Source organism: Scyliorhinus torazame, chromosome 1, assembly GCF_047496885.1.
Source record: "Scyliorhinus torazame isolate Kashiwa2021f chromosome 1, sScyTor2.1, whole genome shotgun sequence".
In the NCBI taxonomy this organism is placed as follows: domain Eukaryota; kingdom Metazoa; phylum Chordata; class Chondrichthyes; order Carcharhiniformes; family Scyliorhinidae; genus Scyliorhinus; species Scyliorhinus torazame.
The window spans coordinates 277310411-277382499 of NC_092707.1; positions in this window are offsets into that span (position 1 = coordinate 277310411).

Below are 72089 nucleotides of genomic sequence, written 5' to 3' on the forward strand. Positions count from 1 at the left end.
TCCACCACACTCTCAAGTGGTACATTCCAGATCCAGATTTCTTCTTGTGTCTCCATCGCTTCTTTTGCCAATTACCTCTGGTTCTCAATCCTTGAGCAGGGCAACAGTTTCTCCTGGCCTACTCTGTCCAGACCCTTCATGATTTTGAAAACCTCGATCAAATCTCCTCTCAACCTTCTCTTCGCCAAGGGAAACAGTCCCAACTTCTCCAAACTATCGATGTAGCTGAAGTTCCTCATCCCTGGCACTATTCTTGTGAATCTTTTCTGTGCTCTCTCTCTAATTTGTCCTAAAGTGTGATGCCCAGAACAGGATGAGTCAGAATTACAGCTACAAGAGGAGATCTTCATCTAATTAGACAGAAAGAACTCAAATTCATAGTCTCAGCAATGAAAGGCAGTGGGATCTGTGGAACTCGGGGTTATTCACATTATAGAATTTCTGCAGGACAAGAGCTAGATGAGAGATTGCTTCAACCGTACACCTATGATTAGGAGAGCTAAACACAGAGCTTAATCATGAAATAAAGGAAAAACCTCTTTTTGTATACAGCCTTTCATGACCTCAACTTGTCCCAGAGTGCTTTACAACCAATGAAGCACTTTTTGAAGTGTGGTCACTATTGTAATGTAGGAAACACAGGAGCGAAGTTGAGTACAGCAAGGGTCCCACAACAGTCAGAGAATCTGTGACTGATGTTGATTGAGCGATAATTACTTATCAGGACACCAGAGATAGGACCTTGTTCTTCTTCAAAATGTGCAATGGGATCTTTTACACCTGCCTGAGGGGACAGACAAAGCCTCTGTTCACCATTGTATCCAAAAGATGGCACCTCTGACAGTGCAGCATTCCCTCAGTACTGCCATGAAATTTCGGTCTAGACTTTTGTGCTCAAATCTCTGGAGTAGGTCTTCAATCCATGATCCGAGTAATATAGAAGCTAAAACGTTACCAACTGAGCCACGGCTTACACTAAGAAGTGGAATCCTCTTAGCTCAATGTTAATTAAGACTCACTTGATTATTACTCCATGCATCTAACACAAATTAAAAGAAACCTCAACATTACACCAGTCAATAATCTTCAATTGAGGAATTCTATGTCACTTTGATTAGAAGGTTAAGGATTCGGGATGTGGCATTGAAAGAAGCTAAAAGATAATGGAATTCAAGGGTAGTCAGGAAATGAAAGATTGGTTTACAGTTACAGGATTGGCAGATCTATGAAAGCACAGAACTATTTTGGAACTAACAAAGGTTAACAGCGTAATAATTGAAAATATAAAGATGAAAGCAAGGCCAGCCACACCGACAAAAAGGTTGCTGTTTGTAACACAATCTCGTATAAAATACACAGGAAAGAACTGGAAATACAATGCTGAATGAAGCTCAAAGAAACCACTAAAATACAGCCTCAGCAAACTTTTGAGAAAACAGGTTTAATGTATACCGTCCCACACGCATTAAAAAATAATAGCCGTTTATGAATTTAAATTTTTCTATAACCCATTGGAAAGCTGAAACAGAATGTTGCTCTTTTCTTTCACAAATGTAAAACACAGGAACAAGTTGAGTCACCTCACATCTTTGTTCTTGCCCGTTGCTGGGTGTGATTTATAACATTAATAAAACGTGCTGATTTACTTAGCTGGTTCTATGTCATTAGAGTACTTTGCCTCAGCAAATAATAACTTTAAATACTATACTGGAAGGACGTATTATTATTTATGTCACACATATCCCAGGGCTGTGCCAATATTCATATTTTCCCACTAATTCATGGTTATAATTACCCAGCTCCAGAGGTGAGGATTACTTTCTAACTTGTCTTTGATTGTTGTCAATTCCCAGTCCATTCCACTCTTTATTTCCTTTGATGTTCTGGGCAGATGCTGAATCAAAATTGTCTATCTTATACCACCATCCAGGGACAAGATTACCCTCATTCTTTTTCAAGGCTGTTCCCTCTCTGACTTATTTGTACCTGTGAATAATAATATAATAATCTTCATTGTCACAAGTAGGCTTACATTAACACTACAATGAAGTTACTGTGAAAAGTCCCGAGTCGCCACGTTCCGGCACCTATTCAGGTACACAGAGGGAGAATTCAGGATGTCCAAATTACCTAACAGCACGTCTGTCGGGACTTGTGGGAAGAAACCGGAGCACCCGGAGGAAATCCACGCAGACACAGGGAGAACTCGCAGACTCCACACAAACAGTGTGGAATATCAGAGGAGGGAAAATAGTTTTTAATGTTTTCCGAGAAGGGAAAGAAAAGACTTGCATTTCTATATCCACTTCCCCCAACCTCAGGACATCCCAAAGAGCTTTGCAGCCAATAAGGTTACTTTTTACTTTGAAGTCATTGTTGTGATGTAAGGAAATGCAGAGCAAATTTACGCACAGGAAGCTCCCACAGACATGAATTAAAAGCGGATAATATGGACAGGACTTTCCAGTCCCGCACGCTGTGGGAATTGTTGAGGGCAGGTGGGAAAATTGGATGGACCAGCAAAAAATTCTGTCGACTTTGGGCTGGAATCTGCGAGACCGGAAAACCCTGGCCTGTGTTTTTATCATATTGATTGGTGGATGAATATTGGCTCTGGGACACTGGGGAGAACTCTATAGCTCTTCTTCAAATTGGGATCTTTCAGCCCTTGCTCAATTGGTAGCACTCGCACATCAGACGCAAAAGGATCAGGGCAGTACTGAGAGGACACAGTGCTGTCAACAGTACTGTCTTTTGGATGTGACATTACACTGAGACTCCAGCTGCTCACTTTGCTGGATGTCCAAAAATCCCATGGCACTGTTACAAAGAACAGAGGAGTTATTCCTGATGAAATCGCGAATATTTATCCCTTAATCAAAAATACAAAATCAGATTACCTGGCCATTATCACCTTGCTGTTTGTGAGAGTTTGCTGTGTGCAAATTGGTTGCCATATTTCCTAGGTTACAGCAGGGGCTGTGCTTCAAGAAAAATAATTCATCAGCTGTAAAACATTTTGGTGGTGATGGAGAGTGCTACATAAATGCAAATCTTTTTTTAAGCAATCAAGTTGAAGAATTTTTACTGAGCAGCACAAAATTAAGGCCAGGATGTTTTAGTCAGAATAGTTAATTCAATATCAAACCAAGTACAGAAAGCAAAATAAGAAGAGGATAAGAAAGAGGGAGAGGGGCATAAAAATACAGAATATATTCATTATTTATATTTTTGAAAAATCTCCAACAACAATTGAAATTTGAGGGAATGTGACTCCACACTCATAAATGTTTAAAAAATAGGGCCAGAGAAGATCCTTATTAGTAATTATACTTATCATGATGTTAATTTTTCAGTTACACTGGAATGGACAACCCCTAACCTTTTAGGGCATGTTTAGTGGGTACCAAGCACACACTGAAACTTAATGTCTTTGATATGTTTCAATGCCAACCTCCTCAGTGTGATACTGTTAGACCAAAGCATCTGAGCAGGACATCTCGGACAACAACACTTGGATATTCACACTTAAGTGCAGACTCCCCCCGAAGTTGCTGTACAATTTACACTTTCGGAACAATATGTGCTGATTGCCTCACCATTATTTTTACTGCATAATCAAGGTCTCTCACATTTCAAAGGGAGGTGACATAATCCTGCCAGGATTCTAATGAGGAGTGAAGGAGAAAAATAATGAGAGCCTCCATAAAACCGACAATACTGAGAGAATTATTTTGATCGCTGAAGAGAGAGACATGTTGTTGAAGCTTTGCGTCTTGCACTCATCAGGACAAACACAAGCATAGCAAATTTCAAAATACGACAATTTATGTTACAGGAGAAAAGGGTGCTAATTGGTTTGCAAGTCAACTCTGATCGGCTGAGGCTTTGCCATGAAGAAGGCAACGGGAATTATAGGTTTCCAAGCGCTTGGATATTTCAAAAATTGCAGATGGCTTGAACATATTCGGACATACCTACATTCATACACAGGGACCCATTCTTTGTAAACAAATGAAATATGTTCAAATCTTGCATCTTTTTTATATTATCCAGGAGCTTGGAGATTGCTTTTTTCCATGGCAGTGCCTTGGCCTATCAGAGTTGCCAACTATCCAGCACCCACTTCTCCTGCAGTATAAATTGCTGTGATCATTTGAAATGTGGAATTCTTGAGTTTATCTTACTGAGAGTAGGATGAAAAGCTTAAGTAGCGAGTCTCTCTTTTCAGCGATATGTTCTGTGTGACCCAGAATCTATTCTCGTCCTCTCAGATTATTCTTACTCCATAGGTCCAGAGGTGATTTAAATGAACAAAAAACAGATTTAATATCGACCAAAAGTTTCAAATAATTCAAGTTGGTTGAATCAGAACTGAGACGAAAAGCAAAGTGCAAGTTGTTGCAGGATGACAGAAAATCGAAACAAAGGATATCGTTGTGTCTCACAAAGCGCAGCAACCTGAAATGCAATAAACCGCACCCTTTGCTTTGGATTTTAAAGAGAATCGGTTTTCTAGTCGACCCTCACAGCAGGTCATCCAAAATGATCAGAGACATTTACTTGCTGACGCCACTGGAATCACATGGAGAATACTGGATCCCTGGTTTCAATACAGGCAAACATTGAATTTGAACTGTCCGAGCTTCCTTAAACACTAATGTACTAGTGAGCACACGGGGAAGAACAACTATAATGCCAGTAAAGGGAATGAGTGGTTCGTGGAATTTACATCATGATCATTGTTTGAACTCAGTTCCAGGAGACCATAGTCGACTTCTTTAACATGGTGGAATTACTGCAGATGTGAGCTCGCTGCTGTGCTTAAATCATGGGTTCAGGACTACATAGAGCAGCAAATGATCCTGTAATGTGACTTGGAAAGCCAGCAATATTATTAGATGAAGGCTGAGGCATTTTCTGTTTGCTCTCCCTGCAAATACGTTAATCCATTTGCATCAGTGGAGAAGAGAGCATCAACGTATCTTCAAATATCTCCAAGTGTGGCTAGCTTTTCATCCATCTTTAATTAATTCAAATGGGTGATCCTGTTTAGACCCTCTGAGCACAGCAAACTAAATTGTGCATCAATATAGCTCCAACAGCATTGTTCTTTCCATTGCAGTGATAAATATGTGCAGCCCCTCTTTCTTGGGTTGGCCAGTAGAATGTTTTTTTTTTCCAAAAGTTTCTTTTAATTAGGTTTTAGATAACAAAACTTAAATAATTCTTTTCAAACATAAAAACATTAAACTGAATTTCTCCATAAATTTCAACATAAATATTAAAATCTTTTAAGCATTATAACTGTATAAACTGAAATGTAAATAATACTTTAATTCCTTATATAGCTTCACTATGTTTCCATTGACAGGTTTAGAGGTGGATTGTGATGAGGTCTGTGAGTAACACCTGGCCCAGGTACAATCTGGTTTCTGTGACATCAAATACAAAAAACAGCATTTCTTCCTCATCCGATCCCTCTCCAAAACAATAAAAGTAAATGTAGTTATTTGGTAATTCAGAACTTGGTGTTGCTGATGAAAAGGCACGCCGTCTGTACTTTTCATCCTGTACTTGACAAGACAAAAAACTCAGACAGCATCATCTCTTTCCTCAGCAACACAAAAGAAAATGTGTTCAACAATTTGCAACAAAATTAAAAGACAATGCCACTCAGAAACCCTCACTGAACCAACAAAGGTTACTCAGAAAGTAGCACAAAGCTTCATTCGATCATCGTTCATCCCCCCTTTGTTGTTAATGCATAAGCAAGCACTAAGAGGTTCGGCCAGTAGAATGTTAACTCCAGTTATTTTGCTGTGGTTACCACATTTGTTCTGTACTTTCCTGGTGAGGTTTTCTTTCCATGTTTGTCCTTACTGGGTCAGTCCATGTCAATGTGTTCAGAAAGGGTAGTCACTGATTAAATGCACACAACTCATGGACGGTTAATCAATCAACATACTGAGAGCTAGGCACCATTCCATAAAAGGAGGTTCCAATTTTCAGCCATTGCAGATTAACTCAGATTCAGACGACCTGAAAATTTCATGAAAAAATTCTTATCCAAATCCAAATATATATACAATTCCAACCCACGATATCTACCACCGAGAAGGACAAGGATAGCTAGATGCATGGAAAGACCCAAGTACCCCCCAAGCCACTCACCATCCTGACTTGGAACTATATCAGCCATTCTTCTCACATCTGGAGGATTGTGTCCAGTTTTGGTCTCCTTATTTGAGGAAGGATGTGGTGACATTAGAGGCAGTTCAGAGGAGGTTCACCAGATTGATTCCAGGGGATGAAAGGGTTGATGTATGAGGAGAGATGAAACAGTTTGGACTTAAACTCACTGGAATTTAGAACAATGAGAGGGGATCTGATAGAGGTATATCAAATACTGAGATGATTGATAAAGTAAACGTAGACCAAATGTTCCCCCTTTTGGGGCAATCTGGAATAAGGTGTCACGGATATAGGTTGAGAGATGGTAGATTTAAAACTGAGATAAGGAGGAACGACATCTCGCAGAGGGCAATGAATTTGTGCAACCCGCTGCCCCATAGTGCGGTGAAGTCTGAATCATTAAATGGTTCCAAGAATGAGATATATAGATTTCTGATAAAAAACGGGTTAAAGGAATATGGGAAACAGGCAGGGAGGTGGTTTTGTGACCAGGAAGAGATCAGCCATGATCTGATTGAATGGCAGAGCAGGTTCGAAGGGCTGAATTGCCTATTTCTTCTCCTAATTCCTATGTACCTATTCATTCACTGTCGTTGGGTCAGAATCCTGGAACCCCCTGCCTAACAGCACTGTGGGCGCACCTAGCATCCAACATCCGGTACTGGGTGAGCAGAAATCTCCTCCAGCTAAATATTGGGGGATTGGAGCCTTTGAGCTCACTCCACATACAAACTCTGTTTCCTCATCACTAACTCCATTCTTCTTCCTGGCAACCCCTTGAGGCCAAACCAAACTAAATATCACCCATCTCCCCCCTTCCTCAATCTATGGGCGCGGTCTATCAACCACATCCCACCCAAATGCAGCCGCAAAGCGTCCGGTAAATGGCGAGAGAGGCCTTTTCCAGCAATTACCTGGCTTGCCTCGCCTCACGAGATCTAATGGTATCCTGCGAGATGTTGTGATCTGGATCCCTCCCAATATTTGGTAAATCTGCATATTAGAGTGAGCAGGTAGCCTGAGCTTGCCTGAACGACCCGAGGCATTGGAATCTAATCGCTTTGCCTCAGAGATTTTAGGCGAGCGCAGTTCTGTACTGGTCTCCACAAATGGGGACCAGATGGAATGGCACTTTGGGGGTCTTCCAGGGAATTAGAGGTACCCAGGTGGTTGCCCTCTGGGCAGGATGCTACTCTAGCACTGCTGGTGCTAGTCTGGCACCTTGGCACTATCAGCCTGGCACCCTGGCACTTCCAGCCAGGCACAGCCACCTGGGTGCCAGCCTGACACAGCCAAGGTGCCCAGGTGGCACTACCAGCTTGCAGGAGCACTGCCAGGCTGGCAGTGCCACACCGGGAATCGGGCCTAGGGGTGCCCTGCCCATGTGAGGTGAGGTGTGGGGGGCTCCAGCACCACCTTATAGGTGAGTGGGGGATTTGTGGGTCGCATCGGGGGGGGGAGAGGGGCTGTTGAGAGATTGGGATGCCGTTTGACCTCGTCAGTGCAGGAAACAGGACTAATTGAAGCCTCAGCGGGACATTCCCCACTGAGGCTCCAGACTGGAACCACGCTCGATAGTGTGGTCTTTCTCAGCACTGCGAGCGCTGGGAAACACCCGGCTAAACAAGTTTGACATGCTGCAATTTGGTTAGATCATGCACCATGTTTCTATCGCATATGGGTGTATGGCAAGTTTCGGCTATTGAGTTGGATGATCAGCTATGATCGTAATGAATGACGGAGCAGGTTCAAAGGGCCGAATGGCCTCCTCCTGCTCCTATTTTCTATGTTTCTATATCTTAGTCTCCTGAGGCCCTCAGCCATGACATTTATTACATCCGTTCTATGCTCTCATGACTGGCTTCCATCTTCCAACCAACATAAACATGAGTTCAACCAAGCTTTGGCTGCCTGTACCCTAACTCACACAAAGTCCTGCTCACGCACCAACCCTGTATTTTCTGCTCTACAACAACAACTTGCATTTATATAGTGTCTTTAATGGAGCAAACCTTTCCCTGGTGCTTCAGTAAGACCACAATCAACAGGAAATGCTGGCAACGAGCCACAAAAGGATTTATCATGGGAGGGTTAGCCAAAAGCTTGGTCAAAGAGTTGGATATTAAGCAGCATCTTAAAGAAGGAAAGTGAGGTGGAGAGGTTTAGGCTGGAATTGCAGAGCTTGGTGCCTTTGCAGCTGAAGGCACAGCCCACCAATGGTGGAGTGATTAAAATCGGGGATGCACAGCAGGCCAGAATTGGAGGAGCACAGAGATCTGGGAGCATTGTGCGGCTGGATGAAGATAGATCCAGCGGCCATGGAGGGATTTTAAAATTCAGGCATTGCCGGATCGGGAGCCAGCGAGCACAGGGGTGATGGGTGAGGGAGACATGCTGCGAGTTAAATATGGACGGTGGCATTTTTGATGAACACAAGTTTACTCTATTACTCATTTTGTCCCCTTTCGTCTGCTTTTCAGTTTCTTTCTTCTGCACATCTGTTCTTGGAACATCTTTTATTTCTTTGCTTATTTTCTTGCCCCATCAACATTCCCTTGGCCTAGGAGACTAGCGATTCCTCCATTCAATCTCTCCAAACTCCTGCTTTATCACAGCCCGTCCTTGTCCCATCCACCCGCTCTTTGCTCAAAACCTCTAATTTTCCCCAGTTCTGATGAAAAGTCAGCATTATGAAATGTTCACTCTTGTTTTCTCTCTCTGCACAGATGCCGCCTGGCCTGCTGAGCTTTCCCCAGCATTTTCTGTTCATATTTCAAGTGTCCAGCAGCATTCTGTTTTCGACAGGGTTACACAGGTTGGAATGCTGGGAGGGAGAGCCTTCTGGATCAGGAAGGCTTAGGTAGGCCCCCAGTTGAGCAACACCTTCATTTTAAAATTCTGATCCTTGTTTCCACATCTGTTTGGGGGGGGGGGATGGTGGTGTGGCGGTAATGTCACTAGTTAGTAATCCAGAGGCCCAGGCTAATGCGCTGGGGACAAAGTGCAATTAATGGTGGGTTCAAATCCCACCATGGTGGGTGATGGAATTTAATTTAAATTGACAAAAAAAAGGGGTCTGGAATTGAATGCTAGCCTCAGTGCAATGGTGACCTGAAACTATCGTCAATGGTTGTAAAAACCCTTCTGGGACACCAATGCCCTTGAGGGAAGGAAATCTGCCAAATGTACCTCGTCTGGCCGGCATGTGACTCCAGATCCATGGCAACGTGGTTGACTTCATAAATGGCCCAGCAAGCCATTCAGTTCAAGGGTAGTTAGGCACAGGCAGCAAATCCGTTGCCTTTCCAACAACGCCTACGTCCTGTCAAAGAATTTTGAAAATGCAGGAACACCGTGCTTCCTGCTAAACAAGAGCTGTACTTTACTTCTGGCAGTACATTGAAACAGCCAATTATTGTTTCGCGCAAACAATCCTAGTTTAGCACCTTAATAAGCAGCAAGTGAGCATCTTGACTCCTCCAAGACTGGAGGTGTATCGCCCGGAGGAGGAAATCTTGACAAGGAGATCAAGCAATACAAAGAGAGCTGCAATAAAGTGTGACAGGAAACAAGTGAATCACAGCTGAGGCGGTCGCCTGCCTGACGAAAAGTGACAATATTCAGTGGAGGAATGCATCCGCCTCCCCAGAACCACTTGTCAAGCGGCAGGCCTGTAAGAGAATAACAAGACAGACGGATAATGCCTTCGAAAATATCACCGAGAATGTAAGGATAAAACAAAGCTGAACGCTAAACCACCAAATCCAGAAGGACAAAGGAATTGAAAAATTCTCACAAAGCAAGGAAAAACTGAGACCCAACTGAACGCAGCGGGCACAACACAACAGCTTTGGAGATTCTCTTCATTCTGCTTACCATCAGCGTATCTCCGCAAAGACTAACGTTAATATTGCCATCCGAAGGGTACAAAAGATTCAGACTAAAGATCCCCTTGATCTATAGCCTGGGCACATTTCAGCACCAATTCTATCAGGACAGTAATTAATCAAACGAAACAGATGTTCAGCTGTCTCCATCCAGGTCATAGGTCATCGCCTATTACATATCTTCTTACATTTTAATAGAATTAAACAACAGGAATGGTGATAGGTCGGTGGGTGAGTAGGGAGGTGGGTAAGAGTGTGGGTGGGTAGGTAGGTGGGTAGATGGGTGGGGGGGTAGTTGGGTGGGTAATAGAGTAGGTAGGTGGGTGGGTAGGTAGGTGGGTAAGAGTGTGGGTGGGTGGGTAGATGGGTGGGTGGGTAGTTGGGTGGGTAGGTAGGTGGGTAAGAGTGTGGGTGGGTGGGTAGATGGGTAGGTGGGTAGTTGGGTGGGTAGATAGGTAGGTGGTAAATGGATGGTTGGGTAGGTAGATGGGTGCTTTGATGGGTAGGAGAGTGCATGGTGTAGCCATCTGGGATGGCCACTTCCACAATACAAAATGGATGTTTGCAAAGATTGCAGGGAACTATAGACAATGCAAAGAAAACAAGCAGGCACAGAGCCTGTATGTGTATTGGGACAGCAGCTCCCAGACGAGACTGAAACTGTAGGTCTATTAGCATTTGATGGCCCATCTCCGGGAACAAAGGGGAGATACTCAAGCAACCGATCTAGCTCCTGACCTCGCGACGCCAGTTCCCCAAACCGAAAGCACAAACAAAGCCAGGCCAACGGCCACGCCCAGCCATCAGGGCACCCACCCCTTTATTGGTCAAGATCAATACGAGTGATCAAGATACGGCCCAATTGATTGGGGCCAAGTTCAAGGCCCGCCCAAAAGCACGCAAAGCCCTTTCAGGTATGAGAAGAAGGCCCCAGGAGAGAATCGCTCTCTTGGAATCGGCTCTCAAAGTGGAGAGACCCTTCCACCAGCTGCACCAGAAGTAAGTAAGTCCAAGGCCAACGCTCGCTACCAGATGGACGACCTTAGCTGTTCCCCTCTACCACTTCGAACCCAACAGCCTCAGATCCGAACAACGGCCATTGTTCCTCTGACTGAGTGGGCACCCGAAGCTAAGTATAGGCTTTAGCATTAAAGATAGTTTTGTCTGTAGTATTTTGTGCATGAGTAGATATTGCTGTGTATGTAAAGAAATAGTATTGACTTTGAACTAACTAACTAATTGGTGTATTGGCTTTTTGATCAGTATTCGGGTTTGAACCTTGTGGCTGTATCGCGAGATACCTGGCGACTCTAAAGCAAACGTAATTAGGATTAAGGAAGGTGACCATATTGACCGGCATATTTAGAACCAAATAAAGAGAGCAACAATGTGTGAGGTATGTGGTAGTTAAATGGGTGGGTGGGCAGGCAGGTGGGTGGGTAGGTACACAGACAGACAGAATAAATGGGTGAATGGAACCCAAATTTGTAGAGCACCTTTCACACACTCAAGGAATACCAAAACCTTTCACAGCAGGTGAAGTGTTTTTAAATGTAGCCATTGTTGTAATGTAGGGAACTGTGGCCGCCAATTCTGTACACAGCAAGGTTCCCCAAACAGTAATGAGATTGAGCATCAGAAAAACTGTTTAGCGATGTTGGTGAGAGGAGTGAAAGGCAGTCATCGTTTTTGTTTCAATAAAGAAATCTGTGAACTGTGTCCATTGGTTAGCAGATCATATCAGTTAATATTATTGACGAATTTAATCCACGCCCATGCTACTATTGCCATTGCACTGTTACCTGAAATTCACCCTTTCACTTGATATTTCAGCCTTTGCACCTCCAACTTTATATATATTCAAATGGAACCTCTCATGTGCAGTTCGTGTGGTAGGTCAGTATCTGAATCAAGAGAAAGCTCGTTATAGAGTCGTAGAGGGCCTCAGCACTGAAAAGGTCCTTTGTGGCTGCGCCAGTCAATAACAACCACCTAACTATTCTAATCCTATGTTCTAGGACATGAACTATAGCCCTGTATGCCTTGGCATCACAGTGCATGTCTAAATACTCCTTAACTCTTATGAGGGTCTCTGACTCCACCACCCTTTCAAAGTGTACAAAGTTTCTCACCTCTGGTTGGATGTCCTCCCCGAAAGGTGTGAAAAGCAGGTTGTCGCTGATCTCCTATCCTGTTGCTTCTGCATGAAGATGATAAATGGCACAATGGGATCATAGAATCATAGAATTTACAGTGCAGAAAGAGACCATTCGGCCCATCGAGTCTGCACTGGCTCTTGGAAAGAGCACCCTACTTAAGCTCACAGCTCCATCCTATCCCCGTAACCCAGTAACCCCACCTAACCTAAGGGCAATTTATCATGGCGAATCCACCTAACCTGCACATCTTTGGACTGTGGGAGGAAACTGGAGCACCCGGAGGAAACCCACATAGACACTGGGAGAACATGCAGACTCCGCACAGACAGTGACCCAAGCCAGGACTCGTACCTAGGACCCTGGAGCTGTGAAGCAACAGTGCTAACTACTGAGGGGCAGCACGGTGGCACAGTGGTTAGCATTGCTGTCTCACAACACCGAGGTCCCAGGTCTGACCCCGGCTCTGGGTCACTGTCTGTGTGGAGTTTGCACATTCTCCCCGTGTTTGCATGGGTTTCCGAGGCATAGGGTGGAGAAGCTGCCCTCCACCCAACAGGACCTGCCATCGAGCAATCAACGAGGCGAAGGCTAAACCATCTGCCCCAGCTCCCATCTACAGATCTGACACCCCGAATCTGGCCTCCAGGGGATCGGGCTGCAAATCCACATGCAGGACCTCAGACATGGTGCTGAAAAACGACCCCCAAAATTTCTCCAACTTCGGGCAGGACCAGAACATATGGACATGGTTGGTTGAACCCCACCCCCCCACACCGCTCGCAGCTAGTCTCCACCCCCTCAAATAGTCAGCTCATCCTCGCCTTTGTTAAATGTGCCCTATACGCCACTTTTAATTGAATCAACCCCAGCCTCACGCACGAGGTTGTGGCATTAACACTTCGCACCACAATCCCTCCTCCAACACCATCCCCAACTCTTCCTCTCACTTGGCCTTAATCCTTTCCATGGACACCTTGTCCTCCTCCATGATCCTACCGTAGATCACCGAAACGACCCCACTCTCCATTTCTTGCGAAATTTCGCACCTACATGTACCTGAAAATCTTCTCATGCTGGAGTCCATATTTCACCCCAACTCCTCCAAGCTTGCGAACTGCGCCTTTTCTCCTCTCACCCTCAGAACCTCACGTCCATCCTGCCTGGCTCAAACCCATGATTCCTTCTTATTGGCATCACCCTCGACGCTCCCCTCATCTTGAAGTGCTATCGGAATTGCCCCCAAATCTTTAGTCTGGCTACCACCACAGGATTACCCAAGTACTTCCCCGGGATGAATGGTAGCAGTGCCATTGCCAGCACCTGCAACCCCAACCTTTACAAGAATCTGCCTCTGTCCAAACCTACAAAGCCTCCGTCTCTTTACTCAGCCTGTACCTTCTCCGCATTCACTGCCCAATAATAGCGTAATGAGTTTGGAAGAGCTCTCGACTGCCGCTCTCTTTGGAGCATCGCCTTCCTCATCCTGGCCACCTTCCCTGCCCACAAAAACGCCAAGCCCAGCCTGTCCACCTCTCGAAAGAATGACTTTGGCAAAAAGACCGGCAGACACTGAAACAGAAACAAGAACCTTGGCAGAGTATTCATTTTTACTGCCTGATCCCGGCCTGCCAGCAACAAGGGGAGACTATCCCATTACCCCAAGTCCTCCTTCACCCTTCCCACCAGGCTCATGAAATTGAATTTACCAAGTTGCACCCAGTCCCACGCCACCTGCACCCCAAATACCTAAAATGAGTTGTGCTACCCTGAATCGCAGTCCTCCCACTTCTGCCCCTGCCCCTGGAAAATGTAGTTACTTTTATCAGGAATTATGTCTTGCGAATTAAAATCAAGTCAGTTCGTTTTTTCACAATAGTTTGTGTAACGTTAAATTGTTTTGTATTTCATTGTGTGAATTCGTTTATTATTGATGTTCACTGTGCTTGATTAGTTAAGCATGGCTAAGAAAAGTAACAAAGCTGTTTTAGGGAGCTGGAAGCCAGAGTTGAAGCATGGAGCAGACATTTTAAAACACTGGAAATAAAACCTGTTCCACACAGAGAAACTAGTGTCATATCTGCACTGCTCTGCGCTATATAATATACAACAATATTGGGTTAGAATTCAACCTCGTCCATAAAATTGGATGAATTAATCACCATGGCAAATTTCCATTAATTGGTGACACAGTGGTGAGCACTGTTGCCTCACAGTGTCAGGGACCCCGGTTTAATTACGTCCTCGGGTGACTGCCTGTGTGCAGTTTGCACGTTCTCCCCGTGTCTGCGTGGGTTTCCTCCGGGTGCTCCGATTTCCCCCTTCAGACGAAAGAAGTGCAGGTTAGGTGGATTGGCCATGCTAAATTACCCCTTAGTGTCTAGGGGTGTGCTGGTTATGTTATGGGGTTACAGGGGCAGTACGGTGACAGAGTGGTTATCACTGCTGCCACATAGCGCCGAGGTCCCAGGTTCGATCCCGGCTCTTGTCACTGTCCGTGTGGAGTTTGTACATTCTTCCCGTGTTGCGTGGGTTTCGCCCCCACAATCCAAAGATGTGCAGAGTAGGTGGACTGGCCATGCTAAATTGCCCCTTAATTGGGAAAAATGAATTGGGTACTCTAAATTTATTTTAAAAAAGAAAGAAAAAATGTTATGGGGTTACAGGGATAGGTTGGGGTGGATGACGGAGTGGACTTGGTTAGAGTGCTCTTTTGAAGGGTTGATGCAGAGTTAATGGGTCGAATGACCTCCTTCTGTATTGTAGGGATTCTATGATTCTATGAATTGCACCCATTCGTGGGTCTGTTAATAGGCTCTTAAAAGTAAGTTGGTTTTTCTGGGCACGGCACCTTTCAAGAGCTTGCGAATATAATTTATTTTCAATTTGCTAAGATTATTTAATAACTAATTTAATCTAAGTTTATTTTCAATTCCTGATCCGAGTGCTGCCAAAGCGGGCTTTTTCCCGATCAGGTCGCTAGTCGGTCAACGGGGGCTCATAGCGTCAGCGGCAAGTGTGGCTGACCAGCGTTACTCTCATTCTTACCGCCAGCCATTGGCCTGTTTGGAAGGATTTTGCAGGTTGATACTCAGCCTGTTGACTGTGTTATGCCTTGCCATCAGATCCTGGGGTGAGGCTCGAACCTAGAGGTCCTGGCTCAGAAGCAGGGTCTCTCCCCAATGTGCCACTGACTACAATATAATTCCAGCAAATGGATAGCTTCTCATATCTCTTTTTGAAATTTAAAATTGGATTACTCACGGTGGTCGATTGACTCCTTGACAATAAAAGCTTACTACTTGCGATAAGCTCATTTCTAGTTGCATGAATCAAACTCCCCCAATTCACCACACTGAAACCTATCAACAAACATATTTTATAGCTAAATTCTTTCAGAAAGAATTAGGTTCTAAAACATGGTCCAATTGCACTAGATCATGGCAAATTTTGCCTTTGGCGATATGCAAATGAGTTGGAATGGAAACTCGAGAGAATTAAAAAGCACTTCTCAAAGCAAGTGCAATTTTAGACAGAACTTGCACCCGATGATCAACTGAGCCTAAAGCAGAAATTCTGGCCCCATATTTGCTTTCCTGTTGCTAGACTTCCTGCCTTATGCTGTAAGTTTAGTCTTGCTTTGAGTGCAAGCACCAAATAAGTATTTGGAGGGGAGGGAACATGAATTGGATTCGCCTTGGGATCAATTGTGATTTTCACAACAAAAAATGTAGAGTGAAAAGATGCCACTTCCTACACAAGTTGGTGAATCATCTACACACAAACGCCCACATTAGCTTGGCAATGTAACCCTCTCTCTTCAACATAATCGTCAACGAACGTCAGAGAATGGGAACGGGCGTTTTCCAATTAGGGTGGTCTCTTTGGTGTCAAAATGACTACAGGACAAAAAATGTCTCCTAATTGCCCACCCTTGCAGTGACCTGTTGGGAAGTGTCAATCTACATTCACAAAAGTGAGAACATTTGTGCTGATTTTTCTCCACCCCCAACCTCTTCCCAACCCCCCCACCCCATGCATCATTTCATACATAGTGATAAATAACACCAACCAAACTGCAACCACTGTGAAAATGGTAAAGCAATTTTGCACAAACCAGGTTTTTTTCAGTGCAGTCGGCTAACTCTCAACTGGAATCCGCAAGTGGCTTCATTACTTCCGTTTTCTGCTGTACAAGCTCTTAGACAAATGTATCTGTCTACTTATTTTTAAGTCAAATATGATGGTTCGTCAATCACGAGCGTCACGGTACGAGAGAGATAGAAGCAGTTCAGCTGTTCTTTAAAGATCTGTCCACATGAAGGTAACCATAACAACAGACCTATATTCACATAACCTCGCTGCAAGTTAAAGATTATATTCCCCCATTCTCTTGGGGACTACAAATTGCAGCTGCCAATGTTAAATGCCACAAGCAGTTACAAAAGTTAAAAAGAAAACAACAGCCAGATTGTCCAGTCATTTTTAAATGCACAACCCGCTCCCCGCCAAACTGGAAGTCAAGTTGGGATGCACTCTCCCACCTTAAACATTCATTCCCCCCATCAGCCACGCACCGTGACAGCGATGTCTCTCATATACTAGACGCATAAGTTTCTGGAGTGGAACTTGAACTCACCAACTACTGACTCAAGGCTGACACCGACTTTAGATTCATTTAGAATGTTTAATTAAATTAATGTAAAGCTTGTGCTTGGTGGAACTTAATGTCATTTCTACCGAAGTAACTCGCATGGACCTCAGACTAGTTGCTGAACATAAGAATGATCCATCATGTTGATTGAGACTAGTTGAGAGAAGAGGTGGATATAGAGGTCACAAATTAAGGTGCGAGTTGATGAATTAGTAGAACTATCTTCGGATAAAATGCCAAATGCGCAGTATTTGTCATAAATCCTAAGTACAGTATTGGGAAAAAGGATGCACATCGCAGCATAAGTGATATCGATTTCCCATTCGAATGCTACCAAAAGAGTACTTGTGCAAGGAACCCATTGAGACCTGGCCCACGTACCGTTCACCTTGCAATAAATTACAGAGCAGGAAGACACATTGCTGACTCAGAAATAGCAAGCTGGGCTAGAGAACTATCATTGTCAGCTTCACCCATATCATCATCTCCCACATTCCCTCCAGCTGGCGACGGACAGGAGTCTACATGAAGACAGACTTGTGAGAGCTAAAGAAAATGGTTGCAGCATGGGTAAAGTGGAGTTGTCAAATTGGGTCAGCTTTAAATTCTTCAAAGGCCCTTGACAGAAGAAAATGGTTTGAAATGTAAAATATATACTGGGTGAAGGAAGTACTTTTGATTTTTACTTGGAGGCGATTGTTGAGATGGACGTATTTATTTCTTCTGAGGTGCCCGCACTGTGGAGTTGACTTGGTAAAAAGGAGCTAAGCTGTTGGTCTTCTCCTAAATTAATGCTTCAACAGACACCAAAACAAAAGGGAAAAAAATCAACCGGTTCCTCAGTAGCACAGTTCGAAATGATTGTATTCCATTTTTGTCACCTCGGTATCTGAATATGTTTCTAGAAATAATTACTCGCACCTGCCTGCCAAAAGGATGTTGTGATCAGTCGATCCTATTGCTGCTCAAGACAAGGAGTCGAGGTTTTCTATGAAAGTGGGCAGAAACTTCCCAAAAAAGTGTTGGCTCAGGCAAGAAAACCGGTGTGAAGTTCGTGGGCTTCAGAGTTGTTTTTTTCTCGCCATATTGAACAACACTGTGTGCATTTTAAAAGGGGCAGCATGAATCACACTGACAGCAGGTGGGGCGGGGCGTAATGACATTGGCAAAGCCAGGAATGCAGTAATTGTGGTGAATAAAGGGTGCCCTAATCTCCGATTTAATAAAAGGCTCCCTTTCCTCGCCCCAAGGAAATCGATGCTAGGACCCCAACTGTTCACATTATGTATTAATGATTTGGATGAGGGAACTAAATGTGTCCAAATTTGCAGATGATACAAAGTTGGGTGGGAGGGTGAGCTGTGAGGAGGCTACAGACATGCTTCAGTCGGATTTGGATAGGCTGAGTGAGTGGGTACATGCATGGCAGATGCAGTATAATGTGAATAAATGTGAGGTGGATAAATGTGAGGTTATCAGCTTCAGTAGCAAAAATAGGAAGATTACTATTTGAATGGATGTAAATTGAGAGAGGTAGATACTCAGCGAGACATTGGTGTCATGCATCAGTCGCATGCAGTAAGTAAGCAGGCAGGTACAACAGGCAGTAAAGAAGGTAAAGTTGGGCAACACGGTGGCACAGTGGGTTAGCACTGCAGCCTCACGGCGCCAAGGTCCCAGGTTCGATCCCGGCTCTGGGTCATTGTCCATGTGGAATTTGCACATTCTCCCCGTGGTTGCGTGGGTTTCACCCCCACAACCCAAAGATGTTGCAGGGTAGGTGGATTGGCCGCGCTAAATTGCCCCTTAATTGGAAAAAAATGAATTGGGTACACTAAATTTATTTAAAAAAAGAAGAAGGCAAAGTTGGCCTTCATAGCAAGAGGATTTGAGTATAAGAATAGGGATTCTTTAGATGTATAGAGCATTGGGGTATAGAGTATTATGTACAGTTTTGATGTCCTTATCTGCGGAAAGATGTTCTTGCTATGGAGGGATTGCAACAAAGGTTTACCAGGCTGATTCCTGGGATGGCGGGGCTGAGATATAAGGAGAGACTAAGTTGGTTAGAATTATATTCATTGGAGTTTAGGAGAGTGAGATTACAAAATTCTAACAGGCTTAGACAGGGTAGATTCAGAAAGAATGTTCCCGATGGTGTGGGTGTCCAGAACTAGGGGTCATAGTTTGAGGATAAGAGGTAAACCATTTAGGACTGAGGTGAGGAGACATTTCATCACCCAGAAAGTGGTGAATCTGTGGAATTCACTAACACAGAAAGTAGTTGAGGCCAAAGCGTTTTGTAATTTCAAGATGGAATTAGATATAGCTCTTGGGGCTAAAGGGATCAAAGGATATGGGGAGAAAGCAGGAACAGGGTATTGAACTTGAGGATCAGCTATGATCATAATGAATGGCTGAGCAGGTTCGAAGGGCCGAATGTCTTCCCCTGCTTCTATTTTCTATGTTTGTTTCTATGTAATGATGACCATGAAACCATTGTCAATTGCCATAAAAACTGGTTCACTAATGCCCTTTAGTGAAAGAAATCTGCCATCCCTACTTGGCCTGGCCCACATGGATTCCAAACCCACAGTAATGTGGTTAACTTTTAAAATGCCCTCTGAGCAAGGACAATTAGGGATGGACAAATATATTGGTCTAACCAGTGATGTCCATAGCCTATTGGAAAATAATGTTGTCATGGCTCCCTGAGGCCTGGAGTCCAATGCTGGCGGTCATTCTTGCACTGCTCTAGACTTTTGAGGCACATCCACGACTCTCGATTCTTGGGGTAAGAAATCTGGGGTGTGAAGAACTGATGGGTGCCATTTCGGGAGAATATTGGCGCCTATATTGGGGACCGATTTAGCTCAGTTGGCTGGACGGCTGGTCCGTGGTGCACAGCAAGACCAACAGCGTGGTTCAATCCTTATACCAGCTGAGGTTATTCGTGAAGACCCCGCCTTTTCAATCTTGCCTCTCGCCTGAGGTAAGGTGACCCTCAGGTTAAATCACCACCAATCACCTCTCCCCCTCAAAGGGGAAAGCAGCCTATGGTCATCTGGGACTTTGACAAAGTTACTTTTACTTTATTGGGAGAATGATAATCACCTCACTCCAGATCTATGGGCAACTTCCAGTCATCATGAGTGGAATGCATTCCACCCTCACTTCGGCCATACATGCCGGTGTGAAAGTCAACTCAAGTATTCTACTAGGAGCCTGTTTCGATTGAATAAACTGGGCCATACTCTGAGAATAATCACCCTCCAGCAAGGCAACAAATGGAACTGACAGGATTTCCACCTTGCCAAATCTAAAAGGAAAATTTGGGCATTGTGTTCTTACTTAGAATAAAGGCCCAATTTCTCTGAAAGTTTTAGAGTCAGAAAGATAAAACAGTGTCCCTTTAAGATGTGAATTAGATGGCCTAATGCTTGGTTCTTTTTAATGCACCACGATAAGCCCACATTTGAATCATTGGCCAGTTCTTCAACTTCTTGCCCTGAATTGCATAACTTATTGGATCATGATTAGACAAATTTACAGTGCGATGAAAATGCCAGCTCAGCAGAGAAACGTGGGCCAGTAAAGGAGCTTTTAGCAGTTGTCTTTTGCAATTCTATCTTGTGGTTGTCGCAGACATAACAAGGGCTTTGGGAACAAAGCAGTTAATTGAAATTCAATATTAAGCCCTATAATGGTTTCATAAACATTTGCGAGCATCAAACTGTGAGATAATTGCAGGTTTATTCAGTTAAACCAGTGTCTCTATCCAATAATTACGCACTTTAATATGTTTGTTATGTTTTAAGTTGGAGCCCTTTTCGGGGGTTGAAGTATTCAAAGTTTCAGCTTTGGGCACCAGACAGAGTATCTCAAGAGACCTGAACTCATTGGATTTGAGGTAATTTGTCATATATCTCATTTTGATCTGATTTCAGCCCCCTATCAAAAAAAGTACATTGGTATCTCTCCGCACATTGGTGTTACAATTTCCATTCTTGCTAAGTGTTCATTACAGCATTAATAGGCAGTGGTACATATGGGAAAATACTACAATCACCCTAAAGGGTGGATGTTGAATGGAGTATTTGTTTTTATGTAATATGGAGTGGATTTTGCACATTGACTCCCTCTTTCGTCTTCGGTTGTTTTTTGTAGGAAGGAGTTTGAGCACAGAATGAGATGTCCTATCTTTTGCACTTTACTTGCAGCGTATGAGTTGATTGTGCAGCTGTGTAATAACAACAATAGCTTGTATTTATACAGCATATTTAATAAATGACCCAAAGCCCCTCAGAGGAGGAGTATCAAAGAAAAAACCGAACCACACTAGCAGATTTTAGAACTATAGAATTCCTACTCTGCAGAAGGAGGCCATTCGGCCCATCAGGTCTGCACTGACCTTCCGAAAAAGCACCCTATCTCGGCCCATTCACCCACCCTATCCCCGTAACCCCACCTAACCTGCACATCTTTGGACACTAAGGGGCAATTTTTCATGGTCAGTTCACCTAACTTGCACAACTTTGGACTGTGGGAGGAAACGGGAGCATCCGGAGGAAACCCACGCAGACAGTCACCCAAGGCCAGAATTGAATCCGGGTCCCTGGTGCTGTGAGGCAGCAGTGCTAACCACAGTGCCACAACAGAAGACCAAAAGCTTGGTCAAAGGGATAGTATTTAAAGAGTATTTTAAAGGGGGACAGCGAGCCAGGATGGTGATGATTGTACAAAGAACAACAAAGAACAAAGAAATGTACAGCACAGGAACAGGCCCTTCGGCCCTCCAAGCCCGTGCCGACCATACTGCCCGACTAAACTACAATCTTCTACACTTCCTGGGTCCGTATCCTTCTATTCCCATCCTATTCATATATTTGTCAAGATGCCCCTTAAATGTAGGGAGGGAATCGCAGAGCTTGGGGCCTTATAGGCAACTGGAGGCACAGCCACCTTTGGTAAAGCGATTATAATTGGCCAGAATTAATGGAACGCAAATGTGGGACTGGGGGAGATTAAACAGATGGGGGTGAGAACTTCCAACTGTTCATGCTGGCGGGAACATGCCGACAAACATGACGTGGGGAGGACAGAGACTCTCGCCCAGGGAGTGGAAAAGGTGTGGAGGGATTTTTTCAAATGAGGATAAGAATTTTAAAATCAACTGAGTAGGCCTAACTGGGTCGATCAGTGAACACTGGGCTGACAGGGGAATGGGTCTTGCCACAGGTATCAGAGTTTTAGACACTGAAGGGTGCTGGAGTATGTTGACTTAAAGCCTTCTCCACCACCACACTGTTGGATACACTATCTGCTAAGGTATTTGTTTGATGGACAGATGGACCTCTATTAATCTCACGTTGGAAGAATTTTTTAATTCTTTCATGAGATCTGGGTGTTACTGACAAGGCCAGTATTTGTTGTCCATCCCTAATTGCCCTGGAACTCGAACCTGGACCTTCTGATTTCGAGGCAGGGATGCTAGCCACTGTGCCACAAGCCTTAATTTAATTAAAGCACCAGAATAATACTATTCAACCTTGACTGTTCAAATTTCCATATTTATCCTACAACACCAGGTTTAGCACAGTGGGCTAAACAGCTGGCTTGTAATGCAGAACAAGGCCAGCAGCGTGGGTTCAATTCCTGTACTGGCCTCCCCGAACGGGTGCCGGAATGTGGCAATATTCTTTTCACAGTAACTTAATTGAAGCCTACTTGTGAGAGTAAGCGATTATTATTAACGTCCAACAGGTTTGATTCAAATCACCAGTTTTCGGAGCGCGGCTCCTTCCTCAGGTGAATGAAGAGGTGAGTTCCAGAAACACATACATAGAGAAATCAATGATGCAATACGATACTTTGAATGCGAGTCTTTGCAGGTAATTAAGTCTTTACAGGTCCAGACGGAGCGACTGGAGTGAGGGGTAATCACAGGTTAAAGAGGTGTGAATTGTCTCAAGCCAGGACAATTGGTAGGATTTCGCAAGCCCAGGCCAGATGGTGGGGCGTGAATGTAATGCGACATGAATCCAAGGTTCCGGTTGAGGCCGTACTCATGTGTGCGGAACTTGGCTATCAGTTTCTGTTTGGCGATTCTGCGTTGTCGCGCGCCCTGAAGGCCGCCTTGGAGAACGCTTACCCAAAGATCAGAGGATGAATGCCCTTGACTGCTGAAGTGTTCCCCGACTGGAAGGGAACATTCCTGCCTGACGATTGTCGCGTGATGTTCGTTCATTCGTTGTCGGGGCGTCTGCATGGTCTCGCCAATGTACCACGCTTCGGGACATCCTTTCCTGCAGCGTATGAGGTAGACAACGTTGGCCGAGTCGCACGAGTATGGGTGGTGTTCTCATGTGTAATGGTGGTACCCATTATCATCTCCAGTTCTAGGCCATTCGGCTGAAATTGGACCTTGTTCTGCCAGTTTCTCGAGAGTGGAATGAAGGCCAAATTTGTGGGATAAGTGGCGGGATTCTCCAGTCCCCCAGCCGTGTGTTTCGCAGCGGCACACCATTCACTGGTGCCAGGATTCTCTACTCCCACCGCCTGTCAGTGGGAGTTCCCATTGAGGTCACACCATGCTGCCGGGAAATTCACAGGTGGGATTACGCTGCCGGCGGAAACAGAGAATCCCAACAGCAGGAGATTTCCAGCCTATATCCTGTCCCGCAAGAATGAAATGTAACTGATACTATATTAGCAGGATTGATCTTCATGCGCCTCATGTTATCCATCTTAAACAGGCATTAGCATCCCTTGTAATACTAAGGTGGGCTCTGATGCCTGTTTAAGGATCTCATTCTGAAATTGGTGATAAACAAACCAGGGTTTGTAATGGAAAAGCGCAGATTAATTTTTCCTGCCGTCTTGTGGCCTAACCCAGCAAAGGTTTCCGCAGATATGGGAAGTAAACTGTTTTTTTTCACAGTGTGGAGTCAGATGGGTGGATACATTGCTGGCCCAGGCTCATCTACCTCCTGTTTGTCCTCCCATGCACCTTCATCTGCCCACCCACTAACTCTCCCAGTCCTACCAGAGGGAGGGCCCAGCTGGCAAACTCTGCAATGTGCCTGTTCAGTGATCTACACGAGGTCAAACAGTTGAAACCCACAGCTTACCATTTCCAGAGGATCATACAACAGCACAGCACAGATGGAAGCCATTCAGCCCATTGAGTTAGCACAAGCCCTTCCGTCTCACTCCTCAGCCCTTCCTCCATATCGCTGCAATTCTTTGCTCATTCAATTATTTATCCAATTCCCTTTGGAAAGCTACTGATGATTGGCATTCCTACCATCCTAACAGGCAGCACATTCAAAATCCTAACCACTCATTGCGTAAAAATGTTTTTCCTTTGCCAATCACCATGAATCTGTTTGTCTTGTTATCAACTCATCAGCCGCTGAAAGTGTTTTTCTTTATCGACTCTCTCTAAACTCTGCACGGTTTTAAACACCTTTATCAAATCTCCTCTCAGCCTTCTGTGGCTTGAAGGAGATCTACCCCTATTTCTTCAGATTAGGTCACTGTGAATCCCTCATCCCTGGAACCATCCCAGCAAACCTCTTCTGGAACGCTCTCCCAAGCCTTTATGTCCTTCCTAAAGTGTGATGCTGAGAATATTCATGATAATGAGGCCCAACGTGGAGTGGATTAACCTCCTCAGGCATGTATTGTCCCATCCATTTCACACACCCCACCTCCCACCTCCACGTACTCTATTTGCCGGGACTCAGGTCTTGAAGTGACACCGAGAGCACTGGTAAGGTTACACCTGAAGTGTGCAGTTTTGGGCTCCTCACTTAGCAAAGGGCACAGTTGCCAAAGAGACAAGTACGACAGAGGTTCACTAGACTGACTATTCTGATGAGTGCATCGCCCTATCAGCAGTGTTTGAGTAAACTAGGCCTACAATCACTATTTAGAAGAATGAGAGGTTGTCTAATTGAAACATAAAATTCGTAAGGGGCCTGACAGGGTAGATGCTGAGAAAATGTTTGTCCTGATCCAGATATCTGGAACACAAGGTCACCTGTCTCAGAATAAGAAATTGACCATTTAGGCTTGAGCTGAGGAGAAATCTCTTCACTCAAAGGGTTATGAATCTTTAGAATTCTCTACCCCAGAGGATTGTGAATGTCCCGACGGTGAATACATTCAAGGGTGCAATAAATAGATTTTTGTGCGAGACAACCAAGTGATATGGGAATAATGCAGGAAGATGGAGTTGATGTCGATGGTGAATGGTGGAGCAGGCTCGCTGGACCAAATAGCCTAATCCAGCTCCCATTTACTACTTCCTTAAGTGAATGAGAATGGAATCTGCGCCAAACTTCACTCTCCGACTCTCATTCGTAGAGAGCTGGTGCTCAGTGCTACCAGGCTACGCACATAGCCTTAATAACGTTACGTCATGGGAACATCCTTGTCCCCCTCTCCTTGTCCAAAACACCAAAGGGTTTTTTGAAGGTGCCCAAATGGCACAAGATATTTCAGTCCGACCTTACCAGCATGTTAAGCAAGGTTAGAATAATCTGTTTGGACATTTCATCAAAATGCCCTTGAGCTGCATCTCTATATTTGATTAATCTTCTTGACAATAGTCCCATCGATTGGATACTTTCAATGAATGATAGGTAATCACACAAACCCTTTCCATCTTTCCTGCACCAGTGTGAATTAACTTAGACTTTTCTGGATTAGAATCTCCTGCGCAATCAATTTATCTAATTCATGTAGCTTCTCAAGCTTCAACGAACAGGTATTCATGCTAAGAATGAAGAAGATAGGCCTTTTGAAAGGGAAATCAGAATAAACGTTTTTTCAGATTTCCAAAACAACATAGTCAGGAAAGGTATTTGAAGCAGGTAGTGTCAATGGCATACAAAAAATAATTGGAATATAGTTTTCACTGTTGGTGATGTTATCATGCTATTGCTTAAATCCTTCAGAAGGTATTCCCTGTTTTTTTATCTGAATGGAAGTATTAACCCATTTACCTCAAATAGATTAAAGCCTTTTTCAAAGCTCTCACTGTTAAAAGAATATGTAAAACAGGTAAACATTATGTGACAAATTCTGGATTTAAATGCATTTCTGAAGCGAAGTAGATGCATAAAACCCTCCAGTGCAGAAGGAGGCCTTTCATCCCACCAAGTCTGAACCAACCCTCTGAAAGAGCACTCGACCTAGGCCCACTTCCGCGCCCTATTCCCGTAACCTTACACATTGATCATGGCCAATCCACCTAATGTGCAGATTTTTGGACTGTGGGAGGAAATCGGAGCACCCAGAGGAAACTCACGCAGACACGGGGAGAACGTGCAAACTCCACACAGACAGTCACCCAAGGCCGGAATCGAACCCGGGTCCCTGGCGTTGTGAGGCAGCAGTGCTAACCACTGTGCCACTGTGATTGAGCGAAATAATGGGAAACAAACTGAGGATTAAATTAACCAAAAAGGCCAAACAGCAACACCAGCAACAACAATTTTTATTTATGTACCAGCATTAAATGTAATAAAACATGCCACGGTGCTTCACAAAGGCATTATAAAACAACATATAGTCCCGAGTCAGATGAGAAGATATTCGGTCAAAGTGCGAAAATTGAAGATACTACCTATCCCTGACCTTCTATATTTACTCCTCTTGCTCAACCTTCTCTTAAACAGTTTAATCCCATCACACTTCTTTCCCCCCCTCCTTAGCTGAGAAAGAGCCATATGGACTCAAAACTTTAAATCTGTTTCTCTCCCCACAGATGCTGCCAGACCTGCTGATTTTTTTCTGATTTCATTCTTGAGAAATAGAAGAGGTTAGCTCTGCGTCCCCCCTCTTCCCCTGCTCTAACCTCCTTGCAATCCCACAATTTAGTTGTTCCTCAATTGAAACTTAGAAAAACAGGCATCACTAATTACTGCCGAGAAGACCAGGCAGCTGTCTAATTAAACATTACTGCTAAAGAATGGAACGCTGCAGTGTGAGAAAAACGAGCTTTATCGGCCAATCATTAAAAGTCATAGAGAAAGTCATGGTGAGAACGGACAAGCTTTCTAAGCTGTCCACCCACTCCTCTCCTGGAAGTGCCTGGCCGAGTTGGATTTGAAGGAGGTGCGAGTAAAGAGTGGAACGTGGAATCAAAAGGACTTTTTTAAAAAGTGAAGCTTCAAATCTCAAAAATCTGCCCAGTTAAGCTCTATATGCAGAACATCTGCCCCATGTGTGTGCCAGGAAGTGGCCAGAATTACGTGCCAGGGAACCACTTGCTAATATCAGGCAATAATACCCGAGCACTCAATGATAGATGGCTGCCATTGTGAATCAGCCAGAAATAAGGAACTGGGGCAGGAGCAGGCCACTCGGCCCATCAAGCCTGCTTCACTACTCAATAAGATCATGGCTGATCTTCTACCTCAACTCCACTTTCCCAGCTCTATCCCCATGTTGCTTGATTCCTTGGTGTCCGAGATCCTCTCGTTCTCACTCTTGACTATGCTGAATGACAGAGCGTCCATAGCCCCCTGGAGTAGAGAATTCCAAAGATTCACAACCCACTGAGTGAAGAAATATCTCCTCCCCTCATTGCATAGGGATAAACCCTGGTTCCAGACTCCAGCCAAGAGAGGCAGCCTTTCAATTAGTATCTACCCTAGCAAACCCTCTAAGAATTGTATATGTTTTAATCATTCTTTGAAATTCCTGAGAACATAGTCCCAAACTACTTCATCACTCCACAGTGGGCAACTCTCTCATCCCAGAAATGAGTGAGTTTTAGTCAGTCAGGGTTGCGCCAATTCACAGAGGCTCAATGAGAATGTCAATACAATGGGGTTTGCACCTGTAGAATGTAGAAATGTTGAGCAAGTTATCACCATGTTTCTAGCAACTGAGCAATAGTATTAAAGACTCCAAGGATTAATGCCACATGAGAGTACCAGGGATTGAATCCATGAAACAACAGCACCATAGAATACTGGTTAAATATAGGTTCTTCTGGGGGGTGGAGATAGCGGCGTAATCATAATGTCATTCGGCTAATAATCTAGAGGCCCATGCTCTGTGGATATGCTTCAAATTGAACTTAAATTCAATTAATCAGTCTGCAAGGTAAACTAGTCTCCACGACAACTATTTGACTTGGAATTCTTATCGCCTCACTGTCAGTGGGTCAAAATCCTGGAACTCCCTCCCTATCGGCACTGTAGGTGTACATACACTGCATGGACTGCAGCAGGTTACGAAGGCGGATCACCACCACCTTCCCGAGGGAAATTAGGGATGGGCAATAAATGCTCGCCTGGCCAGTGATGCCCACACATCCCATGAACGAATAAAAAAATTACAGCAATCACCAGGAATGTAAGAGGTTCTATTTGCTCGGCATTCTGGTAAAGATGGGTGATGTCATCCAAGTGTGTAGCAAACCAAAAATACTTTTCCGAACAATTTTTTGATAGATTTCAGTTGTTTTGTACATTCATGCAAAATTTGTAAATGGAGGATTCAAATTTATGATGAAGCATGGTCCTCGATTTTGTGAGGATTATGTTGATGCCCGGCTCCTTGGCAGACTACAGTACCCTAATCTTTTTCTTATAAAAATAACTTACCTCAGCTATCACCAAGCAAAGCTTGCTTATTTCAACAAATCAATTTGGGATTAGTTCCAGTCTAAATGCACACTCATCCCTACTGACAGCCTTGGGCCAGATCTTCAGGTATCGGGAACATTGGTGCACTGAACTTAAGTTGCTGCTGGACTATGGACCCTGAGGAGGGCCTAACCGTGCACCGTAATTGCTTGAGAAATTTGAGTTCTGATGGGCTCATTTGAACTGCCTGGGACCCTCCGCGAATGTCTCTTTTGCTGATTTAATTGTCGGAGATCTGGGCTAGATATACACCACTTACCTAGAATTGTCACACTATTTAACCTCCGGAATAACTCAGTGATTAGCAACAAAACTCAACCCGCCATGCCCCACACATTAACCCCCCCCCCACTCCCCTTCAGTGAGTCCCCAGCCTCTGGCCCAACAACCCATCCATTGACCAACTACCCAGCCCCCAGCCTGACTACCTACCCCCACCTGACTGCCCACCCCACTTGACCTGATTATCCAGCCCCAACCTGACTACACACCTCCTCGATCCCACTGCCCACGACTCTTGACCTGATTACACAACCCCAGACCTGATCTGACTACAGACACCCCCGATCCCAATGACTACACAGCCCCAATTTAACCTGACAACACACCCCCTACCTGTTCCCCTGTCCGCCTGCCACTCCCAATCCACAATCATTCCTCCCAACCCTCCTCTTTCTCTGTAAGCTCCTCCAGCCCTACAACCCTCCACGATATCTGTGTGCTCCTCCAATTCTGACTTCTTGTACATTCCCCCATTTTCAACTCTTCCACAGTGGAGACCACGGGCGTCATTCTCCGCCGGCGGGAGTCTCCGTTTTGCCGGCGCCCGTGGGTTTCCCGACGGCGTGGGGCTGCCCCACAATGGGAAATCCCATTGACCGGCCGGTGTAATGGAGCATCCCGCCGGTGGGTCGGGGCAGAAATGTGGCGGGGCGGGATGGAGAATTTCGCTCCATGCCTTCAGCTGCCTGGGCCCTAAGCTCTGGAATCCCCTCTTTCTGCCTCTTCTTGCTCCTTTAAGACATGCCTTAAAACCTGCCTCTTTGACCAAACTTTGGCCACCTGCCCTAATATTTCCTTATGTGGCTCATTGTCAAAGCTCGTTTGATAATTGCACCTGTGATGTACCTTGGGCTGTTTCACTGCATTGACAATGTTATCTAGATCAGGGTTTTTCAAAGTGTGGGTTGCAACATACAGGTGGGTCTTAGGCAGGTATCAGGAGGGTTGCAGAGCAATCCGTCGTGGCTTTCCTGCAGTTGTCCCGATTGCGGGGAAAGTGCCCAACCTGCATTTAAATGAAAATGGCTCTGTGCAGACTTCTGACCACAAGAGAAAATAGTGAGCAGATCACACACTCTGCACATAAGCTTGACGCCAAATGCCCTGTATGTATAAGCTTTTGGTGCCAAATCACGGAGGAGAGCTTCTTCCAATTTCTACCTGCAAGCAATCAAGGCACAAGGACTGTGAAGACGGATCGATTTTTTACGAGAAAGAGATGGCCTCAGACACAAATAGGCAGAGTACGTACTGGACAGAGTCTCATATCAGAACCTGCTGGAGAGAGCTGCTCGGGAGACTCCATGACAGAGCAGTGCTCTGTACAGAGCTCAAAGGCCTTTGGTGAACAGCTTACAAAGAAGAAACTTCAATCATGAACGAAGCAGTGCAAAGATGATTTCTTGAGGTACGGTTTTGTCAATTGTGCCAATGCAAATAAGAATGCAAATCCCATGTGTGTTATATGCATGGAAGTACTAGCAAATGAGAGGAGAAGTTTCAAATTTTGAATGAGAATTGGTGGATGAAAAAATCCTTTAGAGGTTCCAACCCCAGAGTCAGCTATTAACTTAGAGCTGACTCCAAAATAAAAGACTACACTGCTGTAGCTAACCTGTGATACCACATTAAAAACACGCCAAAAGCCCTTGAGGCTGTCAATATTCTGGAATAGCATCTCCCAGGAGTATCCAGTGCTTAGTAAAACAAGCATTTTGTTGCTATTACCCTTCACAATGACCTACATGTGCGAGGTTGGATTTTCCGTTCTCACAAAGATGAAGACAGCACAAAGGAACTGGTTTATATTTGCACCTGATATGCGCATTGCCCTCTCCTCCTTTGAACCGGATTGGAGTGAGATTGTGAGGCTCCCCTTTCATATTAAAGGTAAGTGAATGTGGTGTGTGGCATGAAGGTTGGCCAGCGTGGGTCACGATGGTTGGCCAGCATGGGGCACGGAGGTCGGCCGCCATGGGTGGCGAAGGCCGTCTGGTTGGCAAAAGTGGGTCCGGGAAAAAAAGTTTGAAAAACACTGATCTGGATGCCATTGTGGTTGTTCTTGGTTTGTCAGAATTAGAGGTAAGGTAGGTTGAAATAAAAGGCACTGACACCTGCACCACCAAGCGGCGAAGATAGCCGAAATGACGGCAAGGATTTTACATGCTTACTGAAGAAGTACGGATATGATTAATAAGGGAACTCATGAAAGAAATTGAAATAATTAGTAAAAGATTTAACATATCAGTCAAGACTATAAGACACTAATGCAACCTGAAAGAAAGGATAGCCAAGAGCACAGTCCTCGGAAGAGAAAATTTTGCATTTTACAAAAATAAAAGGGTGATGCTGATTTACGTTGCTGACTGGGTTGAACCTACACTCAGCTCCCCAAGGCCTCCTATCCTGCTGTCAAACTAACAGAATTGGAAGTGTTTCTACAGGGATTAAAAATAGACTTAATTTAACCCAGGTTTGATCTTATCAGAGAGTAATTGATTTTGTTGATCTTTGGTCCCGGTGCTGAGGTAGACAGTTTGTGGTGCTCCTAACATTGCACTACATACAAAACATACACATTAGGAGCAGGAATAGGCCACTCGGCCCCTCGAGCCTGCTCTGCCATTTAATAAGATCATGGTTGATCCAAATGAGACCTCAATGCCACTATCCTGTCTATTCCCAATACCCTTTTAAGGACATTTACACCTTGTTCGTCAAGGATCAATCTACTTCTGCCTTAAAAATAGTGAATGACCTATTGATCCAGCACTCTCTAGGAAAAAGAAGCACAAACCTCTGAGAGATAAACATTTTCCTCATCTCCGTCTTATGGGAAACCCTTTATTCTTATTTAGAAATAGTTCAGGTCTCTCTCACAAGGGGAAGATACCTCCCAGCATTCACCCTGTCAATATCCCTCAGGATCTTATATGCTTTAATAAGGTCACCTCTCATTCTTCTAACTCCGATGGATATGGGCCCAACATGACCAACCTTTCTTCAGAAGGTAGCCCCTTCATCTCAGGGATCAATCAAGTGATCTAATATCTGTAAAAGTGAATCTACCAAATATGATGAATGGTGCTTTGTTCACGCATGCTGTGGGAAGGTAGCATGAGTTCTTAAGTGCTCTTCAAGCATTCAATATCACAATTCTATTTCTGCGCCCAATGAGCAATGTCACAGGTAAGGGATAGGAGAAAACCAAATAAATGAAGAATATCCACTCCCCCCTCCCCCCACCAAACGTAGCACTTTGTAGTGTTCTTCTAATGTTCTCCTGTCTTCACCTGGCTGTCACACAAGCTCAAAACCATGACACACAGTATATGTCAATTAGATATTCTTCTATTTCTTCAAGAAAACTTGGGCAGTGGCTTCCAGCTCATTACCCTCTCAAGGACCCTCACATCCTTCCAGAAGCTCATCTCAGAGTCAAATGTGGCAACAGGATGGCAAAACTATCTAATTCAGCCTGAGACATTTTCAGGTAAAGGATGGGGGGTCTCTACATGTTGCAAGTGCAAGTTTAGATACAACTTTTAAAAATTAATTCAAGGGATGTGGGCTTCGTTGGCAAGGCCAGCAATTATTGCTCATCCCTAATTACCCTTGAACTGGGTGGTTTGCTTGGCCGTACAAAGGGCTGTAGATCTGGAGTCACTTGTAGGGCTTACAGGTAAGGATGACAGATTTCCTTCCCTAAAGGGCATTAGTGAACCAGACAATGACTTCATGTTCATCATCAGACTTTTAATTTCAGATTTTTATTGAATTCAAATTTTACCATCTGTCATGGTGGGTTTCGAACCCAGGGCCCTGGATTTCTGCATTACTCATCCAACAAACTTCCGGTGGCATTTGCGAGCTGGTCGGCCGCATCGAGAAGAGCTACCGCCGGTGGCCACTATTTGCGGCGCTTTTGGGGGTTTCCCCGATTCTTCGCTCTCCCCCCCCCGATTATTGTCGACCTTTGGGGCCGTCCCGGGCATCAAGCGGGGCCAGTTTGAAAACCGACGAGGAACCCGGCGCGGGTGTCGGGCGGCTGGTGCTGAGGCGTCGGACCCAGCGCGCGCGGAGTTCGGAGCAGCGGGGGCGGAGCCAAACGGAGGTTGATGCGGTGGGCCCGAAGCCAGGGCGCCACATCGGGTGGCTCCCGCCTAGAATGTTGTAAGAAGACTGAAGTCCGGTTCCAGGGAAATTCTGGAGGAATACAAAATAGAAGAGAAAGAAGTTTTAAAGAAACTTGGTGAAAGTTTTTTTTTCCTTTTTTGAAGGAAGAAATTTTTTGTTTTTCTATAGAAAAAAAGATTGAAGAAGGAAAGAAGGGTGAAAAAAAAGGAAAAATAATAAGCCGTTAAAGGATGCGAAAAGCAGCGTCGAGGAAGGGAGGAAACACGGGCTCGCCGTTGAATGAGAGGATGAGCAAATGTGCTGACAAGATGACGGATGCCGGACCGCATGGTGGGGCCGCACCACTTACGGTGGAGAAGATGACTGAGGTGATGGCGGTGGAGCTGTAAAAGCAGTTTGCGAGGCACATGGAGGCTTTGAGGAAGGAGATGGCGGTCGCACTGAAGTCATTGGTCGGGGAGGCAATCGCCCCAGTTGAGGGTAGCTGTGGCAAAGACATCGGCCGAGGTGAGAGAGCAGGGCGAGAAGATGAAGGAAGTGTAGGAGGCCGTGTCGCAGCACAGCGACCAGTTCACCTCGATGGGGGACGAGCTGCGGAGGGTGGTGGAGGTCAGCAGAGGACTCCTAGCAAAGCTCGAGGACTTGGAGAACAGCTAGAGGCAACACAATCTGAGAATTGTGGGCTTGCCCAAAGGGACAGAGGGCCCAAGGCCAACAGAGTACTTCGCGAAGAAGTTGGCGGAGCTGATGGGGGAGGGGGAGAACCCCTCCCAGTACGAGCTGGACCGAGCTCATCGGTCATTAAGGCCGAAGCCCAAAGTGAATGAGCCGCCAAGAGCAGTAAGTATCTGCTTCCATAAGTACTGCATGAAGGAGTAGGTGTTAAGCTGGGCGAAGCAGAAGCGCCGCAGTGGGACGGTGCTGGAGTCGGATCTATCAGGACTTGACGGTGGAGTTGGCAAAAAGACGAGCGGCGTTCGGGCAAGTGAAGGCGGCACTGTACAAAAAGGGTGTGTGATTTGGTGTGGTATACCTGGCGAAGCTGAGAGTGATGTATGATGTCAAAGACTTTTATTTTGAGGCAGCGGAGGCGGCTGAGGCATTCGTGAGGGCAGAAGGCTTGGGACAGGTGTGGGAGCGGAGCTGGAAGATAGACTGTGGACTATGATTGGCGAGCTGGAAAATGTATAAATGCTACAACTCTCTTTTTACTGACATACATTGTAATTTACTTCTCTTCACATTGTTACAGAGTTCAAGTTATTGGTTGGGTTGATTGGCATTCTGTGTTGCGACGGTTATATCTTATTTGAGTGAATTGTATGGATTGGATTGTTGTTTTTGTTTTTTGTTTCTCTGGGACTGGGTGGGAGGGGATGGTATACCTTGGTGGGGGGAGCCACCCGCGCTAACTAAAGTCGGCTAGTGAACAGAGGTGAGGTGAGAGGAGGGCTGCGGACATTGTAGCCTGGTTAGCAGGTTTCGATGGGCCTACGAGGCAAGCGAGGTGGGGGGAAGGGATTGATGCTGGGAGATGTTTTTTTGAGAGGAAAGAAGGGGGTGGGAGGGGGGGGGGGGGGGTTTGGGAGGGGGGTTGGGTTTGATGTTAATAATGGATAAGGGCGGGTCAGGCTCATGGGGCAGGGCCCGGTGGTATGATGATGGTGGATAAGAAGGTGTTGAGGGGGGGGGGGAGAGTGAGAGACCCCCAGTAAGGATAATCACGTGGAACGTGAGGGGGTTAGTAGGTCCGGTCAGGAGGTCAAGGGTGCTTGCGCATCTTAAAAGTTTGAAAGCCGATGTAGCAACGGGCAATGCTGCAGGAGACTCACTTGAGGGTGAAGGACCAGGTGAGACTCAAAAAGGGCTGGGTTAGTCAGGTGTTTCACTCTGGATTTGACGGAAGGGCTCGAGGGGTAGCGGTAATGGTCAGCAAAAGAGTACTTGGTGGCATAACAGGGGGGTAGATATGTGATTGTGACAGAGGCGCTGGAGGGGAGGTTAGTGGCGCTGTTAAGTGTATACGGCCCCAATTGGGATGATGTGGGATTCGCAAAGAAGGTGTTTGGGGCCATCCCTGACTTGGACACACATGAACTGATAGTGGGGGCGACTGGAACATGGTGCAGGAGCCAAGGCTGGACAGGTTACGGCTGCGCTCGCTGGTCCCATCCGGGGGGGGGGGGGGCGGGGGGGCGAAGGCGTTGGCTGGGCTAATGGTGGAACCCTTGGAGGTTTCCTCATCCAAGGGAACGGGAGTACTCGTCCATAAGGTATACTCGCGGATCAACTTTTTCATGGTGGGGAAGGCTTTGCTGGCTGGGGTTAAGGGGTCGGAATATTCGTCAATTGAAATGTCAGATCATGCTCCGCATTGGGTGGATATGGTACTGGAGAAAGGGGTAGCGCAGAGGCCAGGGTGGAAATTAGATGTGGAACTTTTGGGGGACCAAGTGTTCTGTGACAAAATTGGTAATTGAGGAATCTGTAGGTTTCAACTGTACAGGTGAGGTGTCGAAGGCAGTTGTCTGGGAGGCTCTAAAGGCTGTGGTGAGGGGGGGAGGTGATTTTGTTTAAGGCCAGGGTGGATAAAGAGAAGAGGTTGGAGCGGCAGAGGGTAATAGATAAGATGCTGGAGGTAGATAGGCGTTATGCAGAAGATGGGGAACCAGCGAACCTGGAAAAGAGGAAGGAACTACAGGCGAGCTTTGACCGACTATCTACCAGAAAGACGGTGCGCCAACTGAGACGAGCAAGGGGTGCAGTTTACGAACATGGAGATAAGGCAGGTCAGCAGGTCAGCTCCGGAGGGAAGCAGCGGTAAGGGAAATTGTTCAGGTGAGGGATAGGGCAGGGAAGTTGGTGGTGGCTCTGGATCTGATTAACAAGGTTTTTGAGGAATTTTATGAGAGGTTGTACAGGTCAGAGCCACCTGGGGGAGACCTTGGGATGCAGGAATTTCTAGATGGGTTGTGTTTTGTTATTCTCTTGACGTAGCATAAGCTGCTTCTTGATGTGCATTCTGACAAAGGAAGGTTCAGACTTGGAGATAGCTTTAACATGTTTATTAAACTATTAACAATTCTCCTACTTGGATTTGACTCTACTGTTAATCCTTCTATAGCTATTCAGACTGACGAACCAGTCTGCTACAATCCATGTGGTGGGTGTGATGTGTTTCAAATCAACCCTGTGTACACACTGAGTGTCTCCACTGGAAAGAGGAAGATCATGAGTGCTGTGTCCTTATATATGGGTTGGTGTAATGCCCCCTTGTGGTAGTGTCACTTCTGTGTGTATCTTGAATGCTCATTGGTCGTGTCCTATCTTACTGACTATATTAGTTGAATGCCTGTGTGTCATGTCTCTGGTGCTCCCTCTAGTGTCTATCTAGTCTACGTGTATTTACATTAATCCCTTGTGTACTTACAGTGATGTATATCACCACAGCCCGAGGTTAGGGGAGGGAGACAGGGCTACATTAGAAGGAGCGATAGTGGAGCAGGAGATAAAGGATGCGATTGGGAGGATGCAGTCGGAGAAGGTGGCAGGGCCGGATGGGCTTCCAGTGGAATATTATAAAAAACTCAAGGATAAGCTGGCACCCCTGATGGTGGGGATGTTTGTGGAGGCGATAGGGAAGGGGGTGTTGCCACAAACTTTGGGGCAGGCATCGATTTCACTGTTGCCAAAAAAAAGCTAAGGATCTGATGGAGTATCGGCCCATATCACTTCTGAATGTGGAGGCAAAAGTATTGGCGAAGGTACTGGCGGGTAGGCTGGTGAAGTGCCTTCCGAAGGTGATAGGTGAAGATCAGACGGGGTTCGTGAGAGGGAGGCAGCTCTTTTCAAATATTAGAAGGGTTTTGAACGTCATTATGACACCGGCAGACGTGCCACCGGCATGGGGCAGCACGGTAGCCTTGTGGGGCAGCACGGTAGCCTTGTGGATAGCACAATTGCTTCACAGCTCCAGGGTCCCAGGTTCAATTCCAGCTTGGGTCACTGTCTGTGCGGAGTCTGCACATCCTCCCCGTGTGTGCGTGGGTTTCCTCCGGGTGCTCCGGTTTCCTCCCACAGTCCAAAGATGTGCGGGTTAGGTGGATTGGCCATGATAAATTGCCCTTAGTGTCCAAAATTGCCCTTAGTGTTGGGTGGGGTTACTGGGTTATGGGGATAGGGTGGCGGTGTTGACCTTGGGTAGGGTGCTCTTTCCAAGAGCCGGTGCAGACTCGATGGGCCGAATGGCCTCCTTCTGTACTGTAAATTCTATGTAAAATTCTATTCTATGAAGGAAACAGAGGTGGTTGTGGCATTGGATACTGAGAAGGCGTTTGACCGGGTAAAATGGGGGTACTTGATGGCAGTTCTGGAGCGGTTTGGGATTGGACCAAGGTTTGTAAACTGGGTAAAGCGACTATATAAGGAGCCGATGGTGAGTGTCCGCACAAACAACATCAGCTCAAGATACTTTTCTCTCCACCGTGGGACTAGGCAGGGATGTCCTATGTCCCCCCTGCTGTTTGCACTCGCGATTGAGCTGTTGGCCATCGCATTAAGATGTTTGGGGGTATGGAAAGGAATGGTGCGGGGGGGGGGATAGAGCATATGGTGTCCTTAAATGGCGATAACTTGCTATTATACGTGTCGGAACCGAGTGTGTCGATAGGGGGAATACTGAAGCTGCTTCGAGTGTTTGGGTCTTTCTCGGGGTACAAACTAAATCTAGACAAGAGTGAGTATTTTGTGGTATCTCGGCCGGGGGTGGGGGCAGAGGTGGGGGGGGCTGCCATTCCGTAGGGCAGGGACTCATTTTAGGTACTTGAGGGTGCAGGTTGCCCGGGAGTGGACTGAGGGGGCTCTGCAGGTACAACATTTCTAGTTTGCTGGGGAGAGTGAAAGCTGATGTGGCAAGGTGGGATGGTTCCCTCTGTCACTGGCGGGTCGGGTACAGACGGTTAAAATGAACGTGTTGCTGCGATTTCTGTTTATTTTTCAATGCCTGCTGATTTTCCTGCCAAAGGCTTTTTTCAGAGAGATTGAGGGAAGGATTACCTCGTTCCTATGGGGAGGGAAGGTGGCCAGAGTGAGAAAGGCGCTGCTACAGAGGGGAAGGCAGGCAGGAGGTTTGGGTCTTCTGAACCTGATGTATTACTACTGGGCGGCGAATGTGGAGAAGGTGCGGAGCTGGGTCAGAGGGATTTATTCCCAGTGGGTCAGAATGGAGGAGAGTTTGAGCAGGGGGTCGGGATTGAAAGCACTAGCAACAGTGCCGTTCCCGATAGCCCAGAGGAAATACTCAGGGAGTCCTGTAATAATAGCTTCATTGAGAATTTGGAGGCAGTTTCGCCAACACTTCAGGTTGGGAGCAGGGTCAAGGGAAATGCCGATTCGAGGGACCCACAGAGTTGAGCCAGGGAGGTGGGATGGAAATTTTCGGAAATGCGAGGAGAAGGGGATTAAGACACTAAAAGATTTGTTTCTTAGGGGTCGGTTTGCAGGATTGAAGGAGCTGGAAGCGAAGTATAGGCTGGAGCAGGGGGAAATGTTTAGATACATGCAGGTTCGAGATTTTGCCAGAAAGGAGATACAGAGCTTCCCAGAGGAACCGGCCTCCACATTGCTGGAGGAGGTGCTGGCGACAGGGTGACTGGAGAAGGGGGTAGTGTCAGCGGTTTACGGAGCTATTTTGGAAGAGAGGAGAAGGCACCACTGGAAGGGATCAAAGCAAAGTGGGAGGAAGAGTTGGGAGAGGTTATAGAGGAGGGGGTCTGGTGTGAGGTGCTCCGGAGAGTGAATGCCTCCACCTCATGCGCGAGGTTGGGGCTGATACAGCAGAAGGTGGTATACAGAGCACACCTCACGAGGGCGAGGATGAGCCGATTCTTTGAAGGAGTAGAAGATGTGTGTGAACGTTGCGGGGGGGCCCCGCTAATCACGGTCATATGTTTTGGTCTTGTCCAAAGCTAGAGGATTACTGGAAGGAGGTTTTTAGGGTAATTTTTAAAGTGGTGCACGTGAAACTGGACCCGGGCCCCCGGGAGGCCATATTCGGGGCGTCGGACCAGCCAGGGTTGGAAACGGGTGCGGAGGCAGATGTTGTAGCCTTTGCCTCGTTGATCGCCCGAAGGCGGATCCTGATAGGTTGGAGAGCAACCTCTCCACCCTGTGCCCTGGTGTGGCGGGGGGACCTGTTGGAATTTCTTGATTCTTGAGAAGGTTAAGTTTGAACTGAGGGGAAGGACGGAGGGGTTCTATAATTCGTGGGCATTATTCATTGTGCACTTTCAAGAACTGGATAACATCGAACATTAGTTGGGGCGTGTGGGTGGGAGGGTTGGGGGGAGGGGGGCTGTGTGTGTTAATGGTGACTATGGGTGATCCCTTATTCCTTTTTGTCATTTGTTTGTGTGAACATGCGGGCTAATGATTGGGGTTTGGTGGGAGGATGGGATTGTTGTTATTGATATGGGGATTGACATATTTGTTACTGATTATTGTTTATTGTTGGTGGATGTAAATTTGGGAGAAAATGTGAAAAAGGAGGAGAATAAAAAAATTTTTTTTTTTTAAATTACTCATCCAACAACAAAGCACTGTGCCACCGCCTCCCCAAGGGCTTTGGACAGTTGGTGAAGAGAAGGTCAGATCATGCCATGTGCATATATCTGTATTCTCGACAGTTACATAGATGTGGCGAGCCTGCTAGGGCCCATCCTTCAGCAATGCCCATTCCTTTAAACAGCCCAACCCCAGGTAATGGGTTTCATTACAAGAGGCATAGGGATTTTTGTCCCCTCCCCCAGCAACCGGTATTTCTGTGGTGGATACGGCAAGTCTACGGGCATTTGCATAACTCTCCTGCTCCACTGCCAGGGAACCCGCTGTCGGAGAGACTTGTTTGGTGGGATCGGAAAATCCCACCCATAAAGTAGAAAAGCAGAGAAGCCATGCTTAACAGTCACAAAACACTGGTTAGGCCCCAGTTGGAGTATTGTATTTAATTCTGGGTGCTACACTTCAAGAAAGAGGAGGTTTAAATGAGGTGTTCAACATATGAATGGATTTGATAGAGTGAAGAAGGAGAAGTGTTCGCAATGGTAGATAACCAGATGACAGAGCTTTGGCAAAGGGTCATCTGGACTTGAAACGTTTTCTCTTTTCGCTCCTTACAGATGCTGCCAGACTTGCTGAGATCTTCCAGCATTTTCTCTTTTGGTTTCAGATTCCAGCATCCGCAGTAATTTGCTTTTATCCAGAGATTTAAGGTGATTGGCAAAAGGACGACAGACGATATTATGCAGCAAGTTGTTCTCACATGGAATTCACCGCCTGAAACAAATTCAATAATGACTTTCAATAGGGAATCGGGTAAATACTTGAAGGAAATAAAGTAACAGATCCATGTGGGGAAAATCAGGGGAGTCAGATTAATTAGATGTTTCTTAAAAAGCCAGATGAAAGATTAAAGTATCACACAGTTTGAGTGGGGAATCTGTATTTGAATCCAGTTCTCTGACACCCCGCTCCTTTCTGGTTCAACACCAATTATACTACTGGCCTGCAAATTCTCCCCCATTTGAAAGAAAAACAGACGTAACAAATGAGACTGAAAAGAGAAAAATAAAGGTTCATTTCCTTCATGTAAAATTAAGCACAAGTCGGTTGAAGCTCTTTCTCTTCGAATTATTGCAGAGGATTTAAACGTTTTCTCTCAACACGCTCTGTGCAAACAGTTTATCATTAAAGAAGCGATGTCCAATTTTGCCAAGTTGTCAAATGTCAAGTTTTTCACCTTCGGAAGAAGTTTCGCCTGCAAAACATGTATCAAAAACTCCGGAGTAATTTTGACCACAAATGCAAAGTCAAAAAGAATTACTCATTTAGATTAAACGTTCAAAGATCAGAAGGGATTGTGCAAAGTGTGATGGAGCCCGTGACGAAGAATAGGTTCCACTGCCCTTGGTAACAACAGTCATTTGAAACAATTCTTCATCGTTGACTGGATTGATTCCTTGGGAGGAAAATAAATCTCGACTAAGACCTATTTCAGAAGCTGCGAGGCAGAAATAAAAAAAATTGCTGTGTCAGAGGTCTTGTGATGAAGGAGAAAAAATATTAACGTGGGGACCTTTGCAACTACCCAAGGGCCAAACTACCTTATTGTCAACGCTTTCCCCATAACGACAGAGAAAAATGGAAGCCCAGAATTTTTAAAGGAGGTTTTGATTGTAGTCACTGATGATTTACTAAACCTTCCCAGTTCAGGTTGACTGTATGTTCAACACTTTGCCAGCATAGTTAGAATGTAATCCTTATTTTCCCTGTCTGCTGAATAGGTTTCATTTGTGATATGACCTTTTATTAATGAGAACTCCAGACAGCTGGAGGCTGTTGGGACTAGGTTAACCTTTGGTCCTCAAGGTACAGAAATGGGTGATCATGAAGTGCCGACTCTCTGGCTCATTTCAGACTCCACTCCCCACGGGTACGTGTTTTTTGTAGAATATTCACATCTTACCAAGGCTGTTTGCACAGCAGCCAATCATCAGAGCAACACAGCTAATAGAAGTACACCTGTCACAGTTTATCTTTAACAGGCTGTTCTTAGGTTTCAGAGGCAGCAGATGGGTGGGAGACTGTAACAATTTCAGGTGTTATCCTGCAGTTAATAAATTTAAAGTTTTAATTTTTAGTATTTTTATTTCACCATAATCATTAAGCCTCATGAGCCACAAGAAATCAGGTGTGATTCAACGGGACAAAAACAAAGTTTTTTGGGGGCCTCGGCGGGGAACGGCCATTTTTAAATGCCGCCCTGATCTTTCAATCTCCCTCAGCTACTCAACTGCGACTTCCGGAATACCCCACTTACCTCTTATGGGGTCCTTGAGCATTCCCCCCCCCCCCCTCACCCCATCTCTTATGGGTAAGGCGCCCTGGGCCAGGAAACGTGGCACCTGGGCACCTTGGCACTTCCAACCTGGGTGGCACCCTGACAGTGCCACCCAGGCACCCTGGCAATCCCAAGATAACACTTCCAGGGTGCCCTGGTGGCAGTGCCAAGGTTACAGCCTGGCAGTGCCAAAGTGCCTGAGTGCTAACAGGAGTGCCAGGATACCACCCTGCCCAGAGCCCGACAACCTGGAGTCTCTAAAGACCTCGGAGATGCCCTCCGCCCCAGGTGCCATTGCACCTGGTCCATGTTTGTATGAACCATTGCTAAACGGTGACCTGGCGAGGTCTCCCAGGCAAGACAGTTAGGTCCCGGATGCTGGGAGAATCCGGTGCAGACATACTTAATTGAGCTTAATTGTTCATTTAAATATACTAATCTGGATCTCACTCAGCGTGAGCGAGATCCAGATCACGAAATGAGATTCAACAGAATCTCGTGAGATGTTTCAAGCATCACGACTCTTGCGAAAGGACTCATCGTGTCACCAAGACAGGCGTGACGAGGCCGGTAAATCGCGCCCGCCATCTTTCTTCTCAATCATTCATGGGATGTGGGCATTACTGGTTCGACCATTTATTACCCTCCTTAATTGCCTTTGAGAAGGTGCAGGTGAGCAGCCTTCTTGAACCACTGTGGCCCCTACAGTGCAGGTACAGCCACAGTGTGGTTAGGAAGGGAGTTCCAGGTTTTTAACCCAGCGACAGTAAAAGAATGACCAATATAAAGGCCATTTCTCACTTTAGATTTAAAGAAATTGGAAAGAGAGCACCACCATCTTGGCACACCTGTTCCTCAGTCACCTGCCATGGCAACCTACTGCTGCTTCCAAGGCCTCCCAACTGACCCTCCAGCTTCAAGAGCCTGTCCACCATCTTTCATTGGATGATGAGCTTGCCTCTGGCCAGTAATTAACAAATTTGGGGAAACTCACACATGTTGTGGGTTTTGACACCCATTTGAATTTGACAATGGAATCCTGGGGCGAAATTCTCCCCCAATGGCGCGATGTCCGCCGACTGGCGCCAAAAACGGCGCCAATCGGACGGGCATCGCCCTGGCCCAAAGGTGCGGAATGCTCCGCATCTTTGGGGGCTGAGCCCCAACATTGAGGGGCTAGGCCGGCGCCGGAGGGATTTCCGCCCCGCCAGCTGGCGGAAATGGTGTTTGTTGCCCCGCCAGCTGGCGCGGAAATGCGGCGCATGCGCGGGAGCTTCAGCGGCCGCTGACAGTTTCCTGGCGCATGCGCGGGAGCGTCAGCGGCCGCTGAAAGTTTCCCGCGCATGCGCAGTGGGGAGAGTCTCTTCTGCCTCCACCATGGTGGAGGCCGTGGCGGAGACGGAAAGGAAAGAGTGCCTCCACGGCACAGGCCCGCGCGCGGATCGGTGGGCCCCGATCGCGGGCCAGGCCACCGTGGGGGCACCCCCCGGGGTCAGATCGCCCCGCGCCCCCCCCAGGACCCCGGAGCCCGCCCACGCCGCCTGGTCCCGCCGGTAAATACCAGCTTTGATTTACGCCGGCGGGACAGGCAATTTCTGGGCGGGACTTCGGCCCATCCGGGCCGGAGAATCCAGCGGGGGGTCCCGCCAACCGGCGCGGCCCGATTCCCGCCCCCGCCCAATCTCCGGTACCGGAGAGTTCGGCGGGGGCGGGATTCACGGCGACCAACGGCCATTCTCCGACCCGGCGGGTGGTCGGAGAATGACGCCCCTGATGTCTGCAGGGGAAACCCTGCCCTCGCTATTGAAGTAAGTGGAACAGACTTTATTAACCACAGTTAATCAGTCCAAATCGACAGAGAGAGTGTGTTTTTAGTTTCTATCTTCCATGTCCTTCTACTAAATTTTGGGGTTCATTAAATACATTAGCTTCCTACATCAAAGATACATTTCACGGGTAAGGGGCTGGATCCTCCAATTGTGAGGCTATGCCCTCACGCCGGCGTGGCAACGGTGGCGTTTCACGCTCAGAAATTCGGCGCAAAACGGCCACCGATCCTCCGTGTAGCTGGGAACTAGCATGCCAGCAGCATAGAGCACCCGACTCTAGCTGCCAATACGGTCCGTGGCCGCGCATCCGCACGGCGGCAGCCTGCAGCGTCCGCACCGTGCAACATGGCGCCAGCCTCTCGCGGACCCGGCCTGCGAAATAGTGCCCCCCCTTTGGCCGGCTCGTGTGCCCCGGACCACCCCCAACACTTCCCCCAGCCCCTGGCAAAGTCCCCCCTCTCGCGGACCGGCCCTCCCCCGACTGTGGTGGCGCTGGTCTGAGTCCGCAGCTGCCACGCCGAGTTCCCAATGGAGGAGACCATGAGAGACGCACAGCATCGGGAACTAGGCCAGTTGGGGGCGGAACATCGGGGGTGGGGTTTCCAAGCAGCAAGGTTTGGCCAGAGGGTGGTTAGAAGGTGGAGCTCATCGCCATAAGAAGCGATTGAGGTGAATAGCATTGAGAATAATTTAAGGAAAAGCTGAATAAGCAGATGAGGGAGATGAGAATAGAAGGGTATGGTGGTGGGGTGCGATGAAGAGGGTGAGCAGATCAGCTCATGTGAAGATAAACACCATCATAGACCTGTTAAGCTGAATGATGTAACCCATGAATAAACTCAAAGTTGTACAAAGCATATGGGGAGGGGTGGGCGGGTGGTTTGGGGAGATGTTGCCTGCCAGCTCAGATCTCTTCACTTAACAGTGATGGGTCCAGGAACATGTATGAACTCAAAGCTGTAGATTCTCATCTTTGACACAATCCTCCAAGGATGACACATCTACATAGCACCTCTCGTGACCTCAGGATGTCTCAAAAGCAATGTACAGCCAATGAAGTACTTTTGAAGTGCGACCACTGTTATGGTGTGAGAAACAAGGCAGCGAATATGAGACTAGCAAGCTCCCACACACAGCAAAGAGGGAATGATCAGGTAACCTGTTTTGAGTGACTTTGATTGAGGGATAGTTATCAGTCAGGACATTGCTGCAGGTGTTTTAAATGCAGAATGCCATCATATAGTTATGTTAATTCATTGTTCTTGTGAGCTTTGTAACCTTTCTACATTACCGACCCTATTTCCTGAAATGAGTGGTTAGCTTAGCAGAGAAGTCAAAATGGCGGAAAAAAGGATTTTCTTAAAGAGATGCATTTTGGAGAAAGTTGACCGGTTCACCACCTCTTGGACTCAGAGAAAGAGAGTGCCACCAAATGAGTCAAAGTGAGACAACAGCAAAAGTAGGAGAGTGTGGTAGTCGGTATTAGAGGTATTACGGTACCCTGTAATGCTGTAAGACCATTGGTGTAGGAGGTACTGTTTTCATTGGTGAAGTCGGCCTGCTGGTTCCGCCCAGTAAGGCGGATTATAAGAGTCTGTGTCTCCCTAGCAGCCACATTCTGTACCTGCGCTGCTGGGGGAAACATCTAGTCCAATAAAGCCTTCAGTTGTCTCCAATCTCGCTTCTGGAGTTATTGATCGAGCATCAATTTATTACACTAGATTTTAAAGAATGGAGCTCCGAATCAAGCCGGACTGTCTGCAACTCAGCCCTCATGCGGCAAACTCAGCGGCAACCTTCAAGCACTGGCTGGCGTGTTTCAATGGATATCTCAGGATGGCCACAATTACACCCACGGAGGACCAGAAAATTCAAGTTCTGCACTCGAGGGTGAGCCCAGAGATCTACACTCTCATCGAGTACGCAGACGATTTCGAGGCCGCAATGAATCTGCTGAAGGAACACTATATTCGCCCTGTAAACCAGGTCTATGCCCGACGTCTACTAGCGACGAGGCGATAAACCCCTGGGGAATCGCTGGAGGAGTTCTACCGTGCGCTCCTGGTGTTGGGGAGGAACTGTAACTGCCTGCAAGTTTCGGCCAGCGACTTTTAATCTGGGACGCATTTGTTGCAGGTATGCTGTCCTCCCAAATCTGCCAGCGATTGCTGGAGAAAGAGACACGAGGCCTCAAGGAGGCACGGGCCCTTGCTAGCTCCCTGAATGTGGCCTCCCGAAACGCCCGCGCTTACGTCACCGACTGCGCGGCAGCCCCTTGGGCAGCGTGGAACCCCCCTCCCCCGCGACTGACTCCGATGCATCCCCCATCCTCCCACAAGCTTGTTCTGCGAGACTGCCAGGCAACCCCGGGGGGCCCCGCTGCTATTTTTACGGGCAAGCCAAGCACCCCCGACAGCACTGTCCGCCCAGCTCATCCCTCTGCAAAGGATACGGCAAAAAGGGCCACTTCGTGGCGGTATGCCAGGCCCGGGCGGTCGCTGCGGTCTCCGGAGGCGAATCGGCACCGCCACCACAACCCTCTCCATAAGCCACTTGCGGCCAGCGGCGCCGCCATCTTCCTCCTTCAGGGCCACGTGTGGCCTTCGGGCGCCGCCATCTTGTCTCTCGGACACCACGTGTGATGGATGGGCGCCGCCATCTTGTGCACCCCAGCCATGTGCGACCAGTGGGGGCCGCCATCTTGGCTGGACTCTCAGGACCCCGACTCGGATGACCACACACCGCCCGAGGAGAACATCCAACTTCTGCCACGACTAGCCTCGGTGTCCCTGGACCTGTCTCGGCCCCGAACACTCTCGACTGCAACAACGACCGTGCTCATCAATGGGCATGAAACATCCTGTCTGAACGACTCTGGGAGCACGGAGAGCTTCATACACCCCAACATGGTAAGGCACTGTTCTCTCCCCGTTCACCCAGTTAACCAAAAAATCTCCCTGGCCTCCGGATCTCATTCAGTGGAGATCAAGGGGTTCTGCATAGCGAACCTCACAGTCCATGGAAGGGAGTTTAAAAATTACCGGCTCTACGTCCTTCCCCACCTCTGTGCTGCCACACTCCTAGGGTTAGATTTTCAATGCAACCTCCAAAGCTTAACCTTTAAATTCGGCGGCCCTATAACGCCCCCCCCCCCCCCTCACTGTCTGCAGCCTCGCGACCCTCAAGGTCGATCCGCCTTCCCTGTTTGAGAACCTCACCCCGGATTGCAAACCCATCGCCACCAGGAGCAGACGGTACAGTGCCCAGGACCGGACCTTTATTAGGTCGGAGGTCCAGCGATTACTGAGGGAAGGTGTCATTGAGGCTAGCAGCAGTCCCTAGAGAGCTCAAGTAGTGGTTGTAAAGACCGGGGAGAATCATAGGATGGTCATCGATTATAGCCAGACCATCAACAGGTATACGCAGCTTGGCGCGTACCCTCTCCCCCGCATATCCGATCTGGTCAACAGGATCGCACAATACAAGGTCCTTTCCACGGTGGATCTAAAGTCCGCCTACCACCAGCTCCCCATCCGCCCTAGCAACCGCAAATACACTGCCTTCGAAGCAGATGGGCGGCTCTACCACTTCCTGAGAGTTCCCTTCGGTGTCACAAATGGACTCTCGGTCTTCCAACAAGACATGGACCGAATGGTTAACCGGTATGGTTTGCGGGCCACGTTTCCGTACCTCGATAATGTCGCCATCTGCGGCCACGACCAGCAGGACCACGACACCAACCTCCGAAAATTCCTCCAAACCGCAAAAATCCTTAATCTCACATATAAAAAGGATAAATGCGTGTTCAGCACCGACCGTCTCGCCATCCTCGGCTACGAAGTGCATGATGGAGTTGTAGGCCCAGACCCTGAACGCATGCGCCCCCTCATGGAGTTCTCCCTGCCTCACTGCTCCAAGACCCTGAAACACTGCCTGGGATTTTTCTCTTATTTTGCCCAGTGGGTCCCCAACTATGCGGATAAGGCCCGCCCGCTAATCCAATCCACGGTTTTTCCCCTGTCGACAGAGGTCCGCCAGGCTTTCAGCCGCATCAAAACGGACATACATCACAAAGGCCATGATGCACACCATCGATAAGTCCCTCCCCTTCCAAGTCGAGAGCGACGCGTCCGACGTAGCTCTGGCGGCCACCCTCAACCAAGCGGGCAGACCTGTGGCCTTCTTCTCACGCACCCTCCACGCTTCAGAAATCCGCCATTCCTCAGTTGAAAAGGAGACCCAGGCCATAGAAGCATTACGTGGCCGGCAGGAGATTCACTCTCCTCACTGACCAACGGTCGGTGGCCTTCATGTTCGATAATGCACAGCGGGGCAAGATAAAGAACGATAAGATCTTACGGTGGAGGATCGAATTCTCCACCTACAACTATGAGATCTTATATCGTCCCAGGAAGCTAAATGAGCCTCCTGATGCCCTATCCCGCGGCACATGTGCCAACGCACAAGTGGACCTCCTCCGAGCCCTCCACGAGGACCTCTGCCACCCGGGGGTCACTCGATTCTTCCATTTCATTAAAACCCGCAACCTGCCCTACTCCATCGAGGAGGTCAGGACAGCCACCAGGAATTGCCAAAACTGCGCGGAGTGCAAGCCGCACTTCTACAGGCCAGAGAAAGCGTACCTGATAAAGGCTTCCCGTCCCTTTGAACGCCTCAGTATGGACTTCAAAGTGCCCCTCCCCTCCACCGACTGCAACACGTATTTCCTGAACGTGATTGACGAGTACTCCTGGTTCCCATTCGCCATTCCCTGCCCCGACATGACCGTAGCCACCATCATAAAAGCCCTCCACAGTATCTTTACGCTGTTCGGTTTCCCCACCTACATACACAGCGATAACGGGTCCTCCTTCATGAGCGACGAACTGCGTCAATTTCTGCTCAGCAAGGGCATTGTCTCGAGCAGGACAACCAGCTACAACCCCCGGGGGAACGGGCAGATAGAGAGGGAGAACGGTACGGTCTGGAAGACCGTCCTACTGGCTACGGTCCAGGAATCTCCCAGTCTCCCGCTGGCAGGAGGTCCTCCCGGATGCCCTCCACTCCATCCAGTCACTGCTGTGTACCACGACCAACCAAACACCTCACAAACGTCTCCTTGTATTCCCTAGTAAGTCCTCCTCCGGGAACTCGCTCCCAACCTGGCTGGCAGCTCCTGGACCGATCCTGCTCCGCAAACACATGCGGGCGCACAAGTCGGACCCATTGGCCGAGAGGGTCCACCTCCTTCACGCTAACCCTCAATACGCCTACGTGGCGTACCCCGACGGCCGACAGGATACGGTCTCCCTACGGGACCTGCCGCCCGCTGGATCCCCACACACAACCCCACCACCAATCCCACCCTCCCTCCCACCGGCGCACCCCACAGCCGCCCCCTTCCCAGGTGGATCGGTCCTCCCACCAGTCCTGTCTAGGGGCGATGAAGCTGCCGAAGAAGCCGAAGCCACTCTCCTGGAGCCACAGATGCCCGAGCCGGCGCCGGCATCACCACCAAAGCTACAACGATTGTAGAGGACGACCAGGGCCCTCGATCGACTAATTGCTTCATTCTGAACTGTAAATAAATTTTGTAAATAGTTGCGATGTAACGAGGCAAAACCACTCTACTGATGTATACCGGGTACCTCCATAACCTTAACCTCTACCACTGTGTAATGCGAGGCCACCACCCCCGCCGGACTCTCTTTTTAACGGGGGTGAATGTGGTAGTCGGTATTACGGTACCCTGTAATGTTGTAAGACCATTGGTGTAGGAGGTACTGTTTCCATTGGTTAAGCCTGCCTGCTGGTTCCGCCCAGTAAGGCGGAGTATAAGAGCCCGTGTCTCCACAGCAGCTGCCTTCTGTACCTGAGCTGCTGGGGGAAACATCTAGTGTAATAAAGCCTTCAATTGTCTCCAATCTTGCTTCTGGAGTTATTGATCGAGCATCAGAGAGTTTGTTGCAGAGGCTCTGGTTTCGAGGAGAAAATCAGCAAGTGTTCCCACTCCTAATTGTCAATTAATAATCACTGTTGGACAGGTGAATGTGGTGGTTGTCCGGTGCAGGCAGCCAAACAGTTAAAAACTGTTCAAGGGAAAAAGCAAGACCAAAGTAAACCCATTCTTGATGTTGTAATCCTGTCACAATGAAGTGCAGTAAGTCAGAGCAGCGGTTCCTAGTTGCAGAAAGGTTAGGGCATTATTTTGAAGTACACATAAAAACTGGTTTCCACCTGCATGGGGGTTATGGAAAGGAAGTATGTGCCTGTATTTTCTGGGGTTTGTGAATAAACCTATGTTAAGGAAAGACTGGCTCCAGATTCTTCCCGGGGTTGACTCCAGCGGGACCGGAAGATCCTGCTGGTGGGAGGGGACGGAAAATCCCACCCTTAGCTTGGGAAGTCTAGTTGTTTGTCTGCACTATTTGCCTAGCGATTTTAGTGGTGAATGTGTAACAAAACTTATCACAAGTGCCCTATATTTATTATTCAGTGATACATATTACTTTTCAAGCCATTTTATTTACTTTAGACTATAGCTAACCTAGGCTCAGACAATTGTAATGTAGTTTATGTGTGTTATTGAAAACCAAAATTACCTGAAACCCAAATTTCAATCGGCTCCGACCAAGGGTTTTAGATAAGGATACTCGATCCGTATTACTTCTTTCTGTGTTGTGTAATGACTATTTCAGGATAACTGAGGGTTGGAATATAAAGTATTCAGGAATTAACTGGTCTGAAATGCTATAAAATTTGAAACAGTCCAAAACTAGAGATTCCTGTCCTCCTACATGCCCTTAGTGTTGGGTGGGGTTACTGGGTTATGGGGATAGGGTGGAGGTGTTGGCCTTGGGTAGGGTGCTCTTTCCAAGAGCCGGTGCAGACTCGATGGGCCGAATAGCCTCCTTCTGCACTGTAAATTCTATGATAATCTATGATACATGTTTTAATTCGAACATTGTAATTCAATACAAGCATGTTTGGGAAAATATATTGTTAAACTGCAAAGCTTTTGCACGAACTCTCAAATGCGATAAAACATTCGGACTTTCTGAGATGGAATAAAGATCAAAGCTGCAAAATCAACATTAAAATAGCTCTTTTAATCATTTTCCCTTGAATCGAACATTTGCCTGCAACTCCCCTAGCAACACTGGAATCAACATGCAGAATAATATGGTTATGTAAAGTCCGCAATGAGACACGGGAAATGTCATGAAATCATGCTTGAGTTGTTTGAATGTTGTTATGGCACCTCAGCATGTGACATACATGTGTTTTCTGAGCTGGACCCCATCGTGAATCAAAATGGGCATCATGCAACAACAAAATCAACAACTTGTTAAAATATAGCACCTTTGACATAATAGATCAACCTAAGCCTCTTCACAGGGGTGTCATAAGACCATAAGTGATATCAAATAATATTTGACACTGAGCTACAGAATGACCAAAAGCTTGGGCAAAGAGGTAAATTTTTAAGAGTGTTGGATGAGCTCTGATTTACAGACAGGAGACTATGAGAGGTTGACCAGGAAGGCATTCGAAAAGCCAAGATGAGAGAACGTTTTGCCAGAACATTTTGCAGATCTAACACTAGGTCATTGAGCTGAGTGGGACTAGATGAGATGCTCTTGCAAAGAGCCGGCACAGACAGGATGGGCCGAATGATCTCCTTCTGTACTTGTAACCACTCTATGATTCTACAACTCTCTCACCACAATTACTGCCAGACTGACTGAATATGTCTGGCATTTTCAGTTTCTGTTTTGGTGCACAAGCATACAACTCAAGGGTATTTTCCACCATTGGTGTCCGTGCCTTCAGCTGTCTGCACCCTAAGCATTGCCTTTCTCACTCCCGACCTCTCTCCTCCTTCAAGACAATCCCTAAAACCTACTTCATTGACTGAACGTTTGGCCATCTGCCCTAATATCAACTTAAGTGGCTCGTTGTCCAATTTTGTTTTATAATCCTCCAATGAAGTGCCAAGGGACATTTTATTACCTTAAAGGTGCGATATAAATATAGGTTGTTGCTGTCATCGACCTGTAACATTAACTCTTTTTTGCTCCACGGATGCTGCCTGACCTGCTGGGCATTTCCGGCAATTTTCTCTTTTTATTTCAAATTTCCTGCGTCCACAGTATTTTGCTGCTGGGTTACGACCATCATATGGCTGTTCATACCTAGTGTTTGCGGTATGATTTTATCCCTCAGGTAACACTGTACAAAGGGAAAGTGGCGGTGAACAGGAATCAGGGGTGCGATTCTCCGACCCCCCACCGGGTCAGAGAATCGCCGGGGGCTGGGGTGAATCCCGCCCCCGCCGGTTGCCGAATTCTCCGGCACCGGATATTCGGCGGGGGCGGGAATCGCGTCGCGCCGGTTGGCGGGCCTCCCCCCCCGGCGATTCTCTGGCCCGGATGGGACACTGCTAGAATGCCTGTCCCGCCGGCGTGGATTAAACCACCTCTCTTACCGGCGGGACAAGGCAGCGCGGGCGGGCTCCGGGGTCCTGGGGGGGGGGCGCGGGGCGATCTGGCCCCGGGGGGTGTGGAATGTCATTTCCGCGCCAGCTGGCGGGGCGGAAATCAGTCCGGCGCTGGCCTAGCCCCTCAAGGTTAGGGCTCGGCCGCTCAAGGGGCAGAGGATTCCGTACCTTTGGGGCGGCGCGATGCCGGTCTGATTCACGCCGTTTTTGGCGACAGTCGGCGGACATCGCGCCGATTGCGGAGAATCCCACCCCAGTTTTCTCTTTTGGTGATAAGACTCCAATCTTCACTCATTTTGTCTGACGTTGCACACTCCAGGTGGGTAACCTTTCCCCATCCTCTGAAAATAGCTCTGCTGCTCTGCCACCATTTCCATGTGTGCTTAATCTCAGTTACTGGCATTTAATCCAAAATAAAACATCAAACCAAACAAACAGATGGTGCTGTAATCCCCAAAGAAAATAATACGTGTGTTAGGAAACATTCCAAACATCTTTGTGCTAAATCAAGTGCATGAAACACGGAAGTAGGATTAAACTCCTCTCCTACATTAGACACAGTCCTAACACAGCCTTGATCTAAAGAAAGCTGTTCTGTTTGTGTGCACATATGCTCCTTCTGAGAGGAGAAATTCCTCCCCATTTCTGTCTTAAATGGGCGACCCTTTATTCTGAGATAATGCCCTCTAGTCCTAGACTCTCCCACACGGGGATACAACATCTCAGCATCTACCCTGTCAAGTCTATAAGATCTCTGCATTTGTCCGATTCTGGTCTCTTGCACATCCCAGATTTGGCAGCTATACCTTCACCTGGCTCTGCCCTAAGGCCTCAAATTCCTTCTCCAAACATTTCTGCCTCCTCTTTCTCTCCGTGTCTGCGTGGGTTTCCTCCGGGCGATCCAGTTTCCTCCCACAAGTCCCGAAAGACGTGCTGTTAGGTGACTTGGACATTCTGAATTCTCCCTCAGTGTACCCAAACAGGCGCCGGAATGTGGTGACTAGGTGCTTTTCACAGTAACTTCATTGCAGTGTTAATGTAAGCCTACTTGTGATAAGAAAGATTATTATTATTATTATACTTCCCGAAAGCCTCCCTCAACTATACTGTTAGTCACCCATCCTATATCTCCTAATGTGACTCAGTGTCAAATTTTTTTGATAACACTCTGGTTATTTTATTTCACTCATTCATTCAAGGGATGTGGGCTTCACTGGCTAGGCCAGCATTTATTGCCCATCCCTAATTGCCCCTGGGAAGGTGGTGGTAAGCCCCATCTTTAAGCCGCTACAGTACATGTGGCGCAGGTACACCCACAGTGCTGTTGGAGAGAGAGTTCCAGTATTTTAACCCAGTGAAGGAACATAGAAACATAGAACAAATAGGAGCAGCAGGAGGCCATTCTGCCCCTCAAGCCCGCTCCGCCATTCATTATGTTCATGGCTGATCGTCCAACTCAATAACCTAATCCCGTTTTCCCCCAGTCACTCAACTTATCCAAATCACACTGAAGGATCTCTGCATCCTCCTCACAGCTCACCCGCCCACCGAACTTGCAAATTTAGAGTTTGTCATGATATTCAAACACACACATCATGATAGACACACCAACAGACAAATCAGAACACACAACACCACAACCAGTCACAGACAAAGACAGGGACAGTATAAAAGGACAAACACGACACCTGGTGGGCGGTAGATCTGGGGACAAGGACAACGACAAGACCTGTTTTAACATCACAGACAGGGAGTCCCCACGTGCAGAGTATCAAGACAAAACTGTAGATAGTAAGTTTGAATAAAACAGCGTTGTACCAAATACAACTGTGTTGGCTCATCTGTGTGTCAGAACGCCCAACACCACAGAGTTATGACATTTTGTTTCCTTACCTAAATCACTAATGTATATTGCGAATAACTGGGGTCCTAGCACCGATCCCTGCGGTACCCCAATAGTCACTGCCTACCAATTCGAAAAAGACCCATTAATTCCTATTCTTTGTTTCCTGTCTGCCAACCAGCTTTCTATCCATCTCAATACACTATCCCCAATCCAATGTGCTTTAATTTCAAATGCAAATCTTTTATGCAGGACTTTGTCAAAACCCCTCTGAAAGTCAAATACGCCACATCCACTGGCTCCCTTTCATTGATTCCACTAGATACATCTTCGAAGAATTCCAGTAGATTTGTCAAGCATGATTTCCCCTTCATAATTCCATGCTGGCTCTGTCAGATCCTGCCACTATTTGCTAAGTGCTCTGCTTTAAAATCTTTGATAATGAATTCTAAAATTTTCCCCACTACTGACATCAGGCTGACTAGTCTATAATTCCCAGCTTTCTCTCTACCTCCCTTTTTAAATAGTGGGGTTACATTAGCTATAGAATCCTGGAAGATGACCACCAATTCATCCATTATTTCTAGAGCCACCTCCTTCAGTACCCTGGGATGTAGATTATCAGGCCCTGGAGATTTATCAGTCTTCAATCCCATCAATTTCCCCAACATCATTTCTCTACTGATATTGATCACCTTCAGTTCCTCCCTTTCACTAAACCTTGCATTCCAAAACATTCCTGGTATCTTATTTGCGTCCTCATTTGTGAAGACAGAACCAAAGTATGCATTCAGTTGCCCATCCATTTCTTTAGCCCCTCTTATACATTCCCCTGTTTCTGACTGTAAGGGACCGACATTTGTCTTCACCAATCTTTTTCTCTTCACATACCTTTTTATTTAGAAATTTAGAGTACCTAATTTTCTTTCTTCCAATTAAGGAGCAATTTAGAATGGCCAATACTCCTACCCTGCACATCTTTTGGGTTGTGGGGGTGAGACCCACGCAGACATCGGGAGAATGTGCAAACTCCACAAGGACAGTGACCCAGGCTGGGATTGAACCTGGATCCTCAGCGCCATAAGACAGCAGTGCTAACCACTGCGCCACCATGCCACGCTCTCTTCACATACCTATAGAAACGTTTTTATGTTCCTGCAAGCTTACTTTATTGCGAATGTTCCGCGCATCCCACAGCACTTGTGCCACCGCACAAGTAGACCGCCTCCGAGCCCTCCACGAGGACCTCTGCCACCCGGGAGTCACCCTGTTCTTCCATTTCGTTAAGTCCCGAAACCTGCCTTACTCCATCGAGGAGGTCAGGACAGTCACCAGGGACTGCCGAATCTGCGCGGAGTGCAAACCGCATTTCTACCGACCAGATAAAGGCTTCCTGTCCCTTCGAACGCCTCAGCATGGACTTTAAAGGCCCCCTCCCCTCCACCTACCGCAACACGTATTTCCTGAACGTGATTGACGAGTACTCCCGTTCCCCATTCGCCATCCCCTGCCCGGACATGACCACAACCACCGTCATCAAGGCCCTCCAAAGTATTTTTACACTGTTCGGTTTCCCCGCATACATCCACAGTGATGGGGGTCCTCCTTTATGAGCGACAAGCTGCGCCAGTTCCTGCTTAACAAAGGCATCGCCTCGAGCAGGACGACCAGCTACAACCCCCGGGGAAACGGGCAGGTAGAAAGGGAGAACGGAACGGTCTGGAAGACCGTCCTACTGGCCCTTCGGTCCAGGAATCTCCCAGTCTCCCGCTGGCAAGAAGTCCTCCCAGTGGCCCTTCACTCCATTCGGTCACTGCTATGTACTACCACGAACCAGACACCTCATGAACATCTCCTTGTTTTCCCCAGGAAGTCTTCCTCGGGGACCTCGCTCCCAACCTGGCTAGCAACACCCGGACCTGTCCTGCTGCGGAAACATGCGAGGGCGCACAATTCGGACCCGCTGGTCGAGAGGGTCCACCTGCTGCATGTCAACCCCCAGTACGCCTACGTAGCGTTCCCTGACGGACGCCAAGATATGGTCTTCCTTCGGGACCTGGCGCCCGCCAGAATTCCACGCCCGCCCGAGCCTCTGCTCCCCCCCGCCCCCCCACTGCACCTGACCGGAGGGTCAGTACTGCTGCCAGAACCCCGACCCAGAGCCGAGCAGGCACTGACGCCCCCTACAGGCACCCCTTCCTCCTGCACATTTTTCGACCCTACAGCGCTGTCTAGGGGTGATGAAACTGCCTGGGAGGAAGACACCACGTTCCCGGAGTCACAACCGCCGGGGCTCTCACCAGGATCGCCGCCAAAACTTAGACGCTCCAGTAGGACGACCAGGCCTCCCGATCGTCTGATTGCAGCACCATGAAGAAAATAAACAACACAAGAACTTTCTCCGCTACCCTCGACAGCATGGTACCTGCAATACCTGGTCCTCCCATGAAAAGGCGACAGTAACACTGGCCATCACCCCGCTGGCTCTTTTTTTAACAGGGGGTGAACGTGGTAATACCAGGTATTGCAGTACCAGAGAGATGAATGACCATTGGTTAGACCGCAGGGTCTACCATTGGGTAATGTACATAGCCCCGCCCTGAGAGGCGTGGTATAAGAACCGATGCCGTCCCAGCAGCCTCCACTTCTGTAACATCGCTGCTGGGTACAGTTCTATCTGATTAAAGCTGAATCGATATGACTCCTCGTGGTCTCAAGAGTGTTGATTGTGCATCACCGCCTTTAAGCTTGCCTTTTTAACATTACTAGTGCCGCTCCCAATATTTTTCACTGTGGCACTGTTTGAATCTGGCTCCTGGTTTATCTGCCTATCACTTTTCTTATTCTCCTTTCTGTCTTTTGTTTTTGGCCTTGTTTCCTTCTCCTCAGACTCCTTACATTGGTTCCCATCCCCCTGCCATATTAGTTTAAACATTCCCCAACCACTCTAGCAAATACCGGAACAACCAATATATTTCCAAATCAGGATAATGAGTGGCTTGGAGGGGAACTTGCAGGTGGTAGTGTTTCCAGGTTAAAGGTGCTATATTAATACAACCTGTTTCTGACTGGACAAATGGGCTGATTATTGTGTACTACAGTATCGTCACAATTACACCCGACAATCTTGTTTAATACAACAGGTAACAGTTTTTACTAGACCTACTTACTCCATTAGGCTAGAAATTCTTCTCGGGTTTCCACTGAGAAATTAGGAATTCCACTAATGTTCCCACAAGTGCTGAAGATAAACTGAAAGTCACCTAGATGAGAGAAGCATGAAGAAATGTGATAGTGTATTCCAGAACCATAGAATTCCTACACTGCTAAAGAAGGCTATTCGGACCATTGGGTCAGCACCAACCCTCTGAAAGAGCATCCTACCTAGGTCCCTTCCTCTGCCCTTTCCCGTAACCCCACCTAACCACATCACTGGGCACTCAGGGGCAATTTTATCATAGCCAGTCTACCTATCCTACACATCTTTGAACTGTGGGAGGAAACCGGTGCACCCGGAGGAAACTCACACAGACATGGGAAGGATGTGCTAACTCCACACAGTCACCACAGAATCAAACCCGGAACCCTGGAGCTGTGAGGCAACAGTGCTAACCACTGTACCACCATGCTGCCGAAGCAATGTCTTTACCGAGTGAGTGATGAGAATGGGAACTTGCCACCACTGGAGCGGTTGAAGCAAACTCTAGATCAGCTTTGTGGGGAGAAGGAACCAGAGAGTTTTGTTGATGGTTAGATGGGAGGAGGCTCAAGTGGAATTCAGCATGGGCTGGTTTGGCTAAATTACCTCTTTCTGTGCCATGTGCTGATTCTTCCAGGATTACAGCTGTTCTAGCATTGCGGTCTCACAGTGCTGAGGACTCTGGTTCGATCCCGGCCCCGGGTCACTGTCAGTGTGGAGTTTGCACATTCTCCCCGTGTCTGCGTGGGCCTCACCCACACAACCCAGAAAGATAGCCACTCTAAATTGCTCCTTACTTGGAAAAATTAAGAATTGGGTAATCTGAGTTGAGAAAGAAATTGTTTTTTAAAAAAGGTTTACAGCTGTCACGGGTGATTCACCCAATTACTCATTCCTCATGGATGGCAATGAATGGCTAAAAGTGCATCAGGTGGTGCTGAGTTACAGATCACTCAAGGAAGGTGAGTTGCTGTGGCAATGTGAACTTTTACATGCGTGTTGTAGTCTGGAGCTATGGACAGTGATGTAGAGGCTCCAACATTCTTTCCATCACATGGCTGACCAGCAATCTCTCCTACTCTAACTGACTGCTATTGGCGAGTGTTGAGAGGATTTCCAGGTTGATACTTTAAGCATTTTGTTGCGTTACGAACACACCTTCCTTGGCCATTGAGTCCTGGGATCGGCCTTGAACCCAGAGCCTCTGGCTCGGTGTCAGGAACGCTACCCACTGAAGCACCAGAACCCCCAACAACAGAGGTGTGTCTCATCATGTTATCACCTCGTCCACGTACATACGTGTTGTGGCAGCTTTCATTGGCTGATGCTTTTATCCACTCTCTAGTATTGAAGCCAAATGCAACACTTTCATTGTAAACAAAACTGAGAGCCTTTAATTTAGCACAGAATGAGGTTCAGACCATGGGAAAATGTTCATCATTAATTTTGAGCAGACATACTTCCTGCTGTTACTGTTGGATTATGCACAGGAGATGCAGTGTTCTTCTTCACCAAGCATTGAGATCTATCACATACTCTGATAACACTTCAATAGCAAGAGACAGGTGCTCTCTCTCTCTCTCTCTCTGCCTTGACATTCCTCAACTAGCATTAATGATAAATTCAACACAACGTACAGCTGGGAATTCATTAACTTTCAATATACTCTACATTCCCACTGATGGGAGTGGTCGAGGGCAAATAAGTTCCCACTCTTCCTCACTGTCCAGCAACCAGCTGATGGAAGTGTGCCATCTGGTTTCTCCCCAGTGTCAACACAGAAATGATTAACAGGACTGGATTTTCAGCCCCCACTGGGTTCAGGGGCAGGCAGGAGCTACAACTAACTAAGCCAGCTCCCCGAACCCACCCTGCCTCCTCCTGGGGTGGGCTCTGCACCTAGAAATAGCCCTGAGCTCTGTCTCCTACCCTGGAGAGCAAATTCAGGTCCTAGTGTGGCGCGAATCATCCAATGGGGCACCGGAATTTGGAACAGCATCTTGCTTAGACAGTGCTCGAACCTTCAGTTGGATGTTATCAGGCTAGTCCAGAGACTGCCTTCCCTCTCCACCCACTCAACACACAGGAGACAGGTTTGGGGCAATTCAAAACCATCTGAGAATTCTGTCAATCATGCCCTTTTTAAGACCAACGGAACAACAAGCTAGATGAGAACTGGTCTGAGTTCTGGTGTGTCTTGGAAAGACAAGAGGAAATGAACTCCTTAGGGGTTGATAACCTCACCAAACATCTGCCTATGGCCCCTTAGAAACTTTACAATGCAACAACATCAGTGTACATTTATATATAGCAACCTCAACATAGTAACGCATCCCAAGGAACAATTGTCGAATAAAATATGACACAGAACTGAGTAAGATAGCTCTTGGTCAAAGAGATAGGCTTTAAGGAGCGTATTGAAGGAGGAGAGAAAGTTAGCGAGGTGAAGAGATTCAGGGAGGGAATTCCAGAACTTAAAACAATGGCAACTGAAGGCATGTTTTAAACCTAAAATCGGAGACATGCAAGAGGCTTCAAATGGAAGAATGAGGACTGCATGCTGACGCCCACCATTGGATCTTCATAGGCTTTTGGTCCACCCTCAGAGCATCACTCTGCTTTTATTTATGGGGTACACCTCTGAAGAATCTTCGCACCCACCGTCACCTCCCCCCCCCCCCCCCCCGCCCGAGTATTTGGAACAGGGTTTACCCCCATGAACGTGGGTAACCAGGAATCCCGCACACCACTGCGGATCCAAGGGCTTGGTGGGGTTCTGAGAACTCTAAGACCTTTTTGTGAATCTTACGCAGGATGTTCCCATTCCTGACAAGCAGACTTAGTTACTCGTCAAATTGAATGGTACAACACAGATGGAGACCATTCTGCCCATTGAGTCTGTGCTGTCTCTTTTAAAAAGTAATCTGATTGGGTCCACTTCCCCACACTTCCCCTTTTCCAGCAATTGTTTCTGCTTCAAGGATTTATCCAGTTCCCTTGTGAAAGCTGCTATTGAATCTGTTTCTAGCACCCTACCAGGCAATGCATTCCAAATCCTAATCAATCGTTGTGGGAAAAAAGGATTTCCTCATGTGAACTGGTTGGAGCTCTCCAACTCACCCAAAGTGGACATGCTACTTTGAAAAGTGCTAATGCGCATCGCACATGAATAATTGCAGTCATTTCTCTCATCCTTGCGATCCTTTTCAATTTTTCACTGCCTTCATTCACAACCCCGGGAACATTATTTAATAGTCATGATTTATGCAGGAAATCAAGATGGATAATCTGACTCCCTGATAACTCGGTTAGTTTTGCCTTTGTGGGGCAGTACATATTACAGAAAATCGAAGGTTCCATCTCCAGCAATTGGCTCCGTTAACCAATTTCTGATGGAACGAGACTCCATTTAGCCCAGATATTTCCTTCAACAGCAAACAAATGTTCATCTCAGCTCCAGCATCCCACAGAATTTTCATCAGATTTTGTGCGCCAACGTCCAGTACTTCGAGATCCTGTTCAACATGGCATCCCCCACAGGGCAAAGCTCGCGCGTATGAGCAGAGTAAACAACAGCGTAATTCTTCAACAAATATGGTTGAAGAATCCCCATTGAGACAAGCCAGGGCCAGTATTAACTCTATGCAAACAAGTGGACTTTGATGAGTTGGAATTGGACACACAGGGTCTCAACTAGGGAGTATAAATTAAAACATTTCAGTCAATGTAAAGTCATTTGCAGAAAGCAAAATAAAGTGAAATAATGATAGGATTAAGACCGAGAGATAAATTGTCATGGACAAAATATATGCGGTTTTTTCCCATGGTCAGTATGTTTTGTGTGGAATGAGGTGTGTTTTTTCTTAACCTTGCGTTTCAATTAAATATGTTCAGCAAGTTTTTGTGAGTTAAAAAATAAAGGGAATTATTTATTCTCACAAACGTATTTTGAATTAATGCAAGCTTGCCCACTTGATCTCACGCACAGATATGCACGTACACAAACGTGCACACACAAAATTGGATAGAGGTAAAGTTACAGATTACAGGGATCTCAGTCTCTGACTTATAATCTACGGTCTTCTGTGTGACAGTTCTGAGGCTTTAGAATTGAAGAGAGTCCTTCAAAGCAAAGTGTTCACAGTAGGTTGTGGGGTTTCTTGCGGTCAAATAACTAAGAGTTTAGTTCTCCGGTGAACTTTTAACTGGAACATATTGTGGAGATGGGTGGAGTCCTTCTCTGTGTTAAGACCTCCCACTTTCAAGTCATTGCTGTTAATTAGTTTGACTGCTGGAAGTCTTTAAGTTGGGCCATGGTCTGGTTTACTGACCAGGTGATAAATGATGACTAACTGCGAACTGTCTTTAGCTAGTTTTTGAAAGATGACAAAAACATAGTTGCCTCCATGTGACTTTTTACAAGTTCAAGTCCTTTTCCAAATATTGTGTGGTTTGAGACAGTCACCATGATACAATGGAGTGGTGATAATTCCATTTTCCACCAACTGAGTTGGCATCTTTAATTTTGGCCATGGTTCAGTGGATTTGAGTTAAAGTCGGCTGAACGGTGCATTTTGGGGGGGTTCACAGCCCTTTGCCATATTTTTGGTCTCGACGAGGAACTCCCAGACAAGGCCGCTCTATAAGTCTTTTCTGCACTGGCGAGCTCAGCTCGGCAGAGCAGGAAGACTACTCACGGCCTCCATTTTTAATAATAATAATCGCTTATTGTCACAAGTAGGCTTCAATGAAGTTATTGTGAAAAGACCCTAGTCGCCACATTCCGTTGCCTGCTTGGGGAGGCCGGTACGGGAATTGAACCCGCGCTGCTGGTCTTGTTTTGCATTACAAGTCAGCTGTTTAGCCCACTGTGCTACCAGCCCCTTTTTAATGGCAGCTTCAATCTTTTGATGTCCCTCAGTGCCCCCATTACAGCCTCAGGACCCCCCCCCCACTTCACCTAACTTAACACTTTTGAGGTCCTTGAACCCTCCCTCACCACACCTCTTGTGGGCAAGACCCCTGGTATGGGAAACCTGGCACCTGCCAGCCTTGCAGGAACACCCTGGCAGTGCCTGGGTGACAGCACCAAGGTACCATAGGGAGTGCCAGGGTGCCACTCTGCCCAGTGCCTGACCACCTGGGGGCATCAACTTACCAGTGAGAACCCCCCTGCCCCGAGGTGCCATCATGACTGTGAACCCAGTACCAAATGGCACCCAATTGGTGTCTCGTTGGGGAGGCTGGTGAATCCCGGGTGAATTGGGTGTGCACATTTTTAAATTAGTCTAATAGCTCATTCAAATATGCATGCCGGGATCTCGCCCAGTGATGAGAGATTCAGATCATGGTGCCTCGCAAGATTCCATTGAATGTCGTGATTCCTGATGGAGGCCTCTCGCTCGATTCAACAGCCTCGTCCAGACATCAAGTCGAGCACGATGAGGCTGCTGAATCTCACCCTTTGACCAGAATGAGACATACAAAAGGCAGTCTAGAAATTCCATACTCTTTTGTGTTGACCCATCCTTAGACAAAGAGATGTGTCAATTCCCGAGATGGCCATGGATGTCCATATTTAATTATACCGTGATTTGCTACTGCCTAGATCTCAAATTTCAATGGCAATGTGATTTATAGCAGCCATTTTAATAGTTTGTGTCCAATTCATAAATGTATTTGATTGGAAGCTCGTAATTCACTGGGCATGACAAGAGATGGAATGAAAAAGTATTTTTTCAATAGGTTTACCCCCAGGGTCCAGAAACCACATTATTAGACGACCTGATAGACGCAAGCAGCAAATAAGGGGGACCATATGGGAAAATGTACGGACAGTTACTGGACAGAGCTCGAACACCACTGGATGAAACCAGACGGAAATGGGTGGACAAACTGGGGACAGAGGTAGGGTGGGGACTCTGGAGTGAAGCACTGAGCAGGGCCAACTCCACCTCCTCCTGCGCAAGGCTCAGCCACATGTAGCTCAAGTGGTGCACAGAGCGCACCTGACCAGAACCCGAATGAGCAGGTTCTTCCCAGAGGAGGAGCACAAATGTGAGCGGTGCCAGAGGGGCCCGGACAGCCAAACCCACATGTTCTGGGCTTGTACCAAACTTGTTGGGTTCTGGACAGCCTTCTCCGAGGCAATGTCCAAGGTTGTGGGGGTGAGGGTGAAGCCGTGCCCAATTGTGGCAATCTTCGGGGTATCGGAGCAGCCAGAACTGCACATGGGAAAGAGGGCCGACGCCATAACTTTCGCTTCCCTAATCGCACGCCAGAGAATCCTGCTCAGCTGGCGATCGGCAGCACCACCCACAGCTGCAGACTTGCTGACCTCTCAGAATTTCTCCACCTGGAGAAGATTAAGTATGCTATCTGAGGGTCGGAGGAAGGCTTTCTAGATGCCTGGGGGCCTTTCATCGGCCTGTTCCAAAACCTGTTTGAGGCCAGCAATGAAGAGTAAGATTGGAAAACGGGATAGATAGGAAGGAAAAGAGGAAGGACAAGGGGAAAACAAAGACAGAGGGGGAAACAAAGGAACGTGCAACCCAGGGGGAGGGAAGGGGGAAAGAGGAGAAAGAGGAAAGGCAACCCCCGTCCCCCATTACAAAGCAAACACAGCCAAAGTCGACGGGAGGAAGAAAAGGGAGGGAAAGGGGGAGGACACAAGAGGGGAGAGGGGGGTCAGGGAGGGACGGGAGGGGGGGGGTGGAAGGGACCACAGGCCAAGCCAGAGGGAGGCAAAATGTACATAAAGTAAATTAAGGGAAGGACAGGATAGACCTTTCTGTATAACACAATACATTAACGCGGCAAAAATGTATATAACTGTTGATAAATGTGGAAAATGCCAATAAAAAGATTTCAAAAAAGAAAAAATATTTTTTCAAATCTCCAACAGTAATTAGATTCTGAAGGAGTGAGATTCCACACTTGCAAAAGTGAGTTTTCATTGCCAGAGAAATTGTGTGGCAGTAATTAGGACTTAAATGCCGTTATAAATTAATGTGTAGCTGAATGCACCAGCACTCCTTGGGTTTTGTAGGAAGGTGGTGGGTAAGTACTACAATTGCATGCCTTTGGCAAGATACTGGTGTAGTGAAGCTTGTGAATGAGCAAATACCACTTTTCAATTTCCAAATTCAATAGTGCATTTGCAGACTCTGCAAATTGCTGTCCAGTTTACTCCATAATAACAGTGAGTGCTGATGGAGTCAGTTATTCCTAATGCAAATTCCAAACCCATGTTTATGTTGTAATGGTGTTTCCTCTCACGGAACAATTAAAAAAAACAGTTTATTAAGTGATTTGTAATTTTATAATAATAACAATATCAACAACAGAAAAGGAAGTGAATCCAAATATAAACGTAGTACATACATCATTTCCATCTTGAACAATTCCCACCTACCCTAAACAGTAAATAGCCTAACTCCCCCCCCCCACCCCTTCCCCCCGCCCTCTTTAGATTATTGCCTCTGCTGATAGTTTAGTTTCCCCCGAAGAAGTCGATAAATGACTGCCACCTCCGGACGAATCCGAGCATTGATCCTCTTAAGGTGAACTTTGTTTTCTCAAGACTGAGAAACCCAGCCATGTCGCTAACCCGGGGCTCTGATTTTGGGGGCTTTGAGTCCCTCCACGCTAGCAATATCCGTCTCCGGGCTACCAAGGAGGCAAAGGCCAAGACATCAGCCTCTCTCGCCCCCTGGACTCCCGGATCTTCCGACACTCCAAAGATCACCACCTTTGGACTCGGCACCACCCGTGTTTTTAGTACCGTGGACATGACATCTGCAAAGCCCTGCCAAAATCCCCTAAGCTTCGGGCATGCCCAAAACATATGGACATGGTTTGCTGGCCCTCCCGCACACCTCGTACACCTGTCCTCTATCCCAAAAAACATGCTCATCCGGGCCACCATCATGTGTGCCCGGCGAACCACCTTAAATTATATCAGGCTAAGCCTGGCACATGATGAGGATGTGTTAACTCTGCTTACAGCATCCGCCCACAGACCCGCCTCTATCTCTCCCACTAGCTCATCTTCCCACTTGCCCTTTAGTTCCTCCATCTGAGTTTCCTCTGACTCCATAAGCTCTTTGTAGATGTCCGATACCTTCCCCTCTCCCAACCCCGTTCTGGAAGCGACCCTGTTCTGCATCCCCCTGTGGCGGTAGGAGCGGAAAGGTCGAGACCTGCCTTCGCAGAAAATCCCGTACCTGCAGATACCTGAATCCATTTCCTGCTGGCAGTTCAAACTTCTCCTCTAAATCTTTCAAACAAGGGAAGCCCCCATCTATGAATAGATCCCCCATCCTCTCAGTATTCATGGAACAATTTAATTAAACCCTTCGTTCACCACCAAGGTATTCTTATTGTCTGCCTTCCATCTTGTATATAACCTGTAAAAAAAATAATTATAATTCCAATGAGTTACCTAAGTGTTGTGGCATTTCCCATTGCACTGTGTCAAGGTTTAATTGGAATGCTTTGTGGGCTAATTCGTTATGCTTTATTCTTCCGCAGTTTACTTCGTTTATTTGACATGTGTGCGATTGTAAAGCATAACAAAACAAAAGCAATAAGGTACAGTGCAAGCAGCACTGTTTTTCAATAAATTATCTGTTGATTTGGATGTCTACAAGAAATTTAGTTCATTAGTGCATTGAAAGTCATGATAATCAATCTCAATGCAATTTAATAAAAGCGATTAAATTATATTACAATAAAATAAAACAGTTATAAAATGTGCCACGACTCTCTCCTTTTAAGTGTCGCTATTCATTAAAAGTTGAAGCCATGTAGTGCCTTGTGACCTCTCTAAATTAAACCCTAAATAAATATAAAATAAATTCTGAAGATGTGAATAACTTTCAAAGTGGAAAATACAGCCACTCATGAAATCAGAAATTCACTCTGGCACTGAAGGTGGCCCTTTAGCCCGTCAAGATGAGACTAGCTCTCTGTGGAAGCAACTCCTATTCAGTCTCAGTCCCCTGTTCTATTCCAGTAGCCCTGCAGGTTTATTCCTCTCGATTTCCTTTTCAAATCATTGATGATCTCCGCTTCCACCACCCTGGCAGGCAGCACGTTCCAGGCCATAATCACTCACTGCGTTAAAAAATTATTACTGAAAATCTTAAATCCGGACCCTTGAGTCCTTGTCATAGTTCAGCAAAATTATTTCCTTTTGTTAGAATCATTTTTATATACAATAATCTTTATTGTCACAAGTAGGCTTACATTAACAGTAATGAAGTTACCGTGAAAAGCCCCTAATCGCCACATTCCGGCGCCTGTTCGGGTACACAGAGGGAGAATTCAGAATGTTCAAATTACCTAATAGCATGTCTTTAGGGACTTGTGGGAGGAAACCGGAGCATCCGGAAGAAATCCATGCAGACACGGGGAGAACATGTAGAATCCACACAGACAGTGATACAAGCCAGGAATCGAACCTGGGACCCTGGCGCTGTGAAGCCATAGTGCTAACCACTATGCTACCGTTTTACACAGGTTTTGAAGTTTACAAATTACTCAGTATACAGTCCGTGAGCTGTTTGGGTTATGCTCCACTATTAAAGTTACACTAAATTTTGTAACTTGGATGAACAACTGGAGGATGGCCTTCCAAGATTTAGAATGTGCCATTGTTGGGATTCAATCCACACAGCGGGGTTTAATAAAAGAAGGGACAACTGTGGGTTCATCCAAAGAGAAGCCGAACCACGGAAATTGCAAAGCTCCCTTATTTGATCAGCGGTGATCTACCTCCACTCATCTGGAGTGTTGATGAGTTGCTGATAATAAGTGCCAGCAGCCGTTGGTTCATTACCAAGGGCTCCCGTCCCCTCCCACCTGCCAACACTCATTGCCAAGGCCCACGTATCAAGATGGGTCCCGAGGCAGGTAGGAGGGAATAGCTGCCGCAAGTACACTGACTTGGCATTTTCATAGAGGTGGCATAGCCGTGGGGTGGGCCAGATGGCCTCTTCCTGTGCTTCATCATTCTAATTGTCCCAGCTGTAATTAATGGTTTCAGGAGATTGGAAGGTGGGGGGATAAAAATGATGGGCAAAATTAGCCTCAATAGCAAATCAGTTCAAGAACCCTGGCCTAGCTTTCCACCCAGTGACGAGCGTTACAAAGGTCCTTCGCCTCCAATCCCGAGGTGAACATTTAAATTAAAAGGACCAGTTTCATTGCAAACTGATTAGAGAATTGTGTTCAGTATCATTCAATTTTAATTTGTTTTTATAATTCACTTGAGGAGGCAGAACATGTGGAGCGTCACAACTGCGATGTACCAGTTTTAAAGTGAAGTTTCTGCAATGTACATTTAACGCAATGTGATGTACTTTCAGTGTATTGGAATTTGCGGGAAGCTCATATTGGAATGTAGCACCTGAAGACACTCAGGTGAAAGGGTGCTGCTGTTAGCAGGCTCCAGGCAGAAACAGTGTTGCTGTAAGTTGGCTCTGTATAGATAGGCTCAGGAGAAGTCCTGGGGAGCTGAGCCAGTGACAGAAAACCACTGGCACTGTGCTGGAAAAGGTTAGCCCTCAGAAAAAGCACTGGGAGCCAGGAATAGCTTGGTGTAACTGGGGAGATTGGAGCTTGGTGAAATCCAGGGGCAGCGCCAGCCCAATGAAGCTCACCAGCTATTGAACTGCTGACATTTCACCAGTAAGCAAAGGCTGGAGTGCGTCTCGGAAATCCAGGGGAACAGCGTCTCAGGAGAAACCCTGGGAGGTGCGCTGTCGCTGAGACTGATTGAATCGGAGTGGCTTTGAAGGAATTCTGAGGCTTGATCTTCGAAAGTGAAACGTTTGGAGTCTCTCAGCGTCTTCAATGTTAAAAGCTGCCTACTTTAAACAAAACGCTATTGCTCCCTAACCATATCTGATCAAAAACCTAGGGTTGAGTCTAGAAATATAACGGTAGTTAACTGTTGGGGGGCACGATAGCAGTGACCAGAAGTTTCTTTTTGTCTCATCCTCAGGGTGGGGCTTTTCGTCATCTTCAGTGGCCCAAGGGCCTAGGCATTGTTTAGGAATGTTTGACCTACTGAGGTGGTAATAATAATCTTCTTCATATCTTTATTAGTCACGCAAGTAGGTTTACATTAACACTGCAATGAAGTTACCTTGAAAAGCCCTTAGTCGCCACATTCCGGCACCTGTTCAGGTACACAGAGGGAGAATTCAGAATGTCCAATTCACCTAACAGCACGTCTTTCGGAACTTGTGGGAGGAAACCGGAGCACCTGCAGGAAACCGACGCTGACACGAGGAGAACGTGCAGACTCCGCACAGACAGTGACCCAAGCCGGGGAATCGAACCCGGGTCCCTGGCGTTGTGAAGCAACAGTGCTAACCAATGTTCTACCATGATAATGGCTGACTCGAGGTTGCAAGGGGGTGTGAAGCTCCCTTCACCTGGGCGGGGGGGGGGGGGCGGGAGGGAGAGGATATTTGCAAACCTAAAGAGTCTGGGAGCTGACGTGGTGTTTTTACAGGAGATGAACATGTGGGAACGAGACCAGGTTAGGTTCCGGGAGACCTAGGTGAGCCACGTGTTCCATTCGGGTTTTGACTGCAGCTTTCAGGGGGGATCCTTATCGATAAACGAGTTCATTTCGACATGGAGGAGGTGACGGCAGATCCGGGAGGGCGATACATGATAGTGGTAGGAGTGTAGGAGGGGAAATTAGTGGTATTGGTGAATGTATAACCCCATGTGTCATTCATGAAAAGGTTGGTAGGGTCGATGCCAGACCTGAACACACATTAGCTAATTATATGGGATGATGTGAATTGTGTGCTGGACCCGAAGGCAGATCGATCAAGGCAGAGATCACTGGCCCCGGTTGGGATGTTGCTGCTAACTTTAGCCTTAGTTTAATTGCTCTGTTTTATCACCTTTGCTCTTGAGTCGCCAGGTATCTTTCTGATACCGCCACGTGGTTCAAGTCCGAGTAATGATCAATAATCCAACACACCGCTTAGTAAGAGTTAAATCAACGCACATTTATTATCTACAGTAATCAATACTCATGCATAAATTCTACTTCTAAGCTACTCCGTACAACTAACAGGCCAATACTTAACTTGGAAATGGCCCACCAGGTCAGGGAAACGAATGGCTTTTCGTTTGGGTTCTGAGCCTGCGGGATTCGAAGCTGGTACAGGTCGATAGCTAGGAGCGCCTATCTCGTAGCGAGCGTTGAAGTAAGACTTACGATTTGAGCGGCTGTTGCAGAAGGTCAGCAGAAGGGTCGCAGGAGGGCGGCAGAGAGAAGAAGGGTCGATTTGAACTTGGACTCTCTACTTATAGTCCCCAGGGGCTTCCCGCCTTTCGGGGCGGACCCTGTACCTGGTTCCAAGTGATTGGACTTTGTCCCAATCACTTGGTTCGATATTCTCCAATGCTGGAGCGATTACTTGATCGATGGGCGGTCTTGGGGTGATCGTTCACCTCCCTTTGTGTAGGTTCCTGTTGGCGCCGAAAAGTCTGGGTTGGCTTTGTGTCTAAAATGTTGCACATTGTTCCCGGGGATTGCTCATTAATATTCAGATGGCTGGTGTTTTGTGATGCTGATGGCTGCAGGTATCGATTCTGTCTGGCCTCCCCAGAGGCGAATACACAGTTTTACCTGCAGCTGCTTGTTTGAGTCCTGTTGGCTGATTTTCCCATCAGCCTTTTCCGTTCATCATTTTAAATCGGGGTTAGCCATTCTAAATCGGGAGTTAGCCATTTTAACTGGCTACAATCCCTCCTTGTGATCCTAACGCGACGCGTGAAGGATCACATCATTATGTTGCTTTCCATTCCCTGACCTGGGGGGGGGCACTTCTTTCATGGCCTCTGCACTGACCATAGCTATGCACAAAAATTTTAACTAACAATTCTAAGGGCGCTATGTCAGACAGGAACATGCATTACAAAACAATAAACTTGGAACCTCTAATTTATTCTTAATATACTACACTCACCTAAACATTCCATTATCCTACCTTCCTCAATCATACAACAAAATCATAGCATTTCATACAGTCTTTCCTGGCTTGGCAGTCAAGCTCAGGATCATACAATTTTTGCTCATGAAAAAGTTCTTTACATCTCTTTATTTACAATAACAATAAACGCAAGTGAATGCACTTTATTACTTTATTATAGTCTGGTCTGGTCGTAACCGAACATAGGGGATCTGATCCTATATACCGGGGTTCGAGCGCGGTAGGCTCTCCTTCTCCATTTTCGCAGACGCATAGTCTGCACGATGCAGCAGAGTATCGCCAACGCTAGTAGTGTTTCAATCACATAGGACAGGGAGTACCAGGTTATGAACCTGGCACACCAGGAAGATGTAGTGTCGCTGGTGACTGGGCTCTGGGTACTGCGGGGTAGTGAAACATTAACGGCTGGGGAGTTTGAAGTCATGGGGTTCGCGGTCACGCGCAACCAAGTGTCCAATAACATTATGTTGATCCATATGAAGGAGGTCCTCATGGCTGTTCTCTTTCCTTTTCTTCCCTTGTTTTCTCCGGTCCTGGAGCTTCTGGAGTTCTGTAGAAACAAGCATAGTGTCTGTAACTATCTTTGTTTAATATCTGGTATGCTAGTGTGTCTGTCCTTTGGTGCCAATTATTCCCTTTATAATTGGTCACTGTGTGTGACTCCCTCATTTTTTTTCTCAAAAAACAGATTTCAGGACACGGCACACTTCCCAATGATGAACCAGTGCTGAGTTACCATCCAAATGTTCCAGGATGTAAATAGCAGATGGCCGGCAACCTAAAGGTTACCTAAACAAACAAAACTTTTTGAAATGAAAATGCCAAAATGAGGTGCGTATGGGCCGCGACGGGTAAGAGTTGGATGGAGTCCCTGGATAGGACGGCTACCAATGCCGTGTCTCTCCTACCCGAGCGTAGTTGACCAGCGGGGGGGTCCCAGGCAGGGCGGGTCTCAAGCCGTTTCTCCGCTGCCTGAGCAACTGACAAGAACGGGCAAAAATGTAGTCATCGTGGTGGGGCTGCCGTAGTGGTCCTTTCCTTCGAACCAGAAGGGCAGTTACGAGCGGGCGTCTGGTACCTGAACAAGTGTCTGCAGACAAGCTAGTTCCTCTGAACAAGTGTCTGGCAACGGTGGGTCTCTGTGGGCAAGTCCTCAGTGGTTTCAGGTGAATTGGCATCTGGCAATGGTTAGTCTCTGAAGGCAAGTCCTCAGAGATTTCGGCCGAATAGGCGTGTGGCAGTGAGAAAAATTCTCCTGTCGGACATACAACATTTAACAAACTTACAAACAACATAAAACATTCTGCAGGTTCCATCAGAATACGGGACATCATAAATCACATTTGGGCTGGGGTGTAATTAGCATATGGAGGGAGTGCAGCGTGACCGAAGAAGAAAGGAAGGAGGGGTGAAACAAAAATGAAGTGGCCTTGCTGAGGTAACGCTGCCATGAGAAGTGGTGGGTAAGCGCTCCCAGTTTGCATGGGGCAGCTGGGACTTTGTAACTGCTGTGGGTGGTGTTCTCCTTCATATCTGGGGGCTAGTCTAGCTGGTGGGGGTCTCCTGCAATCTCGGGCGAAGTGTCCTGGCTGCTCACAGTTGTAACATGACCCCTGGGGCACATAAGGTGGAGCAGGCTCTCTGGTGCATTGTTCCCTTGGGTAGGATCGCGCCCCACATTGGGTGGACCTGGTGCTGGGAGTGGGCCAGGAACGTCGCAGGGCTGGCGGTTAGATGTTGGTTTGCTGTCGGATTTGATGGTCTGTGGGAGGATTTCAAGGGTCATACAGGAATACATTACTAATAACGACAATGGAGAA